The 71,406-nt window shown below is 45.9% G+C and overlaps 4 protein-coding genes and 1 long non-coding RNA gene across 6 annotated transcripts; all 5 read right to left on the bottom strand.

Moving 5' to 3' along the window:
* Positions 1–2,173: 2,173 nt before the first annotated feature.
* Positions 2,174–8,188, bottom strand: LOC149456413 (uncharacterized). The gene is made up of 2 exons (XR_016313887.1): positions 8,081–8,188; positions 2,174–2,304 (listed from the first exon to the last, which is right to left on the bottom strand). It is a non-coding gene; the product is annotated as an uncharacterized LOC149456413 (long non-coding RNA).
* On the bottom strand, positions 3,509–8,087 carry LOC149456414 (uncharacterized). Its single transcript, XM_089685087.1, has one exon. It carries the CDS (start codon positions 8,069–8,071, stop codon positions 5,750–5,752), a length of 2,322 nt encoding a protein of 773 aa, XP_089541213.1. The 5' UTR covers positions 8,072–8,087; the 3' UTR covers positions 3,509–5,749.
* A 12,057-nt stretch (positions 8,189–20,245) lies between the features above and the next one.
* On the bottom strand, positions 20,246–22,288 carry LOC149456415 (uncharacterized). Of its 2 annotated transcripts, XM_089685089.1 has the most exons (2): positions 20,517–22,288; positions 20,246–20,392 (listed from the first exon to the last, which is right to left on the bottom strand). In XM_089685089.1, exons 1-2 carry the CDS (start codon positions 22,258–22,260, stop codon positions 20,286–20,288), a joined length of 1,851 nt encoding a protein of 616 aa, XP_089541215.1. In that variant the 5' UTR covers positions 22,261–22,288; the 3' UTR covers positions 20,246–20,285. The 2 variants fall into 2 exon arrangements, with proteins under 2 accessions (XP_089541215.1, XP_089541214.1); XM_089685088.1 differs by having other exon boundaries at positions 20,246–22,288.
* A 21,333-nt stretch (positions 22,289–43,621) lies between these two features.
* LOC149456416 (uncharacterized) lies at positions 43,622–47,965 on the bottom strand. The gene has a single exon (XM_089685090.1). The coding sequence runs from the start codon at positions 47,927–47,929 to the stop codon at positions 46,751–46,753; it is 1,179 nt and encodes a 392-aa protein (XP_089541216.1). The 5' UTR covers positions 47,930–47,965; the 3' UTR covers positions 43,622–46,750.
* Positions 47,966–67,075: 19,110 nt separating this feature from the next.
* Positions 67,076–71,206, bottom strand: LOC149456417 (left-right determination factor 1-like). Its single transcript, XM_089685008.1, has 4 exons — positions 70,915–71,206; positions 70,330–70,573; positions 69,181–69,420; positions 67,076–67,753 (listed from the first exon to the last, which is right to left on the bottom strand). Exons 1-4 carry the CDS (start codon positions 71,189–71,191, stop codon positions 67,414–67,416), a joined length of 1,101 nt encoding a protein of 366 aa, XP_089541134.1. The 5' UTR covers positions 71,192–71,206; the 3' UTR covers positions 67,076–67,413.
* Positions 71,207–71,406: the final 200 nt, after the last annotated feature.

Here is a 71,406-nt window from a genome sequence, read left to right on the forward strand (position 1 = left end):
AAAAGTGAAATGCACATTTTCACCCTATGAGGATAAGAGTATTTAGGGGAAGAGTGGCGGACACTTTTGTATATTGCACATTATTTATTGCACACAGGTGCATCTGTAGCACATTTGTATAAAAAATACTACACTTTATCAGTTTTTTTCTATTGAGATTTGGATCAGTACACTGGAAGATCAAAGAAGAGAGAGATATTCTATAGTATACAACATATTCTGGTTAAAGAGATCTTGATGAGAACACAGGAAGATTGGAGTACAAAGTGGTGTGCTGTTGTTGGCATATAAAGACTTTTCATGCAGTGGGATATTGGACTGTCAGCTGCATTTTCGTTTATGTTGTATTTTGTGGTGCTTTATATAATTTTAAATATTTCTGTTAGGTTTGTTAACTCGGCTGGGAGAGCACAGGGCGTGTGCTCTCGGCAGTTTTGTTTTACACATATTTGTGGCCTCTCTGCATCAAGGCCCACCCGCCAAGAGGCCACATATATGCAAAGGAATTAATAAAGGATAAGGGACCTTTTCCCGTCATTTCCTGCAGTGAAAGGGCGCTGTGCCTATGAAAACACAAGCCGCACCACCCACACAACTGTGAACCTAGCCAAGATGCGACCAAGTGTGCACATTTCCAGCATCTTCCTGCATGTCATGTGTAGAGCAGCCCACTCATTTGAAAAGGCACACACAAAAAAAAAAAAAAAAAAGCCTTTTCCAAAAGCCTGACCCAAAAATGTGACATCATGCAGTTTTCTGTTAGCAGATGTGTAGGAGTGCTGTCAATATTTAGGTTAGGTTCACACCAACAGGTGCGATCAAGAGCACATGCGTTTCCCTGAATCATGCGTAGTGCATCCCACTCATTTCAATGGGCTGTCCTACCCTTGAGAAAACGCAAAAAAATTCCTATTTTCCAAAAACATGGCACACCAAAATGCATGGTGTTAGATCTGTTGGACACCATTAACAGTTAATGACAGCACCGTTTGTTAAAGGTCACCGCATTTCTGTATATGTCGGGAAAGCAAGCAATTTTGTGTGCCTTCCCAATACATATAGATGTGAACCTAACCTGCATGGAACCGCCACAAAAACACGCACTTTCCCACTCACCGTTTCTACGGCGCTCCTTTCATTTTAACGGGCTGCTATATGCGCAAGAAACTCACAAAAGAAGTCCCTAACACTGTTCCAAAAGCATGCAGCACTGAACCGCATGGGGTACCATTAATATTTAAGAATGGTTTATGACTACAGGTACAAACAAGTTTTTGCATGTTTATGCACATTCTGCAAGTCTGGTGTAGGGCAGGTCATTCTTTTTCAATGGGCTGCCCTACGCACAAGAACCTCGGAAAAGAAGTCTGGGGCTGTAGCACCATGTGGTTTGGCACACATCAACCCATGTGTGTTAGCAGATACGTGTGGGTGACATTAACATTTGGGCTTGGTTTACATCTACAGGCGCAACCAAGCGTGCGCACATTTTGGCACATTCCCACATTTCACATGTAGGGCAGCCCATTAATTTCAGTGGGTTGTCCTATGTGCAAGAAACACTGAAAAGAAGTCCCCGACACTTACAAAAATGCACCAAACCTCATTGTGCTTAGGCTTGTGTTTCTGTGAGTGTTAGGAGGGTGCACGATTTTGCATGTGTTCCTGATATGCACAGATGTGAACCTAGCCTTAATGGCACCACCGTGAAAACAAATGTTAGCAGAAACAACAAGACAGGATTTTCCCTTAACATTTTGGGGATTTTCTCTCATTTCCTATTGCCTCCACGGTGCAGTAGGTAAAAATGTCCCCAATGGAAACCAGACATAAAAAAAAAATAAAACCTGACACGTGTTTAAATCTACTCTATGCAAAAAAAAAAAAAAAATTAGCTTTAGATATATTTAAAGCCTGCATTCATCTGTGCAGATCAACACATGAAGTGTGAAAAAGCCCTAAGACAGGATTTCCCCTAATTTCCTGTGGCCTCCACAGGGCACAAAGTGAACAGAAAATCTACCCAATGTAAACTATACTGTAGATCTTTAGTGAGACTTCATTTAGAATACTGTGTCCAGTTCTGGAGACCACACTTACAGAAAAAAATTAAACCTGACGGATATAAGCTTACTCTACTGTATCCAAAAAAAAACCAAAAAAAACAAAAAAAACTGTTTTAACCTAGATATATTTTAAAGGAAACCTGTACTGTGAGAAGTATGGAAACTGCCACTGCGGAAATCCATATGAAAATACTAATTTCCTGGCCTTCTCTAGCTTCAGTACTGTGAATCACTTAACCTGAAAAACAAGATCAGAAAAAAGGTACTGTATGAGGTCAGTGCATTTTGGAAGCATTGAAACAAAAAGATCAAAATGGAAGCCAAGCAACTAGCATTTTAGGAGAAGCTTCTTTAACCACTTGCCCTCTGGAAGATTTACTCCCCTTCCTGACCAGGACATTTTTTGCAATACGGCTCTGCATTACTTTAACTGACAACTGCCCAGTCATGCAATGCTGTACATAAATAAAATGTATGTCCTTCCCCCACAAATAGACCTTTCCTTTGGTGGTATTTGATCACCTCTGCAGTTTCTACTTTTTGTGTTATTATTAATATAATAATATTATGTGTTAATTTTCTACTATAAAACATATCCAAATAAATGTTTTTAAAAATCTAACTTTTTTCATAAATTTAGGGCAAAATGTATTGTGCTACATATTTTTGGCAAAAAATATCCCAATAAGCATATATTGATTAGTTTACACAAGTTATAGCATCTACAAACTCTAGGACATATACTGGAATTTTTTTTTTTATATATATATACTAGTAATGGCGACAATCAGTGACTTCTAGCGGGACTGCGATATTGTGGCGGACATTTTTACACTGACACGAATACAGTGATCAGTCTACAAATATGCACTGATCACTGCCCTAATGACACTGTTTGGGAAGGGGTTAACATCTAGGGCAATCAAGGGGTTAAATGCATGCTTAGCCATGTGCTTGGTGTACACTAGGTGGTGCTTTTATTAGGGTAAGTGAAAGATCCTGTTCCCTGCTTTGCATGGACACACAATCTTTCACTTCCCCATCTGTCAGAACAGAGCTCTGCCCTGTTTACATAGGCAGAGCTCTGTTTTCTCCTGCCCGGCGATTGGCAGATGCCGGCAAACATTAGTTCACCGGCACTTGCAGATTGGCTTCTGGTGTGTGTGTGGACAACTTAAAGCAAATCTATTAGTGCCTAACATCTAAAAACCCAACATACTAAAAGCCTCTACAAGAGGTGCCACCCCATAAATCCCTACAGAATGTGTGGTAGTAAAGTTTCATCTATAAAGTTGAAAGCGCAGTGTGGCAGATCTGAAGGCATTTATCATCCTTAATTTAAAAAAAAAAAAAATACAGAAAATATTGCCAACGTAGTTCCAGGAAACAGTAAAAACCTGATTCCCCCATTCAAAATTAAAAAAACCCACTACAGCCAGGACTTATCAAACATAAAATCTTTATTATGAAACGAAGGTAGTAAAACCAAAACACTGCTGATACATCTCATTTATACCTGGTCTACATTATAGCAAGTGTTTGTTTTGTGGTCCCTTAAAAAGCTGCTACACAAAAGCTCCTAAGAATGTATCTACCTGTAAAATAAAAGCGTGTGTACTCCCCTTTTTCTTCCGCCTGCTCTTTTCAGTGCTGCTCTAATCCTGAGAAATAGTCCTGTGGAATTCACAGGGAAACAAAAACAAACACTTTCAGGAGTGTTGGTTTTCTGGGTCCCCCACAGCCGTCACTGGAAAATCCTGCTGACCTCCACATCCTGACAGGAGACATTGGTGACACGGAGAGCAGCAGGAGTCCAGTGAGAGCTGTGGGGTACCCAAGAGATCAATACTACTGGAAGTATCAGAGCCTGTGTACTTTTTTAGCATCCAAGGTGAGTTCAGCAGCAGAAAAGGTGGGAATGTATACTCCTGTTTTTCAGATAGATTATTTCTTAGGACTTTCTGTATATCAACAGGGTCACTTAAAGGCTTTAGGCTCCATTCACATTTGGCGTTTTGGGATCTCAGGCAAAAATCGCTGTAATTCTGCCCACACTCTCAAATTGCACTGCAATCACAAAATGCATGTTCGGGTGCCATTCGTTCTCAATGGCACCTAAAACACACGATCATGTGTTTCGTGATTGCAGGGCGATTTGAGATTGTGGTTGAATTGCAGTGATTCTGCCCAAGATCCCAAACGTGAATGGAGATTTACAGTTTTGTGCTGTTTCCAGATAGTACAAATTGTTATTTAAAATGCTGTTATACATGTTTAAAGTTTGGCTTGTAGCATCAACACAAAAGAGGAGTTGGTTCATGTGGTTCAAGTTGGAAACATTGAGAATAATCCATGTCGCCTTTCAGGTTTTCTCCTTTATTCATCCTAAAAGTAGACAATGCACCATATTCTCCAGAATTGCTTAGGTTGATTTAATATATATATATTGTACTCTCTCCCAGATATGGCTTTAATCTGTCAGCAGTTCCCCGGGTTAATCACCTTAAATTTTCAATAAAGCTGCCACCATTCAGATAAAGCCAAGTATCTTTTTCAATGAATACAAGGCATTTTCTGAAATGGACAAGAGTTTGTGACATTAACAGCTGACTCCGACATCATCCAATCAGAATGCTTTGTGTTCATTAAAAAGAAAAACAATTGCAAAGTTTTCTCTGACCCTGCATTCACACTTCAGCAATTTGTAGCTTGAAACTCAATGCTCTAAAAATGCTCATACTTAAAAAAAATATCACTTGTTCTCTAAGGTTCCTGTTTGTGCAATCAGGTGTGAAGAGGCATCATAAAAAAACTGTTTTGTTTTTTGTAGGTCTGAGCATTTTTGGAGCTTCAAGCTACAAATTTCTCAAGTGTGAATGCAGCCATAATGGTGGCAGTGCTGAGCAAGGGACCCTCTGTGTTTACTGTACAGAAGGGCAGCTGCTCGGTACTGGATCTGGAAGACTTCTGCCATCATTGGAATAGTGGTGATTAAAGTAATTTACAGTTTCCACAAGGATCAGTCAGGTATGAGATAGGCATACTTACACTGGTCCAAGTTGAACCAATAGAACTATGAAAGAAAAATCTCTAAACTTCAGCTGTACCCTCCCTTCAAAACATTTTGGGAATTGCTTAGTTACAGGATTTGTCAGCAGCACTCTGCATTAAACATTTTCTTGTTGCATTAATGTCTATAATCCCCCTAACGGTTTTGTAGAAGTGGAAAATTAAACAATTAGTTCCTCTTCACTTCTTGTCCTATCAACAGTTTCACAGTACAGAAAGTGAGGGAAAAATCTTCAAAAGCAATAAAGAAAAATACAAACTGTCTTTTTAGTAGAGTAAAACCCCTGTCAGTGTTTTATTGCTGTGTCCCTGCTGCACATTTTTCCTCACTTTCTGTTTGAGGAAACTATTGTCACTAGGACAAGTACAGAAAATATTACCACCTGAGTGCCAGAAAATGGTAAAAAACCTGACAGGGGTTCCAAGCCTTCCCCATTCTAAAAAAAGAAAAAAAAAGGCTATAGCAGAAAACTGTATGAAAAACAGCTGAACTAGGAGAGAGAACATAAATTGGCAAGAACCTGCTGAACAATATTATATCCAAGTTATTCTATGTGGAACCTCTTCAGCAAACAACTGTAGTCATTGAGAACACATTCATAATTTTCACAGTATCAAGACTTCTTTAATCTGCCAGAACTCTTCAAGAATCTGATTACAGCAGGTATGTCCATCCCTTGAAATTCGGGATTCATGGCAATTTTCTGGAAAATGCCGACCACCTCAGACTCATTCATGTTTTTAATGCTGTTGAAAAATAAGTCAGTGGCCTCATTTTTAGGGATGAAGTCTGGGGCGGGATTTGAGGTATCTTTGAGCAAAGTTACTTCAGAATCCAATGAATGCAACTCTGTTTCATCCTCTAAAATACCTGGGATCTTTTGAGCAGTCCTGCTTGTATCAGCCAATGGATCCTCTACCCGAGGACCGGTCTTCTGCCCCTCTGCCTCTTCTTCCTGAAAGCTTGTCAAAGCCATAAGACAGTTTTGGGTAATCGTCCGGATAAAGACGACATCTTCATCATCAGTGATCACAAAATTAGCTAAATATTCTAAAAATGCATCATTTGTTCTGAACTCCAATTCCTGTGCAGATAGTGTAGAATCCATTCTAATAACATTGCCCTCATTATATTGTGAGTTCCTATGCTTTGAAATGTGCAGTGTTGAAGGCAAAGCATCCCAGTCACCCTTAGGGGAAAGCCTGCTCCTCTTGGCCAAAGCTGGGCCATCACGCTTAGATTTTGGGGGCATCTTACTACAGCGGTAACTTTCACAGCTTTCATCCAAACCCATCTCCTGGGATGGTAATGAACTTAATTTTGAGTGAGAACTATTTCCACTTTCATGACTGAATGGTGGAGGGTCTTCGACAGCTTTGCTTGTTTTAGTGTCACCCTCAGGTTTGGATGGTGGCGTGTCCCTGAAGGATTTGCTGGTTTTACCGTGATCCTCAGGTTTAGATGGTGGCATGTCTTTAAGGGCTTTGCTGGTTTTACCGTCATCCTCAGGTTTGGATGGTGGCGTGTCCTTGAAGGCTTTGCTGGTTTTACCGTCATCCTCAGGTTTGGATGGTGGCGTGTCCTTGAAGGCTTTGCTGGTTTTACCGTCATCCTCAGGTTTGGATGGTGGCGTGTCCTTGAAGGCTTTGCTGGTTTTACCGTCATCCTCAGGTTTAGATGGTGGCATGTCCTTGAAGGATTTGCTGGTTCTACCGTGATCCTCAGGTTTAGATGGTGGCGTGTCTTTGAAGGCTTTGCTGGTTTTACTGTGATCCTCAGGTTTAGATGATGGCATGTCTTTAAGGGCTTTGCTGGTTTTACAGTCATCCTCAGGTTTAGATGGTGGCGTGTCTTTGAGGGCTTTGCTGGTTTTACAGTCATCCTCAGGTTTAGATGGTGGCGTGTCTTTGAGGGCTTTGCTGGTTTTACCGTCATCCTCAGGTTTAGATGGTGGCGTGTCTTTGAGGGCTTTGCTGGTTTTACAGCCATCCTCAGGTTTAGATGGTGGCGTGTCTTTGAGGGCTTTGCTGGTTTTACAGTCATCCTCAGGTTTAGATGGTGGCGTGTCTTTGAGGGCTTTGCTGGTTTTACAGTCATCCTCAGGTTTAGATGGTGGCGTGTCTTTAAGGGCTTTGCTGGTTTTACCATCATCCTCAGGTTTAGATGGTGACGTGTCTTTGAGGGCTTTGCTGGTTTTACCATCATCCTCAGGTTTAGATGGTGACGTGTCTTTGAGGGCTTTGCTGCTTTTACCATCACCCTCAGGTTTAGATGGTGGCATGTCCTCAATGGCTTCCCCTGTTTTACCGTCACCCTCAGGTTTAGATGGTGGCATGTCCTCAATGGCTTCCCCTGTTTTACCATCACCCTCAGGTTTGGATAGTGGCGTGTCCGCGATGGCTTCCGTTGTTTTTCCCTCACCCTCAGGGAGCACGACCTGAATTTCTTTGTCATTCCCTTGCCATTCTATGATCATTGCAGCAGCATCTCTCAGAACTTCATTGTAGTTACTTATCATGTGAATGCCTCTGAAATGGGGCAATAAGTAGCCATAATGTTCCATAATATAACGTTCAGTATGCGCTGGATCCATGATATGGCCGACTATTTTCACCAAGTTGGTAGTCACCACATTGCACAGCCGGCAGGAGTATTTGTATGATGAGCCCTCCTTCACCTCCATGACATATCTAAGGCCCACAATGGGGTCTTCCCTCATGTGGACCTTCAGGAAGTAGCTCAAGCGGATTCCATTGCTCTGCTCCTGGGGTTCAGCTGACTGCAGGGTTTGTTTATGCTTGATGCTCAGGAGGTGTTGACACAGCTGCGAGGCTGAGGTGCAGGTTATGGCACACAGAGTACAGCTATACTGCCCGTTCCTGCGGATGTCTCCTGTTCGTTTGTAAATTGTTACATCTGGATGGCAGAACGCCATTATCCTTACCGCCTTCCTTGGGGGGACGGACCAGACACCACATTCGGGTCCAGTAGACCGACATTAGATTTCTTCACAAGGAACTCTGTTGCTCAATAAGTGTAGGCACTTCCGGCGCTGGCACATTGACGTCGCACGGCAAAAGCCTAGCAGAGACGCGCATGCGCGTCGAACGACCAGTCAACGAGCAGGAATCGGAGAAATGGGACACGTGCGCCGTAGACTGCCAGGCTGTGGGCGGGGAGTTAAGGCGCGTGCACGCCTCAGAGAGTTGTATCCAAAACCGAACAACGTGTATGGCGGAAAACTCAGCTGTCTGAGAGAGAACAGAGAATGGCGGGAATAACCAGAGAAACTGGTTCAAAGTGTGTTGTAAAGCAAAAAATAAAACAGACGTGTCATATGTAGCAACGTTATTCAGTAAGGCCAGGTTTTGTGCGGGCACGACAGCCCATTCATTTGAATGGACTCCCGTGCCCTGTGATAGCAGGGAAGAAGTCCCGGCACTTCTTCATAAAACGCCACCCACACAGGAACTGAGGTTCCCAGTACGGTTGTGATTTCCAGTGCGGGTGGCGTGCCTCTAGAATAGCATCCACCCGTCGGTCCACATTACTCTCTGTGTGGGCGGTGCGGCTGCAGGTATTTGTGCGGGTCCCGCATTCCTCTGTGTGGGTGGTGCGGCTGCAGGTATTTGTGTGGGTCCCGCATTCCTCTGTGTGGGTGGTGCGGCTGCAGGTATTTGTGTGGGTCCCGCATTCCTCTGTGCAGGAGGTACGGCTGCAGGTATTTGTGTGGGTCCCGCATTCCTCTGGGCGGGAGGTGCGGCTGCAGGTATTGCTGCGGGTCCTGCATTCCTTTGTGGGCGGTGCGTCTGCAGGTATTTCTGCGGGTCCCGCATTCCTCTGCGGGTGGTACGGCTGCACAGATTTTTGTGTGGATCCGCAGCGGCACCACCCACAGAGATGTGAACCTAGCCTAAGGCTTGGTTCACACCTGTGCAGCTGGTGCCACTGCTGGACCTGCACAAATACCTGCAGATGCACCGCCCACAAAGGAATGCAGGACCCGCAGAAATACCTGCAGCTGCACCGTCCACACAGAGGAATGTGGGACCCACAGAAATACCTGCAGCTGCACCGTCCACACAGAGGAATGCGGGACCCGCACAAATACCTGCAGCTGCACCGCCCACACAGAGGAATGCGGGACCCGCACAAATACCTGCAGCTGCACCGTCCACACAGAGGAATGTGGGACCCGCACAAATACCTGCAGCTGCACCGTCCACACAGAGGAATGCGGGACCCGCACAAATACCTGCAGCTGCACCGTCCACACAGAGGAATGTGGGACCCGCACAAATACCTGCAGCTGCACCGTCCACACAGAGGAATGCGGGACCCGCACAAATACCTGCAGCTGCACCGCCCACACAGAGGAATGCGGGACCCACACAAATACCTGCAGCTGCACCTCCCGCACAGAGGAATGCGGGACCCATACAAATACCTGCAGCTGCACCTCCCACACAGGAATGCGGGACCCGCACAAATACCTGCAGATGCACCGCCCACAAAGGAATGCGGGACCCGCCGAAATACCTGCAGCCGCAACGCACAGAGGAATGCAGGACCCTCACAAATACCTGCAGCCGCACCGCCCACAGAGGAATGCGGGACCGCACAAATACCTGCAGCTGCACCGCCCACAGAGGAATGCAGGACCTACACAAATACCTGCAACCGCACCGCCCACAGAGGAATGCGGGACCCACAGGCAGGTGACATTAATTCTAATGGCACGCCGCCCACACTTGAAATCAAAACTGTACTAGGAACCTCGGTTCCCGCGCAGCCTGCGATTTCCAAAGAAGTGCAGGGACTTCATCCCTACGTGTCCCGGGGCACAGGAGTCCATTCAAATGAATGGGCCTTCGTGCCCGCACAAATCGCGGCCCCCACAGCCGCACATATATGAACCTGGACAGAGGCAGTTGGAGCTGGAGCAGCACTGTCCAGCCTTTTTGACCTTCCAGAGTCACACTGGTAGAAGAGAAATTATCTGGGCCCACACATAAAATACATTAAGGATAGCCGTTTGGGTGGTATTTCATTTCACTGGCCAGAGTCATAATTTTTTCTGGAATTATCATTCAAGCGCTAAATAAGCCTAGAATTTTACGCCCCTCCAGATTTCAATTGCACCCTTTACCCCCCCCCCCCTCATCTCCACACACAGCACTTACATCATAGGTTCAATTCACGAATTGTAGTGGCAGTTCCTCCTGCGGCTCTCAGCGGGTAGGTGCGGCTGCCAGTCCGTTCACTATAATGACAGTCTGCTGACAGCCGCACCTATTTGCAGCTCTCTACACAGACAGCGATTACGTGCGGAGACTGCAGCAGGACGCAGTGCAGCCACCAGTGTTCGCTGCAGGTAATTGCTGGCCATGTAGAGAGCCACAAATTGGAGTGGCTGTCAGCGAACTGTCATTATAGTGAACAGGCTGGCGGCAACACCTACCCGCTGAGAGCCGCAGGAGGAAATGCCACTACAATTCGTGAATGGAGCCTATGATGTATGTGCTGTGTGGGGAGATTGGGGGGGGTGGGTTGTTGGTCAGGGGGCATAATTGAAATCTGGTGGGGGAGCAGCTCACCCCAGCAACCCCCTAGATCCAACCACGCATTTGCTTAGCTGACACCCCTACATTCCCTGCTGCCAGTGTTACTGCAAACATAGCAGCCCCGCCATCCCTCCAGGCCTGCATTTTCCCTGGCTTGTCACTGTAGGCAGCCGAGGCTGCTGTGTTTGCACAACATTCCTGGCATCCCTAAAGACCGTGTTTATCTGTGTCAGCTGATGTGCTTGCACAGCCTCCCCAGAGTCCCTCCAGATGGGCCGGACACCCTGGGCTAGGGTCACACTGTAGCGGGTTCAGGAACGCATGTAAATTGCACGATTCACAACCTGATAGCAAAATGCACTGTTCTTTTGTAGACACACAGGGGTGTCATAAGCCGCCATTCAAATCTGCACATTCCCAAAACCACACATCACGCTTGCAGTGCCATTATTTCTTGGGCCTCATGCACACTTGACATTTTGCCAACTCTCCTAAAAGCCTTTCCTTCCTGGTAGTTGCGTTTTGGCAGAAAAAATGCCTGATGCTTGGAAAAGTGTAACACATTTAGGCTCTTCAAGCGTTTGGGCATTAATTAATTTCATTGGCCAGAGTAATATTTTTTTCTGGTCTTTGAAATTAATTAACACTCAAGTGCTAAACAAACCTAGAATTTACACGCATCAAACATTTTTTTTCTGCCAAAACACCACTACTCTTGGACGCAATGCAGTGGATTATTTTTTTGCCTCTAAAATCCTACAGTCATGGCCAAAAATATTGGCACCCCTGCATTTCTGTCAGATAATGCACCACTTTGCCCAAAAAGTGTTGCAATTAAATGTTTAGGCATTCTCGTGTTTATTTCTTTGTTTGTATTGGTATGACATAAAAAAAGTGGAGAAACAAAAAGCCAAATCTGACACATTCCACGCAAAACTTTGAAAATGGACTGGACAAAATTATTGACACCCTCATTTTAATATTTGGTAGCACACCCCTTGGAAAAAATAACTGAAATCCATCACTTCCTCTAACCACCGAGTTTCTTCCACCTCTACTGGAATTGTGGACTACTCTTCTTTTGCCAACTACTCCAAGTCTCTCAGATTGGAAGGGTACCTTTTCCCAACTGCTGTTTTGAGATCTCTCCACAGGTGCTCTATGGGATTGAGATCTGGACTCATTGCTGGCCAGTTCAGTATTCTCCAGCGCTTTGTCTTAAACAATTTCTGGGTGCTTTTTGACGTGTAAGACCCATGACCTCTGACGGAAACCCAACTTTCTGACACTGGACCCTACATTATTACACCCCAGAATTCTTTGGTAGTCTTCAGATTTCATAATGCTATGCACACAGTCAAGACAATCAGTGCCTGAAGCAGAGAAACAACCCCAAAACATCAGTGAACCTTCACCATGTTTGACTGCAGGGACTGTATTCTTTTCTTTAACCATTTGCCGCCCACCCTATGGCCAAATGGCGGGCGGCAAATGTCATCAGTGTTCCGGGTGATCGCCATATGGCGTCCTCCTGCACATGCGCAGATTGCGCTCCTGCAGAGCGGCGCAGCGGCGTGATCTGTCACCGGCCGTGTACCTCGGACACGGCCGGTGACAGATCTGAGTATCGGCCCTGTTGTCGGTACCATGTGACCTGCTGTGACCAATCAAACATGACAGTTGTATACAAAGGATGGCTTCATTCATGCCATCCATTGTATACTACTGCCTAGCTGTGAATGGTCACAGCTAATCACATGCACATGTCATGTGATTAGCTGTGGCCAAATCACAGCTAAGCACAAAAAAAAAAAAAAAAACCCTGAATGAATCGATGTCATTCAGGTAAATGCTTGCTTATAGCAAAGTAATTCTTTGCTATAAGCAAATTGTGTAAAAAAAAAAATACTGATCACTTCCCCAAAGTAGTACAATGTTACTATGGTAACATTGTACTACTTTGGTCATAATGAAATATCAAAAAAAAATCTTAAAAAAAAGAAAAAAAAATTAATAAAAAATAAAAAAAAAATAAAAAATATATATACATTTTTTTTTCATATTGTCACCAGTCAGTGTCCCTGATCACCGCCATGCCAGTTATATGATGACGCTGTACTGCACTGGTGTCAATATGTAAAAAACAAATAGTGAAACTAATTTTTTAATTTTCCGAAAAATTATGACAAAAAAAATACAACTTCAAAAAACTCGCCATGCCTCTTATGAAATCCGTCGGACTGTCTACTTTGCGAAAAGAGGTCATTTGGGGGATATCTGTACTGTTCTGACATTCTTGGACCTCAAGGAATTAGATTGGCTGTTCAGGATTGATCAACATTCAGATCTATACCATAGTTTGGGAACTCTATAACTTTCCTACAAACTAAAAAATACATCCTAATTTGGGTTATTTTCACCAAAGACATGTAGCAGAATACATCTCGGCCTACATTTATGAAGAACAATTATTTATTTGCAAACTTTTATAACAGAAACAAAGAAAAACTTTTTTTTTTTTCAAAATTTTTGGTCTTTTTTGGTAATTTAGCAAAAAATAAATACCCCAGTGGTGATTAAATACCACCAAAAGAAAGCTCTAGTTGTGTGAAGAAAATGATAACATTTTAGTTTGGGTACAATGTTGTATGACCGCACAATTATCATTCAAAGTGTGAGAGCGCTGAAACCTGAAAAATGGCCTGGGCAGGAAGGTGTAAAATTGCCCGGTATTGAATTGGTTAAAGGCCACATTTTCTGAAACCAGTAGAATGATGGGCTTTACCAAAAAGCTGTAATTTTGTTTCATGTGTCCACAGCACATTCTCCCAAAAGGATTTTGGCTTCCTCAGGTAAGTTTTGGCAAACTCCAATCTGACTTTTTCATGTATCTCTGTCAGCAGTGGGGTCTTCCTGGTTCTCCTACCATAGCATTCCTTTTCAGTCAGATGATGAAGTAAAGTGCAAGCCGACACAGTTGTACCCTGTGCCTTCAGGTCATCTTGAATTTTTTCTGGAAGTTGATCGAGGTTCTTTAGCCACCATTTGAACAATCCTTTGTTGCAATTTTTTTTATCAATTTTTCTCTTTCATCCACATCCAGGTAGATTAGCTACAGTGCCATGGGCTGTAAACTTCTTGACAATGTTGTGCACAGTGGACACAGGAACATTAAGATCTCTGGAGATGGACTTGAGATTGTCCATGCTTTTCCACAATTTTTGTTCTCAAATCCTCAGACAATTCTTTGCTGCTCTTTCTTTTCCCCATGCTCCATATGGCACACAGATACACAACATAAAAGTTGAGTCAATATTTCACCATTTTAATTGGTTGCTGGTGTGATTTCTTTATTGTCAGCACCTGTTAATTAATACAGGTGAATTTAATTACAAATTACAGGAGCATCACAAACTTGGAATGCAATTATTTCCTACAATTTTGAGAAGGTGCCAATAATTTTGTCCAGTTTGTTTTTGGGATTTTGCATGGAATGTGTCAGATTTGCTTTTTTGTGTCTCAACTTTTTTTTGTGTCATTCCAATACAAACAAAAGAAATAAACATGAGAATGCCTAAACATCTGTAATTACAACAATTTTCTGGGCGAAGTGGTGCATTATCTGACAGAAATGCAGGGGTGCCAATATTCTTGGCCACGACTGCATATGGTTTACACAGGCTAACACACAGAGGCATTTAGAGGCAGATAAAAAAAAAAAAACAGACACCCCTAGGAGCTAAAAAAACATCCAGTGTGCACGAGACCTTACAGACACCCCAAAGGTAGCTAGTAAATGCACCAAACAACATTACAAAACCGCTTGAGGCTCACTGCCTCAGGTGCAGGGTCTACTTTGGTTCATTTGTCAAGCAATGGCAACCCTTTCAAGTACATCGGCTGCCCTATGTGGTCTACTGACAAATGCACACAAAAAAAAAAAAATACACATGACAGCATCACGTATGTGTGAATGGGGCTGTAATGGCACCCCTGCAGCAGCTAGGTTGTTAACAAAGGGTCAGAGACTTTTTCCCTGCAATAAATAGGCTGTTGTGTCCATGCAAATGCATTCTACACCACCCATACAACTATAAACCTATCCAAGATGTGACCAAGAGCACGTATTTCCCGTGTGTTCCTGCATGTCGTGTGTAGAGCAGTCCATTCATTTCAATACACGTGAGAAACGCAGAAAAGAAGTCCATGACTTTTTTTCAAAAATGTGCCGCACCAAAGCGCATGGCATTTGCAGATTCGTGGGATGCTATTAAGAATGAATGGCACCACAGCACTTCTGTTAAAGGTCAGCGCGTTTCCGTGCATGTCAAGAAAGCGCACAATTTGGCACACATTCCCAAAACACAGATGTGAAGCAAGCAATGGCACTGCCACAAAAACGTGAACATTAGCAGATAACTGGGGGTGCCATTAATATTTATGCTTAATTCACACCTACAGGTGCAATCAAGTGTGTGCATCCACGTGTCACGTGTGAGGCAGCCTAATCATTTCAATGTTCTGCCTTACACGCAAGAGACATGCAAAAGAAATCCCTGACCCTTTTCCAAAAATGCACCAAACTGAATGGTGCTGCAACATCATGTGGTTTGGTGCACATTGAAACATGTGGGTTAACTAATGTGTGGGGGTGCCATTAACATTTAATGGCACCACCAGGCATCTACTAAAGGGCAGCGCATTTGAGTGTATGTTGGGAAAGCACACAATTTTGAGTGTGTCCCAACACGCATGAATGTGCACCTAGCCTTAAACCCACCATTGCGAAAACACGCACATTATCAGATGTGATTTGTTAACATTTAGGCTAGGAACACACCTACAAGTGTGGAAAGAACAAACAGAGGGCGCACAGGCCTAGTGCATTACCATAAAAAATGTTTAATAAGAAATAAAGTAGGTGTTGTACTCACAAACGACAATAAAGTCAAGGCACATCATAAAAGAACAGCTGGGTCAACACCGCGCTAAGCAACAGTCCGCAATAGGGAGTGTAGACAATCAATAGGCTGACGCATTTCGAGGACTTGCCTCTTCCTCAGAGCCTTCCTGGAAGGAAGAGGCAAGTCCTCAAAATGCGTCAGCCTATTGGATGTCTACACTCCCTATTGCGGACTGTTACTCAGCGCGGTGCTGACCCAGCTGTTCTTTTATGATGTGCCTTGACTATATTGTCGTTTGTGAGTACAACACCTACTTTATTTCTTATTAAACATTTTTTATGGTAATGCCTTAGGCCCGTGCGCCCTCTGTTAGTTCTTTCCTCATTCAGTAGATTTGGATTCCCCTGGTCTATTTGAGGGCAGCAAGGTGTGCATGTTCCAGGACATTCTTAATGTGGTTGTAGCCTGCATCAAGTCCATCCCCAAGCACAGGAGCATTTGTGTTTGCTATACCTACAAGTGCGACTGAGCACGTGTGTGTTTCAACGTGTTCCTGTGTATCGAGCGCAAGGCAGCCTATTAATTTTAATATTCTGACCTATGCATGAGAAACGCTGAAAAGAAGTCCCCGACCCTTTACAAAAAACACACCGAACCACATGGTGCTGCAGCAGCATGTGTTTGGGCACATACAAAAATGCCTGCATTAGCTTTAGCAGATGCATAGGAGTGTTATTAACAATTAAAGGAACCACCACGGATCTGCTAAAGGGCTGCACAATGCGCGTTCAGAAAATACTTTTTTTTTTTTGCATTCCTGACATGCATAGATGTGAACCCAGCCTTAATGGCACCACCGCAAAAATGCGGATTAGCAGATGCATGGGGTGCCATTAACATGTAGCCTCGTTCACACATATGTGATTTCCAATCCATTTCAGAATGCCGTTCACATATATGCAGTCCAAAAGCAGTGCGATTTTGAAAAGGGTCCTGTGCAATTTTTAGTCTGATACACTTTAAAAATTCTCATCAGAATTGCACCTGCACTGCTTGAAAAAAAATCACACAACCGGCCATCAAAATTACACCACATCCACACCGCATATATGTGAACCCAGACTTAGGCTTGGTTCACACCTACAGGTGCGAATGAGTATGCGTGCATTTTCAGCATGCTCCCATGCATCCTACACTCACCAGCCACTTTATTAGGTACACCTGTTCAACACAAATTGCTCATCAGCCAATCACATGGCATCAACTCAATGCATTTAGGCATCTAGACATAGTAAAGACAACTTGCTGAAGTTCAAACTGAGCATCAGAATGGGGAAGAAAGGTGATTTAAATGAACAATGCATGGCTGTTGGTTGCAGACAGGCTGGTCTGAGTATTTCAAAAACTGCTGATCTACTGGGATTTTCACGCACAACCATCTCTAGGGTTTACAGAGAATGGTCCAAAGAAGGGAAAATATCCAGTGAGTGTCAGCTATGTGGACGAAAATACCTTGTTGATGTCAGAGGTCAGGGGAGAATGTGCAGACTGGTTCGAGATGATAGAAAGACAACAGTAACTCATTACAATATGTACTAAAATCTCTGAGGAATGTTTCCAACACGTTGTTGAATCTATGCCACGAAGAATTAAAGCAGTTCTGAAGGCAAAAGGGGGTCGGTAATAGTAAGGTGTACCTAAGAAAGATTGGTGAGTGTATGTAGAGCAGCTTATTCATTTCAATGGGCTGCGGTATGAATGAGAAACATGTAAAAGAAGTACCTGATTTTTTTTTTCAGAAACACGATCTGCATGTGCTTTGGCACACATTTGCAGATGGATGAGGGAGCGGTTACTAATTAATGGCACCACAGTGCATCTGCTGAAGGGCCCTTTGCATGTTTCTGTGCGTGTCATGAGGGCACACAATTTTGTGCGTGTTTCTGATACGCATGAACCTAGTTTTAATGGCACCACCGCAAAAACATGGGTGTTAGCAGAAACAACAAAACAGGATTTCCCCTTAACTTTTTAGAGATCTCCTCTCATTTCCAGTTGCCTCTACAGGGCAGAAAGTGAAAATAGAAACTGACAGATGTGTGACCCTTTCACTGCCAGGTCCATACAGACCTGATGGCGGGGGATTTTACACACAATCCGGCAGCTTCAGCCACTGGGATTATGTATAGAACTGACAAGTAGACTCCTGCCTGTCAGGCAGAAGCAGTCAGGCATCTGCACTGCCACCCGATTGTTTCCACTGCCCCCCCGGTAACGTGCCCCCCGTGCACATGCTCCCCCCATGTATTCCAGACTCTGCTTGTTCATCTGCAGGTGCCGGAAGGTGGAGGGGAAAGAGGAGAACGGACACACATCCTCCCCTTTTAGCTGTGACCCGGAAGGCTACATGTAAGACGTCACTTCTGGGTCACCGCTGCCACTTTCACTATTCTAGCTGGGGAGAGATGTATTGCAATGCGATCTGCACTGCAATACATCAAGTGGAGCCTCGTTAAAGAGACCTGTCAACTAAAAATCACCACATAGGGGACTTTGTGTCCCCTATGTGATAACGAAAAAAAAAAAGTTAAGAAAAATAACTTCTTGTTTTTTTTTTTTTGCAAAAAAATAGTTACACCAAAGCACATAACATTCCCCCTCAAAAAAAGAATTTTGAGCCCACCCCAACCCCCCATTTACACACGTACGAACGTAAACACACGCGTCGGGGGTGCCTATAGGTGAAAGCATAGATTGCGATACACATTACATATCGCCATGCATGCCAGAGAGCAATAACTCTAGCACAAGACTTCTGTGTCGTCTAAAGAAAATATACACAACCTTGTCTGTGATATTTTACCAAACATTTGGGTAATTTATTGCATTTGTTGGCCCTAAAATTCACTTAAGTAAATTAAGTGACCTTTGCGGTAATATTGTGTAACATAAAAATTAGTAACTACCGCTAGTTTAAAAAAAAAATACAAAAACGGCTAAACCTACTGTATGCTATGCGGAAAAATAAAAGTTTTAGCATTAGGTAAACTTTAAAGCCTACATTCATCTGTGCAGATCAGCAAAGCTCAACAGATGTGGTGTGAACAAGCCCCAAGGTAGGATTTCCCCTCATTTCTTGTGGCCTCTACAAGGCAGAAAGTGGAAAGAAAATCTCTCCAATGGAAAAACAGAAATAAAATCTGACAGATGTTTAAACCTATCTACTATATCCAAACATAACTAAAACAATTTTTTAACTTTAGATATATTTTATTGAAAACTTTGTTCATGCCAAAACACAGTGAGGGAAACCCACATTCCATGCACGTTTCCTGCACCATGTTCAAAAGGAACTGCGATCTGCAGCAGGGGTCAATGTTAACTTAAAGTGGTGCTTCACCCAAAAGGAGAATTCCACTTTAAGGCCTCCTCCCCTGCTCCTCTTTAGAAAATGGCACTTTTTTGGGGGTGGGCGGTGCCTGTTTTTCACAGGTACATGCTGATACTTCCACTCAGTGATCCAAGGGGAAGTTCTCCCTCCCCACAGTCTTTTGGGTCATGTCACAGGTCCCAGAAAACTGCTAGACCATTCACAATGCACAACGCAGCTTGCACAAGCGCAGTGGGCACCTGGCTGTGATGCCTAAAGCTGTCACAGCGGGGTGCCCACAATTAAGATGCTGGCACCGGGGACTGAAGCCGGGTGGAGAAAACAGCTCGGGTGAACACAGTGCTGGATCCTGGGACAGGTGAATGTCTGTTTATTAAAAGTCAGCAACTACAATTTTTACAGCTGCTTTTAATAAACACAAATATGACTGGAGCTCCTCTTATTGACACCCCAAATGCAGATTGCAAACACAGTGCGTTTTCCTGCACCAGATCGCATGGTACAGTAGTACCACACAATCCGGTTCCTGAGTATTTTAGAAAGGTAGTGCATGCATTACTTTTGGTGTGGTCCAGCGCGATTTCAGCCCATTCAACGTACTACACCGGGATCACATATGAATCATACGGGAACGCACAGCGCATTCCTGTGCGATTATTTGTGTGAACCGGTCCCCAGGAAAGTATGGAAGCTGCCACTTTGGAACTCCATCTGAAGATACTAATTGCTTGGCTTTCTCTAGCTTCAGTACTGTGAGCCACTTACGATGAAAAACAAGCCAATTTGCAAATAAGTATTGTATGGAGCTCAGAGCATCTGCAAGCATTGAAGCAAAACTATCAGAGTGATAGCCAAGCAACTAGCAATTTTAGAAGTTTTCTTTATTAAATGAACAATTTAAAGCAAACCTATTAGTGCCTAACACCGAAAAACCCAACATACTAAAAGTCTCCAAAAGGTGCCACCCCATTAATCCCTGTACCTTTCTACAGAATGTGTTGTGGTGCTTTCAAGTTTCAAGATGTTGTGGCTAGACACTTTTAACAACATTGTTTATAAAATATGATCTCCAGTTTATGACTCTTTACCGGAAACAGTATGAAAAACAGCTGACATAGGGAAAGAGAACAGAAATTGGAAAGAACCTGCTGAACAATATTGTATCCAAGTTATTCTATCTAGAACCTCTTCAGGGAACAAGCAAGCAAACAAACAAAACAAAACAGTAGTAATTGAGAACACATTCAAGATTTTCACAGCATCAAGGCTTCTTTAATCTGCCAGAATCCTTCAAGTATCTGATAACAGCAGGTATGTCCATTCCTTGAAATTCAGGATTAGTGGTAGCAATTTTCTGGAAAACACCGACCACCTCGGATTCATCCATGTTTTTAATGCTGTTGAAAAAGAAGTCAGTTACCTCGTTTTTAGGGATAGAGTCTGAGGTGGCATTTGGGGTATCTTTTAGCAAAATAGTTTCAGAACTCAAAGAATGTGACTCTGTTTTATAATTTAAAATACCTGGGATCTCTTGGGCATCTCTGCTTGTGTGTGCCAATAAAGTCTCTGACCAATGACTGGACTCCTGCCTTTCTGCCTCTTCTACCTTAAAGTTTGTCAAAGCCGTAATGCAGTTTTGGGTAATCTTCTGGATAAAGACGGCATCTTCATCATCAGAGATCACAAAATTAGCTAAATACTCCAAAAATTCACCATTTGTTCGGAACTCTAATGCCTGTGTGGCTGTTGGACAATTCAGTCGAAAGGCATGGCTCTCATTATAGTGTGAGCTCTTATGCTTTGAAATGCGTGGTCTTGAAGTCAAGGCATCCCAGTCACACTCAGGGGAACGCCTGCTCCTCTTGGCCAAAGGTGGGTCATTGCTTTTATATTCTTTGGACCTCTGATTGTAGCGGTAACTTTCACGGCTCTCATCCAAACCTGTCTCCCGATATGGTAATGGTCTCCTTTTTGAGTGAGAACTTCTACTTTCGTATTTGGATGGTAGTGTGTCCTTGAAGGCTTTCCTTCTTTTGCTGTCACCCTTTAGTTTGGATGGTAGCGTGTCCTTGAATGCTTTCCTTGTTTTACTGTCACCCTCTGGTTTGGATGGTAGTGTGTCCTCAAATGCTTTCCTTGTTTCACCGTCAACCTGTGGGAACAACTCAGACTGAGTTAAGCTGACAGTGGTAAAGTTTACTTGGATTTCTTTGCGTCCCTGCAATTTTATGATTCTTGCACAAGCATCTCTGAGGGCTTTTGTGAAGCTAGGTTTTTGGAGGTCATGTTTAAGGGGCATCAAGTCAGGACAATGATTCAAAATATAAAGTTCAGTGTGATCTGGACCCGTGATATGACCGACTATTTTCATCAAGTTGACATTCACCACACTGCACAGCTGGCAGGAGTATTTGTATGATGAGCCCTCCAACTCCATGACATATTCCAGGCCCACAATGGGGTCTTCCTTCACATAGGTGTTCAGGAAGTAGCTCAGGCGGTTTACATTGTTTTGTTTCTGGGGTATGTGCAATTTTCTTTTATGCTTGTTGCCGATGACATGTTGACACAGGGCCACAGCTGAGGAGCAGTTTACACTGCAGGGGGTACAAGTATACTTTTGAAATTCCTGTCTGCTTTCTACTCCCTGAGCAAACATCAGATCTAACCCCTTGTCCTGAGGTACAGGATCCCATGGCAGTCTCTCCTTCACATCCTCCATCTGCAAATCATTACTTGTGGTTGGCAGGGCGCCATTTTTCTTACTACCTTCCTCGGGGGATGGGCCAGCTACCACATCCAGGCCTGGGTTACCGGCATTGGATTTCTTCATGCGGATTTCACTGCGACCCAGCATGGCATGGATGGATTTGGCTGCGTTCATCAACAAAATGATCCGCTCCTCCTTCGTGAGGACAGTGGTTGAGGTGTTCATGTCACTGTGATGCCTACTGACATAGCACTCCACGTGTTCCAGGTCTGTGATATGAGAAACCATTTCCTGCCACTCATCCTCTTTGTTACACAACATGCAGGTGTAGACGTAGGAGGATCCCACCTGCTCCTCCACCACGTACTCCAGGCCCAAGACGGGAATATCCTTTAAATAGGTGTCCACAAAGTACTGCATTCGGTCAACTCTCTCCTGCTTTTCTGGAAACACCTGCGCCATGACCGCCCTATGCTTCTGTCCGACTACGTGTTGGCACAATGACCTAGGTGAGGTGCAGGACACCCCGCAGAACTCACACGAAACCTTCCTCATGACAGCGGAATGTTTACAGGTACGTCACTTCCGGCACAGACGGAAGTGCGGCCCGAGAGCTCTAGCCTGACGAGAGGGATTTGGCTGCAGAATGGAGCTCCATTTCCGATAGGAAACATGTGACCTCCACTCCCCCTTTTTTTTTCTTTTTGGTGATCTTTAATGTAACATACAAGCAGAGTCTGCAGAGTGGAGCTCTACTCGACAGGAAACATGTGACCGCCACTCTACTTTTTTTTTTAATTTAATGAACTTTAATGTAACAAAGAACCAATGGACACAAGTCAAGGAAGTGGAGGTCACTTGCTTCTTGTCACATATTTCCTATGTGTACGTTTCAAGGATGTCTGTTTGCAGACTGGCTGCAGACTGGAGCTCCACTCTGGACAGGAAACGTGACCTCCACCCCAACTTTTTTTTTATTTACGTACGAGTTCACTTCTGCGCATGAGCATGGAGGGATGGGGTGCTTTAAAAAACATTTCTTAATTATTTTACTTTTATTCCTATTACATGGAATGTAAATATCCATTTTAATAGCAAAAAGCATGGCAGGTTCTCTTAAAGGAGAGATCTGGGGTCAAAAATACCCCAAATCTGCCTTTTACCTTTAAGAGCAAAAGACCGAAAAAAACATTTTTGACAATAGTCTCTCATAGCCTCTATCTGCAGCTGGCTACGCTGTCGGATCATTTCTTGTGCGCACCTCGTTTAATAGTAAGCACGAGAAATGTCGGCAAGCAGCAGGTGGGAGGGAGGGAAGTCCCCTCCCACCACTATGGAAAGAGTTCCAGTGGCCTAATAAGCCACTCAGACTGCTTTCATCAGAAAGCTGGCAGTTGACTGATAAAAAAGATATCGTGGTTATGGCTGATATCCTCAGCCATAACCCGGGTCAACCACTTGAAAACCGCAACAGTTATATACGTATTACGTTCTTCAAGTGGTTTTCAGGTTTGTTAAAAAAAAGTTGGACGGAGATCACATATTTCCTGTCCAGTGGAGCTCCACTCTGCAGCCATTGATTGTTTTCTACCTTAAAGCGGAGTTCCAGTTGAATTAAAAAAAATATATAACAGTCAACAGCTACAAAAACTGTAGCTGCTGACTTTTAAAATACAGCCACTTACCTGTCCCTCGGTCCCGCGGTGGCCTCACCATGGCTGGTATAACTGTCTGTCTTCTCTCCCCGGCGCTGACATCTTCAGTGTGAGCTCTGAGGAAGAAGGCATGTCCTTCGAAACGCGTCAGCTGTACTGAGTGGCTTCCTCCATAATGGGATTCGCATTGGCATCTTGCCTCTAAAGTCCCTTTGAGGACTTACATGCTTGTTTTTATTCGCTGTTTGTGAGTACCATTCTTTTATTTAATAAATTTTGGTTACTGAGGTAATGCGCAAGGTTGGTGCGCTTTTCTTTTGTTGTTCTTCTTCACAGTTTTGTTTGGGCTTCCCCAGCCTTGGTGTGGAGCTGCACGACCTTGTCTATTCCGGTGGTCCCTTCCTTTTTGGAGTTTGATTCCATCTACTCACCACCGGCCTGGGTCCCGGAGCGCAGGAGACATTGCATTTGGTTCACTATCTTCAGTGTGGGCACCAGGCTGTGACAGCTTGCGGCTTCACAAGTGGGTGCCCACTGCATATGCACTGTGTTTTGTGAATGGTCCTGAAGTCTTCTGGGAACTGTCATGTGTTCCAGAAGACTACGGGAAGGGAGGACAACTTCCACCTCTGATCGCCTTACGTGAGTGGGAGCGGGTACCTGTCAAATTCGGGTACCCGCTCCCCAAAGGTGCCAATCCTTAATGGGGAGTGGAGCACAAAGCATTAAAGTGGAACTTCCCCTTTTGGGTGGAGCTCCGCTTTAAAATTCACAAAAATGAAAAAAAAAAAAAGTTGGACTGGAGTGTGATGATCGCGGCGTCAGACCCCTGACCTTCTCACCAAATTCGTGACCGAAGGACTAGCCATCTGAAACCGCGATGTCACGTGCGTAACAATGCCACGCCCAGCTGCACCCTGCACAACGATTTTCCAGCTAGTGGACCACAAATCGATGTACCGGCAGCCTGAATGCGATTGTTACTGAGTCAGGTTAATTAACCCTTCACACTGCCACCACCTCCTTTTTGTACAGAGAAAGAGGAAACTCGGCAATATCAGCAATAACACTATGATGGTTGAGATAATCGTCTGTATAGCACTATCACTGCAGACAGGTTATACAGAGGGTTAAACAAACACAGTAGCGCTCTTTTAGAGGCAGGAATTCATAAGTTGCAATAAAGAGCTGTAGAAACAGTTCAACACTTTCAGAAAGAAAGATTTATTACTAAAAGGTCAAAAGGGTGCAATAAAAATATTTACAGAAAAAAGATGTAACCAATATATATATAAATATACAGAGAAAAGATGTAACCAATATATGTATATAACTATACAGAGAACAATAGCACAGCAAAGAGGTAACAGAAAGGAGGGTAAAGGGTTAAAGTACTTGCCAATCAGCCTTGGGTTAAGCAGATCAAGTTTCAGAGCAAAAGGGCACGTCTCCCAAGTTGGTTCTGATTAAACGGGAGAATTCTTCAACTTCCACTCTTAGGCCTGACAGCCTATTTTGTAGTCCCCCAGCAGGGGGTGTCTCTGAAGCCAAGGACCAATGCCTCTGTCAGGGATCCGGGTATGACCAGAAGTGTGTGGACTGACACAGGGAAACGCAGGCTTCAGGTATAGTATAACAATACATAAACGCAGTGCAAAACATAACACAGTGCAACAAACCAAACCTCCAACAAACAACCATACATACAACACTAAATGTAGTCAGGCAGGCCAGGTCGGTAGCAAACGGGCAAACAAGGTACCAGGAGCAGGTGGGAGAGTGGTCAGGACTAGCCAAGGTCAGTACAGGCAGAGTTTGTGCAGAATCAGGGTAGAAGCAAGCAGGATCAGGATACCGGGGCCAAGCGAAACAGTACAACAAGGCACTGACTGCAGGTCTGGCCATTCCTTAAATACACCTCCTGCAATCAGCCTCAGGTGATGGCTGACTGCAGGAGTGAGCTTCTGGTTGCTGAGAGCACCCGCTGGCTAGCCCTGGTACTGCAGCCCACAAGGCAGGTGAGTCCCACCACCATTGGCGAGTCCATTCCTGACAGCCTCATTTGGGGAGGGAATGTCTGGGCGGAGACCCAAACTAGAACCAAAATCTCTCGTAGCTCATATTTTGGCTGATAACTTTTCCTAGGCACAAGTGCCATTCCACCCGTGGGTAGATTAATATGCAGACGCATCTGAGGAACGGTTAGATATGAAATATATATTACAGACTTGAATGGTTCAAGAGATGTAATTTTCTGCTTTCCTAGGTATTCCAGTCAGGGAGTGTGTCCTATCAAACGATTTGTCTGATTGTGAGCAATCTGAAGATATGCCTGGTTTTTGTGTAAGTCTCTCATATTCCAAGATATGAGACATAAGGGAAAAATGGATTTTAAAAGTGTTATCTAGTTTCTTACTCCTCTGGAATGTCTTTGAACTCAGGGGAAGGCTTGGGTTATCTTTTTACGAGGTACCAGATTGCTCAGCTTCCCAGCCAGCCTGGCACCCAGCTCAAAGATGGTTTATAGCTCGGAGCACTGGACTGCCTGTGACACTTCCAAAACACACCAACCAAATGTCACTGTGACTCTCAGAGAAGGAGGGGGAGAATGAGGGGAGATAAGTTTGTACAAGATGGATGATCCTTTGCCAAGATGGAGGTTGGAGCCAAAATGGTTAAACCACGTCCATCTCTGTGTGCATGATTGCTACATGGAGATCACATGTTTCCTGTCTGGAGTGGAGCTCCAGTCTGCAACCAGACACCCTTGAAAAATATACACAGGAAATATGTGACAAGAAACATGTGACCTCCACTACCATGACTTGTGTCCATTGGAACTTTGTTACATTTAAGTTAATTAAATTTAAAAAAAAAAAGAGGTGAATGTAACATGTTTCCATTCGAGTGGAGCTCCACTCTGCAGACTCTGCTTGTTTGTTACAATATAGTTCACTGAAAAAAAAAATGGGGAATGGAGGTTACATGTTACCTATCGAAAATGGAGCTCCATTCTGCAGCTAGACTCTACAGATGGGTTAGGTGTGTGCACTCCTCCGGGAGTGCTTTGAAAAAAGGCGCTGTCAGGGCTCCCAGGTGTGACCAGAGGTGTGTGACTGACGCAGGGAAACGCAGACTTCAGATATGTGATAAACAATATAATTTATTAACACTAACAATACAAACATAAACGCAGTGCAATACTAAACATAATACAGTGCAAACAAACCAAACCAACCACCCACAGATAACAGTACATACAAGCAAGCGTCGTCAGGCAGGCCGGGTCAATATCAATTGGGCAGGTAGGTACAGGGGGAGCAAGCGGAGATTGGTCGGGGTCACAGGCCAGGTTCAGCAGGTAGCTAGCAGCGTAGTACAGAGGGTCAGGCAGAGGGATGGTCAGGGTCACAAGCCAGGGATCAGAACAGGTAGCAGGCAGCGTAGTACAGAGGGTCAGGCAGAGGGATGGTCAGACAAGCCAGGGATCAGAACAGGTAGCAGAGAATCAGACAGGAACAGAGAGCAGGAACAGGATACAGGGCCCAAGAGAAACACAACACCAAGGCAGAGTCTGCAAGTCTGTCCATCCCTTAAATACCCCAGCATAATCAGTTCCAGGTGTTAGCTGGCTGCAAAGTTGAGTCTCTGATTGCTGGGAGCATCCGCTGGCCAGCCCTGGTACTGCAGATCAAAAGGCAGGTGAGTCCCACCATTGCTGGCTAGTCCATTCCTGACAGTACCCCCCCCTCAAGGAGCGGCCTCAGGACGCTCCAAACAGTCCTAGCTGGGCAAAATGTTCCACCGCCCGGGTCTGGTAACTGGCGGGATATCAAAGACTGGCACACCGGGCAGGACTCCGGGCAGCGGCACACCAGGCAGGACTCCGGGCAGCGGCACACCAGGCAGGACTCCGGGCAGCGGCACACCGGGCAGGGGCACACCGGGCAGAGGCACATTGGGCAAAGGCACAACAGGCAGGACTCCGGGCAGAGGCACACCGGGCAGGACTCCGGGCAGAGGCACTCCGGGCAGAGGCACACCGGGCTGGACTCCGGGCAGAGGCACACCGGGCTGGACTCCGGGCAGAGGCACACCGGGCTGGACTCCGGGCAGAGGCACATCGGGCTGGACTCCGGGCAGAGGCACATCGGGCTGGACTCCGGGCAGAGGCACATCGGGCTGGACTCCGGGCAGAGGCACATCGGGCTGGACTCCGGGCAGAGGCACATCGGGCTGGACTCCGGGCAGAGGCACATCGGGCTGGACTCCGGGCAGAGGCACATCGGGCTGGACTCCGGGCAGAGGCACATCGGGCAGGACTCCGGGCAGAGGCACATCGGGCTGGACTCCGGGCAGAGGCACATCGGGCTGGACTCCGGGCAGAGGCACATCGGGCTGGACTCCGGGCAGAGACACATCGGGCTGGACTCCGGGCAGAGGCACATCGGATTACCAGGCGAAGCAGCAGGCAGCGGGCCACCAGGCGGAGCAGCAGGCACCGGGCCCCCGGGCGGGGCGGCAGGCGCCGGGCCCCCGTGCGGGGCGGCAGGCGCCGGGCCCCCGGGCGGAGCGGCAGGCGTCGGGCCCCCGGGCGGAGCGACAGGTCTCGGGCCCTCAGGCGGAGTGGCGGGCGTCGGACCCCCAGATGGAGTGACAGGTCTCGGGCCCCCAGGCGGAGCGACAGGTCTCGGGCCCTCAGGCGGAGCGGCAGGCGCCGGACCCCCAGATGGAGCGACAGGTCTCGGGCCCCCAGGCGGAGCGGCGGGCGCCGGACCCCCAGATGGAGCGACAGGTCTCGGGCCCTCAGGCGGAGCGGCGGGCGCCGGACCCCCAGATGGAGTGACAGGTCTCGGGCCCCCAGGCGGAGCGACAGGTCTCGGGCCCTCAGGCGGAGCGGCGGGCGCCGGACCCCCAGATGGAGCGACAGGTCTCGGGCCCCCAGGCGGAGCGGCGGGCGCCGGACCCCCAAGTGGAGCGACAGGTCTCGGGCCCTCAGGCGGAGCGGCGGGCGCCGGACCCCCAGGTGGAGCGACAGGTCTCGGGCCCCCAGGCGGAGCGACAGGTCTCGGGCCCTCAGGCGGAGCGGCGGGCGCCGGACCCCCAGGTGGAGCGACAGGTCTCGGGCCCCCAGACGAAGCGGCGGGCACCGAGTCACCAGGCACGACAGTGGGCACCGAGTCGTCTGGCAAGACTGCGGGCACCGAGTCGTCTGGCAAGACTGCGGGCATCGAGTCAACTGGCGGAACAGCGGGCACCGAGTCGTCTGGCAAGACTGCGGGCACCGAGTCATCTGGCAAGACTGCGGGCACCGAGTCGTCTGGCAAGACTGCGGGCACCGAGTCAACTGGCGGAACAGCGGGCATCGAGTCAACTGGCGGAACAGCGGGCATCGAGTCAACTGACGGGACTGCGGGCATCGAGTCAACTGGCGGGACTGCGGGCACCGAGTCGTCTGGCAAGACTGCGGGCACCGAGTCGTCTGGCAAGACTGCGGGCACCGAGTCGTCTGGCAAGACTGCGGGCACCGAGTCGTCTGGCAAGACTGCGGGCATCGAGTCAACTGGCGGAACAGCGGGCACCGAGTCGTCTGGCAAGACTGCGGGCACCGAGTCGTCTGGCAAGACTGCGGGCACCGAGTCGTCTGGCAAGACTGCGGGCACCGAGTCGTCTGGCAAGACTGCGGGCATCGAGTCAACTGGCGGAACAGCGGGCACCGAGTCGTCTGGCAAGACTGCGGGCACCGAGTCGTCTGGCAAGACTGCGGGCACCGAGTCGTCTGGCAAGACTGCGGGCACCGAGTCAACTGGCGGAACAGCGGGCATCGAGTCAACTGGCGGAACAGCGGGCATCGAGTCAACTGGCAAGACTGCGGGCACCGAGTCGTCTGGCAAGACTGCGGGCACCGAGTCGTCTGGCAAGACTGCGGGCACCGAGTCAACTGGCGGAACAGCGGGCACCGAGTCTTCTGGCAAGACTGCGGGCACCGAGTCGTCTGGCAAGACTGCGGGCACCGAGTCGTCTGGCAAGACTGCGGGCACCGGGTCATCAGGTATCGGATTGTCTGGCTCGACAGCGGGCATCGGGTCACCAGGTATGACAGCGGGCACTGGGTCACCAGGCATCAGGTCATTTGGCTTGCCAGCGGGCACCGCGTCATCTGGCAAGGCAGTGGGCACCGGGTCACCAGGTATGACAGCGGGCTCTGAGTCAATTGGCACGACAGCGAGCACTGGATCAGGTACCGGATCATCTGGATCAACAGCGGGCATCGAGTCAACTGGCCTAATAGGATCGTCGGGCTGGATCAGTTCATCATGCTGAGTAGCGGCATCAGGCTGAATGCAGGCATCAGGCCGAGTAGAGGCATCAGGCCGAGTAGAGGCTTCAGGCCGAGTAGAGGCTTCAGGCTGAAGAGAGGCATCAGGCTGAAGAGAGGCATCCGGCTGAAAAGAGGCATCCGGCTGAAGAGAGGCATCCGGCTGAAGAGAGGCATCCGGCTGAAGAGAGGCATCAGGCTGAAGAGAGGCATCCGGCTGAGTAGAGGCTTCAGGCTGAGTAGAGGCTTCAGGCTGAGTCACGGAAGGCAGGTTCACCGGTTTGGATACTGGCAGGATGGTATTGGTTGGAAAGAATTTTTGCTTTTTTCTGGTTTTAACTACTGGAGCACTGCAAGTAAACGCAGGTCTGCAAACGAATGGAGCAGCTGGAGACAGAGAAAAACTGGAGGATGGAACAGGAGAGGGAGCAGTTGCTACAGAGGGCTTTTTTACAGGGTTAAAGGCAGGATAGGTGCAGCGAGTGGGAACAGGGTACTGACATGCGGTAGATAGCCAAGTATACTGGGCTGTAACTGGAGGAGCTGGTGGGAATACAGGAGTAGAGTTAGAAGCAGGACTGGGTTTTTGTAAGCTGACTGAGGCTGGGTGCAACAAGTCTGTCCATGTCTGCAGTATGGGTTGAACAAAGCTGAGCTTACACAAAGCCTGTCTGACCAAAGACTGCACTGCGTTTATACAATCTCTTAGTATCTGTGGTGAACATGTGGAATAACGCTCCAGAAAGTAACCCACATCATCCTCTAATAACCACACCAGGGACTCTACCTGGTCTGCACTAAATGGTGGCAAAAATTCATCCCTGCATTCGGGGGAACCAGATGAAACCAACTCAGCACAAACCTCAATCAATGGCTGCACCTCAGAGAACTCTGTGCCCTCATCTACTAGAACATGAGCGAGCCGTATACATTCTAGTAGTTGATCCCTGGGATACTCCTTCAGAGTTTGATAAGCATACTCCCTGTCATCAAACACTAGCAGATATAAATACACAACCTCATCCAGATCCATCCTTCCCAGCAACAAGCCAAGATGGCTTCCCTGTGCAGCCACTTCTGGTCAGGATTGGCCTTGGTGTAATGTCAGGGCTCCCAGGTGTGACCAGAGGTGTGTGACTGACGCAGGGAAACGCAGACTTCAGATATGTGATAAACAATATAATTTATTAACACTAACAATACAAACATAAACGCAGTGCAATACTAAACATAATACAGTGCAAACAAACCAAACCAACCACCCACAGATAACAGTACATACAAGCAAGCGTCGTCAGGCAGGCCGGGTCAATATCAATTGGGCAGGTAGGTACAGGGGGAGCAAGCGGAGATTGGTCGGGGTCACAGGCCAGGTTCAGCAGGTAGCTAGCAGCGTAGTACAGAGGGTCAGGCAGAGGGATGGTCAGGGTCACAAGCCAGGGATCAGAACAGGTAGCAGGCAGCGTAGTACAGAGGGTCAGGCAGAGGGATGGTCAGACAAGCCAGGGATCAGAACAGGTAGCAGAGCATCAGACAGGAACAGAGAGCAGGAACAGGATACAGGGCCCAAGAGAAACACAACACCAAGGCAGAGTCTGCAAGTCTGTCCATCCCTTAAATACCCCAGCATAATCAGTTCCAGGTGTTAGCTGGCTGCAAAGTTGAGTCTCTGATTGCTGGGAGCATCCGCTGGCCAGCCCTGGTACTGCAGATCACAAGGCAGCTGAGTCCCACCATTATTGGTGAATTCACTCCTGAGAGAGGGTGTGTTGCACTTGTCTGCTGAGCTCCAGAAAGGCCCGAGAAGCCTGGGGCTAAAGTGCCCTGCCCAGCCCAGGCAGGATGGCGGATCCTGGGCCTGGGTCCAGCGGGGAGAAGGCCCTGGAGGGGCCTAGTACCGGCCTCTCTTTTCCACCAGTAGAGGACCTGGGAATGGCCCCTAGGAAGGGGGAAGTTTATTCTGCCTACCGGGACCGTGTGGCCGCTCGGGCCAGGTTAATAGAGAAGGAGGAAGCCAAGCTCCAGAAGCTGACTCTGGAGCTAAAGAAGCTCCGGTCATCCTACGACCGTGTATGGTCTACTAAGCGGCAGGCCATGAAACCGGACCTGGAGGCGCTGGAACTTCGTGTGTCACAGCAGGGGAGGTATGTGGCGGCGCTGCAGCGCCAGAGCGGCGTCCTAAGCGAGAAGTATCTGAATGAAGCAAGATTTAAGGCTGCAAGAAGCCGCAGTGTTGCGGCGATGCAGGTCCGGTGGAGGAGGCCTCTTCGGTGGAGGAATTGTCGGGGGAGTTGCTGGTGGAAGGCGAGCAGGGGCAGGTTGAGCCCACAGCACCCTCAGAGGAAATGGCGTCTATCATGGAAGACAGCGTGGTGGAGGAGGAGGAGATAGTGGGCGGATTGCAGTTCCTGGCAGAGGCGGTTGCAGAGCTGCGTGGAGCCGACTTCAGGTTTACGTCCGAGGACTCAGAGGAAGAAGCTGAAAGTGATGTCATCCCCCGCAAGCCGGCTAAGCCGGTGGTGAAAGAGCATGCTGCCTTTGTCATGCTGCAACGCATCCCCAAGGACGTGTTGGCAAAGGCAGGGGAGCCACTGGAAGGGGAGAAGGACTCTGCTGATTGTGTTGGTGAGATGGTTCTGGACACTGGGGTAGCGGGTATAATGCCTGCAAAATTGTCTGAGCTGCAGGTTAGCCCTACAGTCCTGGCTAAGGGTGTTTCCCCTCCGGTGGTGGTCCCACTGGGCCCCGCCCCTTTGGGGGGCATGGTGGCCTCTGGTGTGCAACCAGCAGGTCCCCCGGTTTCTCCTCAGGGGGCTCCAGGTTCTCAGGTCCAGGCTCCTGCGGGTCCGGCTCAGGTGGGTTCTCCTGCTGGTATGGGTGGTCCCCAGCCCCGGGCTCCCCCAGGTCATGGCTCATCAGCATCTGCCCCTTCAGTTGCTGCTGCTGGTGTGGCAGCTTCCCCTGGTCATGCCCCCTTGATGTTGAGTGCCCCTGGGGCTGGATCGGGGCTCAGTTACTCTGCTGCAGTTAGGGGAGGTCAGGGGTCAGTGGGATCGGCCCGGGCAAGGGCAGGTAACCTACCCACTTCCGCCGCAAGGCGAAATGTTGTTCAGCTGAAATGGTCAGGGGAGGGCCCCCCCCTTAGCAGGAGAGAGGTCATAGACCGCATATTAGAAATGGGCTTCCATGCCGCAGATATTTTTGCGTTTATTGCTCCAGTTGGTACTGGAGAATATGACGTGTCCTTCATGCGGCCAGAATTGTTGGACCTCTTTTGGCAGAGGTATGAGGCCACCTTTGTCACCAGCCCTAGGTGGGTGGGCCTAACCCCGAGGCTCGTCTCTCGCCAGTCCCTGATTAAAAAAATAACGGTGCTGGTGAGAAATGAATCCATCCCTGCATCAGATATTGTGGTCTGGCTAGGCAGATATGGGGATGTGATGGGGCCCCTTGGGAAGATCAAGGATGAGAGGGGAATATGGACAGGTGGGTGGACGACCACCGTCCGCTTAAAGGTGGTTGGAAATGTGCTCCAGCACATTCCCTCTTCCGCTTTTCTAGGGAAGGACCGCCTGATAATTTTTTATGCGGGTCAGCCGAGGGTCTGCCACCGGTGTGGGGGCAAGGGGCATTTTGCGGCCACCTGCCCCGTCATTAGATGTTCCCTGTGTCAGGAAATAGGACACCTGGCCAGGGACTGCAATGTTGTCCGATGCAATCTCTGCGGGGAGCTTGGGCATTCATACAACCAGTGCCCGGAGGCCCTCCACAACCTTCCGGTGGGGGAGCTTGAAGCAGAGTTGGATCGGGTAGATGCTGAAGAGGCGGAGGCGGCATTGGAGAGAGCGGCTTCGGTTGCTGTGGCGGCCCTTGTGAGGGAAGGGGAGGTTTCTGTGGCCCCTCCTGTCTCTGTCCCCCCTGTTTCGTCTACCCCTTTGGAGTCCCCAGTTGTTCCCCCTTGTGTGCCGGTTCCTCCTCCCAGGACTAAGAAACAGCTGAGGGAGGCTGCTAAAGGGGCCGGGATGGTTGAGGCTAGGTCTAGTCCCTCAGTGTCTGCTCCCCCCTTGCTCTTGCCGCTGCGCGGAGTAGGAGGCCCGGTAGGGAGTCCCGTGAGTCCCAAGGTTCTGCTCCGGTAGGGGCTCGGGTGGAGGAGGGGTGGTCCCTGGTGGGTAGGCGGAGTAAGCCAGTTTTGTCCTCAGCAGGGTCGGTGTCCTCTTTAGAGGCGGGGGAGGTGGCCCTGGGGAATAGGTTTGGGGCTTTGTCGGGGGAGGAGGAGGGGTCAAGTGATCCCGCTTCCCCGATGGAGGACGAGGATGCTGGGGGGTCTCTTAAGAGAGTGAGGGACCCTGCCAAGAAAGTCAAGAGGAGGATTAAGAAACGTCCCTCTCAATTATCTTAATGGCAGTTCCCGCTCCGATAAAGGTGGCAACCATTAATGTTGCCAGCATAAAGTCTGTAAGTGCTAGAGAAACAGCCTTATTTTTGATCAGTGGGATGGAAGCTGATATTTTCTTTTTGCAGGAGACCAGGTTGCCCACCTTGGCTGATGTCCATCTGGCCAAGCGTGAGTGGAGGCGTGGGCCCTCCTACTGGTCTCTTGCGGCTGAGCTTTACAGCGGAGTTGCGGTGCTTTTTACCGGCATGGTAACGTGTCGGCGGATAATTGAGGTAGAGATCGGAAGATGTCTGATTCTGGATGTTCTCGTAAGGGGGCATGAGCTCCGTCTCATTAATATCTATGGCCCACAGTCCAAGTGGGACAGGAAGAACCTCTTTGCGAGGATTAAACCTTACCTCTTTACATCCCGGCTGGTAGTCTTTGGAGGTGATTTTAACACCATTACTAGGCCCAAGGACAGGAGAGGCTTCACTGACGGGCTGGGATATGATAGCAATTTTCTAAATGCTATAGTCAGGGAGGCAGGTCTGGTTGACGCTTGGATTCAAAGTGTCCCAGACGGCACGGGTTTCACCTTTAGGAGAGGTAATAGCCAGAGTAGGATAGACAGGTTTTTTTTGAAGGAGAACTCTGCCTTCTCGGCACCTGAGTGTCAGGCGGTGGAGTTTTCCGATCACCTTATGCTATCTGTCACCTTGAATATTTCAGACACGCCGCTGAGAGGAAAGGGCATCTGGAGGATGAATTCGTCTCTGCTGGAGGACGAGGAGGTGAGACGATCTTTCGAGGAGTTCTTTCAGGCGCAGGAGACGGTGCTGGATTTCTGCGGCAGTAAGTCTGAGTGGTGGGAGCTCACCAAAGTGCGGATCAGCAGGTTTTTCAAGGCTATTGGTAAGAGACGGCAGTTTAAACAGTATAACGCCTACCAGCGGTTGCGGAGGAAGCTCGACCGCCTTGTTTCTAGCGGTGGAGATTCGGGGGCAATCTCGGAGGTGAAGCTTCTCCTTAGGGAACTCCAGTATGATCGGCGTGCCTCTTTGGTTCTGGAGAGGGATTATGGGAAATACCACTCGCCTGACCCTTTCCAGAATTGCAAACAGAGTGCAGCAGTTAAGACGATCTCTGCTCTGAGGGATAGTACAGGGTCCCTGGCTAAATCCAGGTCAGGGATTCTGGAGGTCTCCAGGTCCTTTTATGCGGATTTACTGAGTGAGAAACACCTTGACCGGACAGGGATGTCGAGCTTTTTGGAATCCACGCCTGGTCTGGACAGTGATGTCCCTCTGGCGAGTTTGACTGGGGAGATTACTGCAGAAGAGGTGTCCAGAGCGATTGATAGTCTGGCCATTAAAAAGACTCCTGGGCCAGACGGTCTGACTGCCGAATTTTTTAAGGCTTTTAAATCCCGCCTGGCACCTCGTCTCGCGGAAGTGTATAACAGCTGTCTGGATGAGGGATCTCTCCCTCCTTCCATGAGACAGTCTGCAGTTATTCTCCTGTCAAAGGGTAAAGATCCTTCGGCTATTGAGAACTGGCGCCCCATCAGCCTCCTCAATGTCGATAGAAAGGTTCTGGCGAAGATCTTGTTCTGGCGCTTGTCGTCAGTGGCAGACAGTTTGCTTTCTCGTCAGCAGCATTGCTCGGTCCGGGGCAGGAGTACCTTCACAGCGGTGTTAGCTGTCCGGGAGGCTCTGGAGCGATGTAAGGCTGAAGGATGGGGAAAGTACTTGCTGGCGGTGGATCAGGCAAAGGCCTTTGATCGAGTTGATCACAAGTACCTCTGGCATCTCCTGGACCGGTATGGTTTGGAGGGGAGGTTCATCGGCTGGTTGAAGACATTGTACCAAGGGGCGGAGAGCTTCATGTTGGTGAATGGTTGGGTTGGGCAGCCCTTTGAGGTTGGATCTGGGGTGCGCCAGGGGTGCCCGCTGAGTCCCTTGCTCTATGCCTTTGCCATTGACCCCTTCGTCAGGAGGCTAGATGGCGGGGCGGTGAGTGGGGTGCTGGTGGGTGCCACTGGAGATCCGCCTTTGAGAGTTGTGGCTTATGCTGATGACGTTTCTGTTTTCATTTCTGGACCGGAGGAGGCGCAGGAGGTGGTTTCAGTAATGGATCAGTATGCCGAGGCATCAGGTTCCAAGGTCAATCAGGACAAATGTGAAGTTCTCTGGATGGGTAGGGAGGGTGAGAGCTTCTCACTCCCGGACGCCTTCCCGGTGCCTCAGCCGAACATCAAAGTGTTGGGCATCAATTTTGGCTCTGCTGATTACAGCAAGCAAAATTGGGAATCCAAGCTGTCGGATGCCGAGGTCAAAGTGAGATGTTGGAAGGGGTGGCGGCTCTCCTTGAGGGAAAGGGTTGATTTGATCAAGACTTTCCTGCTCCCAGTCTTTTTGTACGTCAGCTTCGTTTGCCTCTTGCCAGAATCGCTCTATACGAGGATCTATAGCTGTTTCTTCCAGATGTTATGGGGGAATCGGCTGAACCTCGTCAAGAGGGACGTGACTTACTCATCCAGGCGGGAGGGTGGCCTAGGTATGGTCAACCCGGTGGTCTTTTTCTCTCTGATGTTCTTGAAACATAACTTTGGTAATATGCTGGCAGAGAGACCGCCTGCATGGGTAGGACTGTTCCGGATCTGGTTTGGACCCTTTCTGCACAGTTGGGAGAGTGGCGGGCCAGTGAGAAGCCTGCGGGTCAAGCATGGTAAGCTCCCGGCTTATGTGGCCCCGTGCCTGAAGTTACTCCGGCGGTGGCATGTGACTGCGGAGGAGGTCCGGTCCCTCCCCAGGAGGCTCCTGGGTGAGAGGATTGTGGCATCTGCTTTCCATGCGCTGCTGGCCTTGAGAGATTGCCCGGGCCATGTTATGAGGGAGGGTTTGCGGTTGATAAATCTGGAGCGGATCCCCCTGAAGTTGCGGGACCAGGCCTGGCTCGCCTTCCATGGCAGGCTCTACGTGAGGGGTAACCTGAAGTACCGTCCTGCGGATGACCGTGGTTGTCCGAGGTCGGAGTGTGGGGGTGAAGTGGAGACTATGGACCACTTCTTGCTTCAGTGCCCCTTTAACGTAGAGGTGTATAAACAGGTGGGAGGGGCTCTGGGTGTTCCTTTCCTCCATCGCATGTCGTATGCGGAGTGGGTGTACGGAGCATTCGAGAGTCGCATGGGTTTTAATTTGGACACCCTGTTTTTAGTCAGCTTAGTTGTCCGTTATTACACTTGGATGGCACGGTGTCAGGTCTCCATTCGGCAGAAGGTCCTCCCTGTTCAGGTGGTGGCGAGTGACATCCTTGGTGAGGTGGGGAAAATTCGGGGTCTTGAGAAAGACAGGCTGCGACGCAGAGCTTGGATGGAGGCGTGGAGGAACATCAAGCCTGTTGCTGCGGTCTGTTGATCTCGGGTGGTGGGATCTGTCCCTAGTTTCTGCCTTCAGCACTCCCTAGATTTTTGCGTTCGGATCTTTTTGGTAGCCTTTTGCATGGTAGGTTGTAGGGGTCAGACGTGGAAGATTTGCGGGTTCCTTAGCCCTCCCCTGTGGTGTATACAATAGTATGGTTAGGTCCTTTGTATATAGTTTAGGCCATATAGGCCGTAAGCAGCAGATTTGAATATGGAAATTGCATATGGTTTATGTTTTTGTCTGAGCCATAAAGGCTCTTAGTCATGTGGTCTCGGCCATAAAGGCCTTGTACTGTAAATATTGTATATAGTTTCCGTTTTTTTCCTTTCAGGTTATGGACTTTTATTTATGAGCCGTTCAGGCTATGTTTGAGTTTTGTTTTTGTTTTTTTTTTAGTTTTTTTGTTTTTTTGGTTTTTTTTCCCCAGGGACTGTTGGGACATTTTAGTTTCCTTTCTATTGAGTTTTGTATTTATTTATTTATTTATTTATATTTATACTTTTATGCATAAGTCTGATGGATATGTATGACATCAATACATAATAAAAAATCTCCATTCCTGACAGGCGCGTTTATCATGTGCACCTCATTTACATAAAACTATGCTGTGTGAGAGGGAGATGACAGACAATGGCGGGAATAATTACAGAACCTTCCCCATCCAACCTCGGTGACACGTTTGCCTGTTAACACTGCGCGTTGTAAAGCAAAGTCATGGATGTGTCGTCAGTAGTATTGTTATCCAATGAGGCAGTTAGGCCGGCATAGCTGCCAACATTTCATAAAAGTTTCCAGGGACACCTTTTTTTTGCTATTTGCCCAGCAAACCATTGTAGGAGGAGCCTGAGTTGTAATTAGAGCCATTTAAAATGGTCGTGGTTTTATTAGAAGCATACCATTAGCCTATTCATTTATTTGTTACAGGCTGGGCTTATTTCAGCGGGAACACAGTTCTGGCACCTTGTGCACTGAATGTATGTAATGACAAGGGGTGCTGGGGTGTGCTGGAGGGTCTTTTGATGCTGGCTGCTGGGGGATCTATTTTTTTGGGGGGGTCTAGTGTTTCTGGGAGATATCTACTGTTGGGGGAGGAGCTGACTGCTGGAGGGTCTATTGATAATGGCTGCGGGGAGGTCTGTTGTCGCTGACAGTGGTCAATTGTTGCAGGAGGGGTATTTTGTTGCAGGTGGTCCATTGTGGCTGTTACTGGAGGGTGTCTTGTTGCTGGCTGCCTTTACTTTTGCCACATATGCAAGTGAAATGCATGCTCAATTGGGTTGAGATCAGGCGATTGACTCGGCCATTGCAGAATATTCCACTTCTTTTCCTTCAAAAGCTCTTTGGTTGCTTTTGCAGTGTGTTTTGGATCATTGTCCATCTGTACTGTGAAGCGCCGTCCAATCAAGTTTGCTGCATTTGGCTGAATCTGGGCTGACAGTGTATCTCGGAATTCATCCGGCTGCTTCTGTCCTTTGTCACATCATCAATAAACACCAATGACCCAGTGCCACTAGAAGCCATGCATGCCCATGCCATCACACTGTCTCCACCATGTTTTACAGAGGACATAGTGTGCTTTGGATCATGAACTGTTCCAAGCCTTCTCCACACTTTTCCTCCTGTCATTCTGGTACAGATTAATCTTAGTTTCATCTGTCCAAACAATGCTTTTCCAGCACTGGTCTGGCTTTTTTAGATTTTTTTTGGCAAAGTCTAATCTTGCTTTTCTATTCTTCAGACTCGTGAACGGTTTGCACCTTGTGGTGAACCCTCTGTATTTGCTTTTCTGAAGTCTTCTCTTGATTGTAGACTTTGACAATGATACGCCCTCCTTCTGGAGAGTGTCCTTCACTTGTCTGCATGTTGTGAATGGGTTTTTCTTTACCATAGAGAGGAACCTGCAATCATCCACCACTGTTGTCTTCCGTGGACGTTCATGCCTTTTTATGTTGCTGAGCTCACCAGTGTGTTCTTCTTTCCTCAAAATGTACCAAACTGTATATTTGGCCACTCCTAATGTTGCTGTCTATCTGTCTGATGGATTGGTTTCGTTTTTGAAGCCTTACAATAACCTGTTGCACTTGCATGGACAGCTCCTTTTAATGCATCATGTAGGTTCACAGCAATAGATTCCAAATGCAATACCACACTTAAAATCAACTCCGGACCTTTTACCTGCTTAATTGATAAAGAAATAACGAAGGAGTAGCCCACACCTGGCCATGAAACAGCTTTTGATTCAATTGTCCAATTACTTTTGGTACCTTGAAAAAGAGGGGATGGCTACTCTAAAGAGCTGCAATTCCTAAACCCTTCCTCCAATTGGATGTACATACCCTCAAATTAAACCTGAGAGTGTGCACTTTCAGTCCATATCCATTATATAACTATAGCTTGAATATGTTTTGGTAAATACCTGAAAAAAACTATAATTTTGCCTGTGTCCAAATATATATGGACCTACGTGTGTGTGTGTGTATATATATATATATATATATATATATATATATATATATATATAAATAATTTTTATTTATTTTAAGCAGAGGACCTAGGGAATAAATACAATTCTGGGTTTTTAAGTTATGTCACATGGTATTTGCTGTAGAGGGTACTAACTTTGTGCCTCCAGAGTGCCTCTAAAGTGCCCTCTTATATCCTTCAGAGTGCCCCCTTCATAATACTGTACTAAGAAGGCACTCTGGAGGATGTAAAGGGGCACTCTGGAGGCACAAAGTTAGTACCCTCTAGAGTGCCCCCTTTTGACCCCCCTTCTCTTTCAGAGTACCCCCAAAGTTAGTCCCCCTTATGTCCTGCTCCTCCAGAGTGCCCCCTTAAGTCCGTGCTCCCTTATGTCATCCTGCTCCTCCAGAGTGCCCTCAAAGTTTGTGCCCCGCTATGTCCTCCTCCTGAGTGGCCCCTGGCTGTGAGCGACTGCCACTGGTGGTAAAAGAAAATCCTTCTCTGCACCTGCAAATCCTGAACTGCACATGCGCAGTTCCGAAGCCAGCCGATTAGAGAACTGCCTGGCTCAGTCTCGCGGAGGGAAGTGTGAATATAAGCCACACCCTGCTTCCTGATCCAAGGCCAAGCCCAGCAATTCTGTAATCGGCTGGCTACGGAACTGCACATGTGTAGTTCAGAGTCATAGTGGCGGAGAAGCCACCATGGGGGCAGATTTGACAGCAGGTGGACAGAGGAGACTGGCAAGGCACCAAAGGTGGCAGCTGGAGGGAGGGCAGGAGGAGGAGGAGGGGAAAGCTTTGCGCAGAGGTGGTGGGAGAGAAATGTGTTTACATTTCAGTGGTCAGCAGGGGAATCCCTCTGTCAACTGAAATGTCATTGGTAGTTATGGAACCGCTACTTAACCAACAATTGCTTGAATTCTTCTGTTTACATTTCAGCTGTCAGCAGGGGAATCCCACTGACAGCTGAAAAAAAATTAACCTGAAGGTATCGGTGCACTTGCACGAATAGCGATACTCTTGCAAATGCCTAGTATTGGCACCGGTACCGGCATCAGTGCATCCCTACTGTAGGATGTCATTTGGATCGAGTCACTTCCTTCCAGAAGTAATTTAAAGTTAAAGCAGTTGTACAGGATAGCATTTTTATAAATAAAATAATAAACATGATATACTTACCTGTTCTGTGAAATGGTATTGGTATTGCACAGAGTGGACCCAAAGCTCTTCTGCCCCGCTGGCGCTCTCCACTCTTTTCATTGTATGGCACATAGCACAGCTCTTTTTTATTCCCCTTTTTTCATCATATTTACTCATTATTTATTTTTTTCTCCCTTTTTCATTGGATTCACCTTCTTCTATGAAGGATCCCATTTCATTTCAATGTACCAATTGTTATCATGAGATTTTTAATACATTTCCATATGCTCATGCTGCACATTTTGACGTTTTCCTTACCATGATATATACATATATTCGTTTTTCTCATCCATCCCCCTTTTTTCTTATATACCCATTTTTGTTTACTATGCCATCTTTGTGACCACTGCTAGCCCCTTCATTCGCTGTCATTAACACTTTATTTGGGCTGCTGTTCCTTTTTCCCATAAGATGAATGTCTTCTCAGGATCGTTTTGGGTCTCCATTAAAATAGCACGTGATGAGTAACATTCCGGGAAAATGGCTACCAATAACATGTGACCGATTAGACCGGGAAAATGGCTACCAATAACATGTGACTGATTAGACTTCGGGAAAATAGCAGCCGGACTAATTTCGTGCTCTGCAGGCTATTTAAACTGAACTTGCAGATGACATGGCAATAGGCATACCCCTGAAGACATGCATATGCACAAAACAGGTTGGGTGGAACCATCATTTAGTGACGTCATGCCGCCGCTGCCGATGGTCGGAGCGGTAGCCATCTTGGTACACTTTTTATGCTTTTGGATTTCTGTCTCCACGTGGATACTTTTTAATGTTCTAATAAATACTACACTATGTGCAACCTTATTGGCTCCTGTGGTGAGCTATTCCCTCTAAAACAAAGGCTGACTTCCCATCCGAATGCCCAGGATGAATTTGGTCCGGTTTAAACCCTTGGCCGCCTTCCATTCTCAGATGTTTAAAGCTTGATTGCCTGTTATCAGTTTTCATCTGGTGACTGTACATCTGAGAGAGCTGGTGGATTCTTTTGTGTGATCATCAGCACATTTAAACTCTGCACCTTAATTATACTGCGCCTTATGGCTTCACAGACTGCTTCCATTTATGGATATTTGACTATATAAATAGCACGTTTAACCACGGACATTGATGTACAGTTTTATCCAATATCTATCTATATATATCTTAGATCTTATATGCTTATTGTAACATCATTTACTACTGCACTTTACTTCATGGATCACCACGGACATTATTGTATTTAGATTCTGCCTGTGATACACATTATTGTTTGGCATTTGCTTTTTGAACTGTTTAGCTGATATTTTCATGGTTTTACTTAATGCACTTTACTGTTTCACTCAGCCCATTACATTCATCGTGCACGTTACCATATTGTTTCATTTTTAGATTTCGTATTTACTAATTTTGTTTGCACTTTTATGTGTTGCACTTTACAATTCCGCAATATATATATATATATATATATATATAGTATATATAATTTTTATTTTTTTATTTTAGCACTGCACTTTCTTACATATACATAGCACAGCTCGCCTTCCCCCACCACATTTGTTTTTTACTTAAGGGAATAGAAGAACATTTTTCCAACAGGGATACCTGTTCTAGTAACAGTTGTCTAAGACCCCATGTACACAAACCTGTATGCTGAAGCATAAAATTCCCAGCTCTATCAGGCAGCCTTGTGAGCTGCATGTGCCATACATAGCCACCAACACAAAAAATTGGCTGTAAGAGGCCATGCTCTGGTAAATGTCAATGGCTTCTGCATCAGAGTTTAATCGCACATGCACTTGTGGCATTTTTCCTCAAACGGGAAATTAATGAGTTTGGGATGATGTATTGTACTCGATTGCACACGTAAACGCTGATGCAGAAGTCACCGTTTACCTGAGCATTGCCACATACATCTATGCACCCTGGCTCCCCAGGCATCACAAAGCTGCTAAGCAACCCTGTGCATGAGGCCTAAAAAGCGAATCCTCTTTTTGTAGTTTTGGTTCTCACAGGGCATATGCATCCATGCCACATGTGAAGACTGTATGCGTTACGTGGGCAGCATGAGGTTAAAGTGCTTTCTGTAAACAAAGTGTGGTTGGTAGAGATTACATAAAATTATAATACATAACAGGGAGATTAATAAAAGCACCAGGCCTGATTGGAGCATTTTCATTGTCACCCCTTCTTTATAGTTCACCATTCTTCATTGTCCCGATTGGCCCAGAATTACATAAGGTCTATGCATGCGTACGTGATCTCAGAGATAGGAAGAAACTGAGCTGTGCATACACGGCTATCACACATTGTAAAACATGCTTCAAGCAGGCAGGAGGAAATTGTTTTATAGTGGAGATGTCATATAATATCCACCTTAAAAATCAAAGTGCTAGCAGTTTTTTTTTTTACTCTGAATGTTCTCTCCACTGTAAGTTACCATAAATGATCACATCCCCATTCTCTGCAATAAATGTACACATCAGAAACTATTATAGAAAAAAATAATTGCCATGTTTTATTGCAGTCATCTTAAAGAATATCTAATTCCAAGAACAAAAATGATATATATTAGCTTAGCAGTCTTTAGGTGTGGTGACCAGATTAATTTTATTTTTACTTTATTTTCACCTAGTGATCCTTCCAGTAACACACTTCCTGTCCTAGAGTGACAACACTCCGTGGCAGCACTGTATGTATGGAGGAACAGTGTTGCCACTCTAGGACAGGATTACAGAACACCTCTAAAGAACATATTTTATTGAAGAACAATGAGGCTACCAGGACCTAAATAGGAATCTCTGGAAATACTCCAGAGCATGCAGGTTTTTCACATACCATAATCTCTGAATCACCTATATGAAACTATTGGATCTTACACAGTATACAAAGAGGTAACTAGTAAAAGGTGATGGATGCGTCTCTACACAATATTTTATTACACACAAATTAAAAAAAAACAACATTAAAAACACACGTGGTTCCAATCCTAGCTATTTTAGACCACTCTCCACACATACAGCAGATAAAGTAAGTATTAAACACGTCACCATTTTTCTCAGTAAATATATTCCTAAAGTTGCTATTGACATGAAATTTTCATCATGTTGGTAACAAACCACGTCATCCATTCATACAAAGAACTCAAAACAAATAAGTTCAAAAATGAGGTTCTGTGTAATAAAATGGAATGACACAGGGAAAAAGTATTGAACACGCTAAGTGAAATGTATTACTTCGTACAAAATCCCTTGTTGGTAATGACAGCTTCAAGATGCCTCCTGTATGGAGAAACTAGTGGCATGCATTGCTCAGGTGTGATTTTGGCCCATTCTTCCACACAGTCTTCAAAGCTTGAAGGTTCCATGGGCCTCTTCTATGATCTCTGATCTTTAGTTATTTCCATAGATTTTCTATTGGACTCATGTCAGGTGATTGGCTGGGCCATTCTAGCAGCTTTATTTTCTTTGAAACAATTGAGAGTTTCCTTGGCTTTGTGTTTGGGATCATTGTCTTGCTGAAATGTCCACCTTCGTTTAATCGTCATCATCCTGGTAGATGGCAGCAGATTTTTATCAAGAATATCTTAGTACATTTTTCCATTCATCCTTCCTTCAATGATATGAAGTTTACCAGTACCATATGCTGAAAAACAGTCCTACACCATGGTGTTCCCACCTCCAAATTTCACTGTTGGTATGGTTTTTTTTTGGGGGGTGACGTGCAGTGCCATTTGACCTCCAAGCATGGTGTGTATTATGACATTCAAAGAGTTCGATTTTGGTATCATCTGACCAGACAATATTTCACAGGCTTGTCTAAATATCGTGCAGCAAACTTTAAACAAGCTTCAACAAACTTTTTCTTTAGTAATGGAGTCTTGCCTGGTGAGCGTACATACAGGCCATAGCAGGTGAGAGCAGATACAATTGTTTCAAAGAAAACAATAAGTAATGCAAATTCCAGGTCTTTCTTAAGCTCTCCAATGTTCCTTGGCTCTTGGACAACTCTTCTGATAATTTGTTTCACTCCTGTCAGAAATCTTCAGAAGAGCACCTGTTGTGGCAGGTTTAGGGTGAAATTATGTTTTTTCCACTTCCAGATTATGGCCCTAACATTGCTCACTGGAACATTTAAAAATCTTTCTGTAACCAATGCCATCAGTATGTTTTGCAGCAATAAGGTTGAATGGTCTTGAGAGAGCTCTTTGCTTTTACCCATCATGAGATGTTTCTTGCGTGACACCTTGGTAATGAGACACCTTTTTATAGGCCATCAGTTGGGACTGAACCAGCCGATATTAATTTTCACTGACAAGGGGCAGGATTGCTTTTTAATTACTGATAGATTTCAACTGGTGTCTTGGCTATCCATGCCTTTTTGCACCTCCCTTTCTTCGTGTGTTCAATGCTTTTCCCCAGTTTCATTCCATTTTATTATACATATCTTAATTTCTGAATTTGTTTTAGTTTCTTTGTTTGTATGGATTGTATGGGTTTTCACCGACATGTGGTGAAAATTCCATGTCAGTAGCACCTTTATAAATTTATTTACCTAGCAAAATGGTGATGTATTCAATATATAGTTTACCTGCTGTATAACATAACATTAGATCCCATGGGGGCCCAGTCCTCAAAGGCAATCAACCTTACATCCATGAATAAGTGACACTAATCCAACAAGTATCACATCATCATGTCCTTCAGCAATTTTTCCTCATTTTAGGACTATTATATGCTGACAATGATACTGAAGAAAGTAAGCAAAGATAGTCCAAAGACTTCCCACACTGTTTATCTTATTTAGTATTTTTTTTAAGGGTACTTTCACACTGATCACTGTGCACTCCCATCACAAAGACTAGGGTGTCAAAGGACTAGGGTGCCAAAGACTAAAAATCAGTAGCCAGCAGGACAATCGTGTCCACTGTTACCAATCCTTCCCACCCCCTCGGCATTCAGAATTATGTAAAGGGATGCCAGGGTGGGTAGGAAGGGGTTAAAGTATAACTAAAAAGTATAAAGTATAATTAAAGGCATTTTTGTTATCTTGGATAGAGTGGATAGGGATTAGAAGGTTTGTGGGCCCATTACAGAAATTCTTCCTCTTGATTTACAATGTTTATCATAATCACTGAAAGTAAATGAAAATCACAAATTTTGGTATGTACCCAAAACAGGAATAGAAGAGAAATCATCCAATGGAGACGCTAGTTCTGGTGACAACCAGGGATTCCCTCACTTTGGAGGGATTTTCTCTCACTCTCTGTTTTGTCTATGGACCAGGAAGTGAAGGGAAATCTCCCCAATGGGACAGAGATGGCAAAAAAAAACCCAAAACAAACTAAAAGGGGTTATAACCCTCCCTGACTCTATCCAAAATAAAAAAAAAATTTGTTTAAAGTGGAACTGAAGGCAAAGAGAAATATCAGTCCAGATGCTTCCAATCTATACTCCATAATATCCTGTTCATAGTTTCTGTTTCATACCCACATGATGTCATTTTTTTAAAGCTAAAATATTTATATTACATAGTAGGACTGCTTACATTCACACTGTTTAAGCCAGTTATGTGTATCGTTATGTTGGCTGCCCTTGTTGGCCAAAAGTGGGCCTTAAAGGTTAGAATTTTTTGAACATTTTTTGGTAGCTGTAACCTTCATAGTTCTCATCCAATCCTGTCTCCTGGTAGAGCAGCGGTCTCTTTTTTGTGTGAGAACTATTACCACCGTCATGTCTGAATGGCAAAGAGTCACCTTCCTGGAAGGCTTTGCTCGGACTGCTGCCAAAGGTATTTTTTGACTGAATTTCTTTGCGCCCGTGTTTTTCCACAATCTTCACAGCAACCTCTCTCAGAGTTTTTAAGTAGACCACTTTTTTAGTGAACTTTGGTACACTGGGCAACAAGTTGCTGTGGTGCTTCTTAATATAGCGGTCCATGTGGTCTACATCCGCCATATGGACGACCATTTTCAGCAAGTCGGTATCCACGTTGCACAGCTGGCAGGAGTATTTGTAGGATTGGCCCATCCTCATTTCCGCAATGTATTCCAGACCTACGATGGGTTCATCCTTCAAGTGGGTGTGCAAGAAATAGCCCAAGCGGCCCAAGTCCTTCAGCTGCTGGGGTGCAGTGCGCTTCAGGTTCCTTTTATGTTTGCTTCCCTGGATGTGTTCGCACAGCGCCAAGGGTGAGGCGCATTTTACATCGCACAGGCCACAGTCATAGTTTTGGAGGTCTGTGTCTGTTTCCCTCCTGCATGCGGTCATCATCGCTGACACATCATCACCTGCGCCATTTTTCTCACTGCCTTCCGTAGAGCACTGGCCCGCTACCAGGGCCGAAATATCAGAATCAGATTTCGGAATGCAGATTTCTTTGCGGCCGAACTTGTCGTAAATCGCCTGGGCGGCCTCTTCCAGCACACGGACCTGCTCTTCTCTCATGAGGTCACTGGAGGCGCTGAGCATGTTGCTGTGGTGCTTGTAGATGTAGCTCTCCGTGTGGTCCACGTCGGTGACATGCGTGACCATCTTCCGCCATTCATACTCCACGTTACAGAGCAGGCAGGTGTAGAAGTAGGAAGCCTCCACCTGCCTCTCCACCACATACTCCAGGCCTAGGATGGGCTCTTCCTTCAAATAGGAGTCCAAGAAATACTGCACCCGGCCCAGCTCCCGCAGCTTGGCCGGGGCGAAGCGAGCCAGGAGCGACTTGTGCCTCACCCCGATCACGTGTTCACACAGCGACCTGATCGAGGTGCAGGACAGATCGCACAGATCACAGGACACCTTCCCCATGGCAGCGGACTGTTTACACGGCGCGGCACTTCCGGTTCTGGCGGCATGACGTCAGTCCGTACGAGCGGGGGACCCTTGCGATCTGAAGAGGACTGGGAGGGGAGTGTTCGTGTGCGCCACCGACTGTAGGGTGAGGGGTGAGGGCCGAGGGCTGAGGGCTCACGGCTCTGCTGAACAGCTAACACGAACTGTCATTGTTGTTTTGTTAGAACTTTATTATACTATCACAAGTGACAATTCATTAAAGTATACCTGAAGGGAAACCCTTTGTGAAGGGAAATAACAGAAACTGTCAGGTTATTATTGCTGCCTGCGAGCCTATTGTGGACATTCATCCTGTTTGTCCTGTTTATTATCAGCAACTGTTGGGTTGATACCAGAACAGAAATGGAGAGAAAGTCTTCCAATGGGGACACTTATTCTGGAGGATTTTCATCACTTTGGAGGGTTTTCATCTCACTTCCTGTTTTATCCATAGGACAGGAAGTGAAGTGAAATCTCCCCAATGGGACACAGATGGCAAAAAAACCTGACAAGGGTTCTAGCCTCCCTTACTCTATCCAAAATGAGGGAAAAAAACAGTTGCCTTTAGTTCCATTTTAACCTTGTCCACCCATTCTACACAGACAGCGGACAGGAAGCAGTGCTGATGCCAGCTAATGTTCCTGTACATCAGGTTGCATCGATGGCTCCTGCACGGCTTGCGGAGCGCGGTGATTGGTGTGTCGCACGTACACAGTGGATCACATTACGGCCGTGTTTGGGCAATCACATGGTGTTTTACCATGTGACTCCTGTGACCAATCACAGCTCTCACATAGTAAACAATGAAACTGAAAGTAAAGATCGCTTCTCTGTGCTGTCAGTGTGAGAGAAGAGAGCAGTGATCCTGCAGTGTGTGAGCGTACAACAGCCTATCAGGAAGCTTGTACATTCACATACTGCAGTGCCAGCCACCCCACTGCCTTAGTATAGTGACCCTGATCAGTGTGCCACAATAATGTACGGAGGCCCTGTCACCTGTCCCAGTCACACAAAACACACCCATACACCATACCAATGTCCTATGCCATATGCCATACCAGCGCCCTGATCACACCCATGCCCCATACCATCACCCTGATCACCACCATACCAGCGCCCTGATCACCGCTATGCCCCATACCAGCATCATGATCACCACCATACCCCATACCATCACCCTGATCACCACCATACCAGCGCCCTGATCACCGCTATGCCCCATACCAGCATCCTGATCACCACCATACCCCATACCATCACCCTGATCACCACCATACCCCATACCATCACTCTGATCACCGCCATACCCCATACCATCACCCTGATCACCACCATACCCCATACCATCACCCTGATCACCGCCATACCCCATACCATCACCCTGATCACCACCATACCCCATACCATCACCCTGATCACCGCCATACCAGTGCCCTGATCACCGCTATGCCCCATACCAGCATCATGATCACCACCATACCCCATACCATCACCCTGATCACCGCCATACCCTATACCAGCGTTCTGATCACTGCCATACCAGTGTTCTGATCACTGTCATAACCAATACCAGTGTTTTCATCACCACCATGCCCCATACCAGCATCCTGATCACTGCCATACCATCACCCTGATCACCACCATACCCAATACCAGCGTCCTGATCACTTCCATACCCCATACCATCACCCTGATCACCGCCATACCCCATCCCAGTGTTTTGATCACCACCATGCCCCATACCAGCATCCTGATCACTGCCATACCCCATACCATCACCCTTATCACCGCCATACCCCATCCCAGTGTTTTGATCACTTCCATACCCCAAACCATCACCCTTATCACCGCCATACCCCATCCCAGTGTTTTGATCACTTCCATACCCCAAACCATCACCCTGATCACCGCCATACCCCATACCAGCGTTCTGATCACTGCCATACCAGTGTTCTGATCACTGCCATAACCAATACCAGTGTTTTCATCACCACCATGCCTCATACCAGCATCCTGATCACTGCCATACCATCACCCTGATCACACCATACCCCATACCAGCGTCATGATCACTGCCATACCCCATACCATCACCCTGATCACCGCCATACCCCATCCCAGTGTGTTGATCACCACCATGCCCCATACCAGCATCCTGATCACTGCCATACCCCAAACCATCACCCTGATCACCGCCATACCCCATACCAGTGTTTTGATTACCGCCATACCCCATACCGAAACCCTGATCACCGTCATACCCCATACCAGTGTTTTGATTACCGCCATACCCCATACCATCACCCTGATCACCACCATACTCCATACCAGTGTTTTGATCACTTCCATACCCCAAACCATCTCCCTGATCACCGCCATACTCCATACCAGTGTTTTGATTACCGCCATACCCCATACCGAAACCCTGATCACCGTCATACCCCATACCAGTGTTTTGATTACCGCCATACCCCATACCATCACCCTGATCACCACCATACTCCATACCAGTGTTTTGATCACCACCATACCCCATACCTTCACCCTGATCACCACCATACCCCATACCAGTGTTTTGATCACATCCATACCCCATACCAGTGTTTTGATCACCGCCATTCCCAATACCACCGTCCTGATCATGGTTTGTAGACTCTTAAAGCTTTCACACAGAATAAATAATGTAAACTGTTTTGGGTTATTTTTACCCCAAAATTGTAGCAGAATAGATTTTGACCTACATTTTTGAAGAAAAATGATCTATTTTCAAAATGTTATTACAAAAACTAAACAAAAAATGATTTTATTTCTAAATTTTCTGTATTTATTTCATTTATAGCAAAAAAAACCCAAAAAACCTAGTGGTGATCAAATACGAATAAAAGAAAACTCTATCTGTTTAAAAAAAAAAGAATAAAAATTTCATATGGGTACAGTGTTGCATGACTGAGTAATTGTCACTCAAAGTGTGATAGTGCTGAAAATTGGCCTGGACTGGAAGGGGGTGAAAGTGTCCAGACTTGAAGTGGTTAAAATGGTTGTAAAGGCCCATTTTTTTTTACCCTCATGCATTCAAGGTATGAAGGTAAAAAAACATGTGTGTTGCTCCCCCAGCCCCCCCCCCCCCAATACTTACCTGAGCCCGATTGCGATTTAGCAATGTGCATGAGAGCCTCAGCTTTCTGAGGTCTCTCCATGCTTATTGCCAATCACAGCCAGTGAGCCAATGAGGAGAGAGGGAGGCTGAGCCACGGCTCTGTGTGTGAATGGAGATGCAGAACCACGGCTCGGGAGTGACCCTGCTTGGGTGCCGTCATAGCAAGGTGCTTGCTCTGGGGGCACCCTGCAGAATGGAGGGGCCAAGAGCACCAGCGGGGGACCCAAGAGGAGGATCAGGGCTGCTGTGTGAAAATCATTACACAGAGCAGGTAAGTATAACATGTTGATTAAAAAAAATATATATATTGCCTTTAATATCATTTTATGGTCTTTCTCACACTTGCAGTGCTCTCCAAAGAGCAATCGGTCTTTTTCAGGCAGGTGTTCAGGGGTCAGTAAAAATAGATGGCTGATCCATGGTTTTACCACCACCCAACCAAGCTGCACAATTGCAGGGCTGTTCACATGCCATGGTGTTTTTAACTCACAATGCAGAGTTTTACAAACGGCATCTCTTGTCAAATTCACCTATTGAATTTAATGGGGCCACACCACAAACGCAAGACAAATGCCCAGCTTGCAGTTATGGTATGGTCCCGCGATGTCAAATTGCCATTAGGCAGTTTAAAAATCAAAGTTAAAAAAAGGCCTCAGGAAGTGGCAGTGCCTATCAGTTGCTACTCCACTGCCCTTTAAAAAGCAACCCACCATGGATCGCTTTTCAGAGAGCAGCAAGAACTGCAGCATGTATTAACCCATCTGCATTCAGTTCAGCTTTGCATGCATTTCTCATGATGAAAAAAGGCTCTGGACAGCATCGGGAACTGGAAGAGTTAAAAAAAAACATTTCACACGCAAACGCTTATAAATGCAGTTTGCCGCATTTACAAGCGTTTTGCATTTCTGCGTTCAAAAATGACTGTAAACTCAAATGCCTGTAAATGACTGTAAACGAAGATGTGCACATGGACACATAGGAAAACATTAGGGTGAGTTCAGGGGCTGCTGAAAAAAACACTGAACTGCTCCTAAATGTGAGTATATCAGCCGCAGTGTACATGATCCCTTAGTCTATGACTATCCCTGAAATATGTATATAAACGAATTTGGAAATTGGATTCCAGTGTTTTGGGGCCAGCAGAAATGCCAATACAATTGTTTCAAAACTCCAATATGTATAAAAAAATGTGTTGGCTTTTTTGTTGCTGCTTTTATGAGGTAGGGGGTGTGGAATGAGTCACATGACCTGCTATACCTGGAAGTTTTGGGTTATTCTTGTCACTTCTCAGGGAAAAGATGAGTATGTGCAGCTGAGGAAGGGGAAAGGTAAAAGTCAAATGTTTAAGCTATTATAGATGCTGATGAAATCACTGACAATAGGTGCTGCCCTTTGAAGTAAAGTTTGAGTTTCTTGCAGAAGCAGCTGGTTCTCTGAGCGCTGGCCCTGATGTCTGGTTTTCCAGGGGTGATTGTTTTCGCTTGCAGGGTCCCATAAAGCACCACCGAAGCCACCCTTTCTTGGGCATGTAGTGTAAAAAAAAAAGAAGACTTTAATACTACTACTATAAGCTGAACTAATTAGATTACACACCCTTATTTCAGAGTAGTACCTTTTCTTCACCACAAGATGTCCTCAGTCTTCCAGGTTGAATGACTCCCTGCATCACTAACCCTGGAAGAATGAAGAAAGAGTGGCAGGCATCATGGACCCGTCCCCAGAGCAAGGCGCACTGCACTCAGTGTATTGATGCAGAGATCAAGACTTATGTCATCACACCAGTACCGTGCTCTGCATCAGTCAAAACTGTCTACGGCCGGGAGAAGCTCCATGAGAAATTTGACCTCGATCATCATGTGACCAGTCAGAAGATATAAGAAAAGGGTAATTATACAGAAAAAAGCATAACAAAGTACTGGATTGGTTCTTTGGGGGAGGCCCAGATCACAGAGTTGGGTTCTAAGTGAACCTGTTGCTTTGCATAGTATGAAGATCCTGCCAGTAACATCGCTTCCTGTTGTAAGCTGGCAACACTTAGCCATGGAGCAGCATTTGCTTCTCAGTTGGCCACTGGGCTACCTATGAAACCAGTGGGATCAGTCCTTTCACCCTGCCTGGCTGCACAGGAAAATGCTATATAGAGCATAGGAAAATCGAGAGAAAAAGTGTATACCCACTCCCGAAGGAAGGAAAAAATGTAAGTACAGTTGCAAGAAAAAGTATGTGAACCCCTTGGGATTACGTGGAGTTTTGCATGAATTGGGCATAAAATGTGCTCTGAACGTCATCTAAGTCACAACAATAGAAGAACACAGTCTGCTGAACATAATACTACACAAACATTAGATGTTGCTATGGTTTAATTGCACATAACATGTAAACATTCACAGTGCAGGGAGGAAAAAGTATGTAAACCTTTGGACTTAATAACTGGTTGACCCTCCTTTGGCAGCAATAGCCTCAACCAAACGTTTCCTGTAGTTGCAGATCAGACCTGCACAACGATCTGGAGTCATTTTGGACCACTCCTCTTCACAAAACTGTTTCAGTGTAGCAATATTCTTGGGATGTCTGGTGTGAATCGCTCTCGTAAGGTCATGCCACAGCATTTCAATCGGGTTGAGGTCAGGACTCTGACTGGGCCACTTTAATTGCATCAGAGGAAAACTAGGTCCCCTGCCAGACAGAGCTGCACTATGATGACAGTTAGAAATATGCCTGTGAATGAATGTTAGGCATGGCCTAGAAATGGGCAAAAAGGTTAACAGAATAATGTCCGGGTGAGCTATATGCTTCATTAATTGTTATACACATCCTGTGGTTGGTACTCTAATGGAGTGCACCTTGTATATTTGCAACAGTAGGTCACTGAAAAAAAGCTAGTTAAATTGACAATCAGTTTAATATATAATATCACAATGCTGGCTAATAGGGCTGAGTGTTGGAGATTTGTTTGCTCTTGTCACCATTTACCTTTTATGACAATTACAAATGGACTGAGCTGCATGCTGTTATCTTAAAGTAGAACTATAAGCAAATTTTTTTTTTCATTTTGGATAGAGTAAGGGAGGGTTTTAACCCCTGTCACTTCATTTTTGTCATATTATTATTATACAGTATTTATATAGCGCCAAAAAGTTTGTTCAGCGCTGTACATTATAGTGGGAGACAGTACATGAGACAATACAGTAACAATACAATACACGAGGGGCTTGAGGGCCCTGCTCCTTGGAGCTTACAATCTAGGAGGGAGGGGGTAGAGGTACAGGAGGAAGTGGCTGTGGGGGATGGAGTGGTAGGAGGAGTGGAGGAGAACGGCTGTTAGGTGAGAGTGGGGTAGGCTTCCCTGAAGAGATGTGTTTTCAGGGTGCGCCTGAAGGTGAGGAGGGTAGGTGACAGTCTGATGGATTGGGGTAGGGAGTTCCAGAGGATGGGGGAAGTCCTGGAGAAGTCCTGCAGTCGGGAGTGGGAGGAGGAGACCAGGGAGCTAGAGAGTAGGAGGTCTTGTGAGGAGCGAAGGGCACGGGTAGGGTGCTATTTGGGTATCAGGTTAGTGAGGTAGTTTGGGGCAGCGTTATGAATGGCTTTGTATGTCAGAGTTAGTAATTTGAATTTAATGTGTTGGGCAATCGGGAGCCAGTGAAGGGATTGGCAGAGGGGGGTGGCAGAAGTGGAGTGGTTGGTGAGGTGGATGAGCCTAGCCGCTGAGTTCAGGATAGTCTGGAGCAGGGATAGCATTTGTTTGGGTAGGCCAGTGAGAAGGGAGTTGCAGTAGTCCAGGCGTGAGATGATGAGGGAGTGTACGAGTTGTTTAGTAGTGTCTGGGGTGAGGAATGTACGTATCTTGGAGATGTTGCGGAGGTGGAGCCTGCATGAATTTGATAGTGATTGGACATGAGGTTGGAAGGAAAGGTTTGAGTCCAGGGTGACACCCAGGACTTTGGCGTGTGGGGTGGGATAGATGGTGGCGTTGCTAGTCGTGATGGAGAGGGTGGGGGGGGGGCGGGCTGGGGGGAAAACTAGGAGCTCGGTTTTGGAAAGGTTTAGCTTGAGGAAATGGAGCGGCATCCAGTCTGATATGTCGTTTAGGAGGTGGGCGATGTGGGCTGAGAGTGAGAGGGTGAGGTGAGGGGCGGAGAGGTAAATTTGTGTGTCATCGGCATAGAGGTGATAGTTGAAGCCGTGGGAGTGTATCAGTTTGCCAAGGGAGGAGGTGTAGATGGAGAAGAGAAGGGGTCCGAGGACAGAGCCTTGGGGGACTCCAACAGAGAGGGGGAAAGAGGGGGAGGTGGCAGCGTTATAGGTTGCGCTGAAGGAGCATTGGGATAGGTAAGAGGAGAACCAAGAGAGAGCAGAGTCCCTGATGCCAAGGGAGTGTAGTTTAGTAAGGAGGAGGGGGTGGTCAACTGTGTCGAAGGCCGCAGAGAGGTCGAGGAGCAGGAGAACTGAGTAATGGCCATTAGCTTTGGCAGTTACAGTTGCAAGAAAAAGTGTGTGAACCCCTTGGGATTACGTGGAGTTTTGCATGAATTGGGCATAAAATGTGCTCTGAACGTCATCTAAGTCACAACAATAGAAGAACACAGTCTGCTGAACATAATACTACACAAACATTAGATGTTGCCATGGTTTAATTGCACATAACATGTAAACATTCACAGTGCAGGGAGGAAAAAGTATGTGAACCTTTGGACTTAATAATTGGTTGACCCTCCTTTGGCAGCAATAACCTCAACCAAACGTTTCCTGTAGTTGCAGATCAGACCTGCACAACGATCTGGAGTCATTTTGGACCACTCCTCTTCACAAAACTGTTCCAGTGTAGCAATATTCTTGGGATGTCTGGTGTGAATCGCTCTCTTAAGGTCATGCCACAGCATTTCAATCGGGTTGAGGTCAGGACTCTGACTGGGCCACTCCAGAAGGCTTATCCTGTGCTGTTGCAGCCATTGTTTTGTTGAATTACTTGTATTTTTTGGGTCATTGTCCTGGTGCATCACCCATCCTCTGCTGAGCTTCAGTTGGCGGACAGATGGTCGTACGTTTTCCTGCAAAATGTCTTGATAAACTCTGGAATTCATTTTCCCATCAATGACAACAATCCGTCCAGGCCCTGAGGCAGCAAAGCAGCCCCAAACCATGATGCTCCCTCCGCCATGTTTTACAGTGGGGATGAGGTTTTGATGTTGGTGTGCTGTGCCTTTTTTTCTCCACACATAGTGTTGTGTGTTCTTCCCAAACAACTCAATCTTGGTTTCATCTGTCCACAGTATATTTTGCCAGTAGTGCTGTGGAACATCCAGGTGCTCTTTTGCAAGCTTCAAACATGCTGCAATCTTCTTTTTGGACAGCAATGGCTTCCTCCGTGATGTCCTCCCATGTACTCCATTCTTGTTTAATGTTTTCCTTATTGTAGACGTGTCAACAAAAATGTTAGCATGTGCCAGAGATTTCTGTAGGTCTTTAGCCGACACTCTGGGATTCTTCTTTAACTCATGCAGCATTCTGTGCTGTGCTCTTGCAGTCATTTTTACAGGATGACCACGCCTAGGGAGAGTAGCAACAGTGCTAAACGTTCTCCATTTGTAGACAGTCTGTCTTACCGTGGACACATGAACATCAAGGCTTTTGGAGATACTTTTGTAACCCTTTCCAGCTTCATGCAAGTCAACAATTCTTGATCGTAGGTCTTCTGAGAGCTCTTTTCTGTGAGGCATGGTTCACATCAGACAGTGCTTCTTGAAACCAGTAAACCCAAAACAGGTGTGTGTTTTTTAAGGGCAGGACAGCTGTCAGCAACACATCCAATATCATCACACTGATTGGAGTCAAGGTTGGCTCACTCCTGGCTCCAATTAGCTCTGGGAGAAGTCATTAAGCTAGGGCCTCACATACTTTTTCCTCCCTGCACTGTGAATGTTTACATGTTATGTGCAATTAAACCATGGCAACATCTAATGTTTGTGTAGTATTATGTTCAGCAGACTGTGTTCTTCTATTGTTGTGACTTAGATGACGTTCAGAGCACATTTTATGCCCAATTCATGCAAAACTCCACGTAATCCCAAGGGGTTCACATACTTTTTCTCGCAACTGTAGAAGGTCGTTAGTGATTTTAAGTAGGGCGGTTTCGGTGGAGTGTAGGGGACGGAAGCCAGACTGTAGTGGATCAGGGAGGTTGTTGTCAGTGAGGTGGGTGCTTAGGCGATTGTAGACTAAGCACTCAAGGAGCTTGGAAGTGAGTGGCAGCAGGGAGATGGGTCTAAGGTTGTTCAGGTCAGCGGGGTCCAGGGAGGGTTTTTTGAGTATGGGGGTGATGTGTGCGTGCTTTAGGGGGAGGGGAATGCGCCAGTAGAGAGGGAGAGATTGAAGATGTGGGTGAGGGAGCGAATGATGGAGGAGGGGGGTGACTGGAGGAGTTGTGAGGGGATAGGGTCCAGGGGGCAAGTGGTGAGGCGGGCTTCAGTGAAGACCTTAGTGACCTCCTCAGTGGTAGCAAGGCTGAAGGAGCGGAGTGTTGGGGAGGTTATAGTGCGCGGGACGTTAGGTGTGGTGGGGGGCAGTGCGGTTGCGAGGTCAGAGGAGGGGAGAGTTGAGGGGGTGATGGAGGGAGGGAGGCTTGGTGGACAGGTAGAGTGTGAATTGACAATGTCCTTATGGATTGCGTCAATCTTGTTTTGGAAATGATTGGCAATCTCGTGGGTGGTGAGTGAGGTACTGAGTGGAAGTGGGGGGGGGGGAGCAGGGAGTTGAAAGTGGAGAAGTGCCGGCGAGGACAAGTGGAGAGGGTGTTAATGAGGGTTACGAAGTAGGCTTGCTTGGTGGCGTGGAGGGAGGAGGTGTAGGTGAGGAAGGCGGATTTGTAGAGGGAGAACGCTTGAGGGGATCTGGTTTTCCAGCGTTCCAGCGTGCGACTGCGTCGTTTGAGACATTTTGTATGGTCATTCTGCCAGGGTTGAAGCGGTCGGGGTCTGATGTTACGTGTGGTTAGGGGTGCCAGGGAGTCTAGGGCAGCTGACAGTGAGTCGTATGCAGTAGTAGCCAGGTCAGGGCATTAAAGTGGAAGGTTACAGTCGTACAAACGGTTAGCTGCCAAGTGGAGAGGGGCCGGGTTCAGGTTGCGGAGGTTACGGCTGGTGATGGTTTGACGCTTTGGGGGGGGGGAGTTAGAGGAGGGGGAGATGGAGAACGTGAGGAGGTGGTGGTCAGAGAGAGGGAAGGGGGTGTTAGTGAAGTTGCAGAGGGTACAGAGGTGGGAGAAAACGAGGTCCAGGGTGTTCCCATTGGTGTTGGTGGAGGACTGTGTGCACTGTGTGAGCTCGAAAGAGGAGGTTAGGAGGAGGAGTTGGGAAGTAGCCGGGTTATTGACGTTGATGGGGATATTGAAATCCCCGAGGATGATGGTCGGTAGCTCAGAGGAGAGGAAGGAGGGAAACCAGGTGGCAAAGTCGTCCAGGAAGAGGGATACGGGTCCAGGAGGCTGATAGATTACTGCAATCCTCAGAGGGGTGGGAGAGAAGAGCCAGATGCAATGGGCCTCAAAGGAGGAGAAGGATAGGGAGGGGGGGTTAGGGAGGACCTGGAAGGTGCTCAGCGGTGACAGGAGCATGCTGACCCCACCACCTCTGCGACCACTCGGTCTGGGTGAGTGGGTCTAGATGAGGCCTCCATGGGTGAGTGCTGCAGGGGAGGTGGAGTCAATGGCTTGGATCCAGGTTTCGGTGACCGCTAGGAGGTTGAGGGAGTGGGAGACAAAGAGGTCATGGATGGCGGTGAGCTTGTTGCAAACCGAACAGGCGTTCAGGAGTGCAACCGAGAGAGGAGGGGTGGATGCGGGGAGGAGGGGGACGGGGATATAAGGTTGAGGGGTTGCGGCGGCTGGTGGGAGCAGGAGGGTGCCTGGAGGGGGAGTGGGGAGGTGGGGGGCCAGGATTCGGGGAGATGTCCCTGGCGGTTAGGAGAAGGGTGAAGAAGGTGGCATGGGAACGGGATGTGCAGGAGCGTGTGGATCTGTTAGTGGTGGCGTGTGGGTCGGCGGGAGAGTGGAGTATCAGGAGGAGGTGGTGAGAGCCGTAGTAGGGAGAAGGAAGAAGTGAAGGAGCAATGTAGAGCTGTTGTGGGGGAGTAGGGGGGTAGAGGGAGGCGATTTTGGGAATGGAGGAGAGGAATATGAGGAGGAGGAGTGCAGGTGACATGTTAGGGTGAGCAGAGTGCTGGTCAGATCGGGGGAAGTGAAAGGTTTCACATCAGGGAAGATGCGGAGAGTCTGTCACGTCGTGGTGGAGTTAATTTGTGTCCATCTGTAGGAGGAGAGTAAGAGTGGCGGGAAGCTGGGTCAGCAGCTGGCTAGTTGCAGTCCGTGGGTGCTGTAGGCCGGCGTCCGTGGGTGCTGTGGCATGGCGTCGGTGGGTACAGTGGCTCGGCAACTGGACAAGCTGTAGGACGCGGTGTCTGGGGGTGTTGCAGGGCACGGCGTCTGGGGATGCTGACGGCTCAGGGTCTGAGGTGATGAAGGCTCGGCGTCGGGAGATGCTGAAGGCCCGGCGTCAGGAGGTTCTGAAGGCCCGGCGTCGGGAGGTGCTGAAGGCCCGGCGTCAGGGGGTGCTGAAGGCCCGGCGTCAGGGGGTGCTGAAGGCCCGGCGTCAGGGGATGCTGAAGGCCCGGCGTCTGGAGGTGGTGTACGCCAAAATCTGGAGATGGAGTGAGCTAGGCGTTGGTAGGTGCAGTAGAGCCCGGCGTCAGTGGGTGTTGTGGGCCAGTGACTGAGGGTGCTAAGGGGTCCAGCATCTGTGGGAGCAGTAGGGTCCGGCGATCGTAGGTGTACATCAAGAATTAAAATAACCAGCATTGAATATAAATTGTTTCAAGCCAAAAATATGGCTGCTGTCCCTCCAGAACGTGGTGACTTCACACACCGAAGCTCCACCAACATGTTTTGTCAACAGAAAGACATCGTCAGGGGCGTGGCCAGCGGGCCGCACCGCCATCTATATATAGGACATGAAGGGACACTCCCATTAATTTAGGATGCGTTCCATGGAGCGCATGGCATACCCGAAGCAGGAAGGAAGAGCGGAACAAACCACAAGAGAGGCCCGTCCACAACTCGAAGCATGAATCAGCGGCAGACATTTTACTAGTGGACATACACAAGGGGAAATAGAAAACTGATTAACAAACCAAATTACTGTGGTTTATTCGGGACAATTATATAAAAAGCTGATGAAAACAATATAATAAAACCATGGTCTGATTGATATAAGGCAAAACCTAACAGACATACAGAAGTGATGTCATCGCTGGAGGGACAGGGCCATCTAGTGTTAAAAAAACAAACTGCAACTACATTATACAAAACAATACAAAATCATGAACACAATAAATAAAAGGGGGACAATACTGTAGATATTATGGAAAATAATAAAAAAAAAAATCAACTATGGTTAATAAATGTGTTAACGTCCCACTCTATGTTGAGGCCAAAAGGGACATAGGTCTTAAGGGAATAAATCCACAAAGCCTCCAATCTGGAGATTTCACATCTAACATGGCTACCTCTCCAATTTGCAACAAATTTATCTACCCCCACATACTGTAACCCACAAGGGCACCATATTAAATCAACAACATTCTTAGTGGAACGTGATAAAATGCCCTATGTCATAAGATCTAGAGGTACAGTTCAATTGAAAGGTAGTAAACCTTTTTGACCTATGAGCATTAATATCACACGCCCCACATTTCCTACATGGATAGTAACCCTTCATGTTTTTAAAAAAACAAAGGTTTTTTGGGGGGGTCCAGAACATTGGGAGCTATACTCAATTGTAGGGGTGGATCACCTCTAAAAACAACAGATGGATTTTCCGGTAGCAGTGATCCCAATACACGATCATTTTTAAGTACCCCCTGATGCTTACGAAGAATGTTTTTCACTGCAAAGTGCTGGGTGGAATATGTCGTGAAAAAGGCATAATTAAAGGAGGAATCACCCTCCATCAGTTTCTTGGGTTTCAACATCTCCTCCCTGGAAACAGTATCCCACTGAAGGAGAGCCTCTTCCAAGGCATCTGATGTGTAACCCTTATCCAGAAAACGTCCTTTAAAAAAGTTAGCCTCTCACAAAAAATCATTATGGTGGGTACAATTTCTCTTCAGTCGATAAAACTGACTCTTAGGGATGGACCTAAGCCACACAGGGTGATAGCAACTTTTTACATCGATATAGCCATTATGATCCGTTTCTTTAAAAAACGTTGAAGTGACTAATTTACCATTTATAACCTTGATGTTGAGATCTAAAAAATGGATTTTTTGTGAGAGGCTAACTTTTGAAAGCACGCTTAAAAATTATCGTGTATTGGGACCACTGCTACCGGAAAATCCAGCTGTTGTTTTTAGAGGTGATTCCACCCCAACGATTGAGTATAGCTCCCAATGTTCTGGACCCCCCCCCCAAAAAAAACCTTTGAATTTTCAAAACATGAAAAGAAAATCAATGTATGAAATGTGGGGAGTGTGATATTAATGCTCATAGGTCTAGAAGGTATACTACCTTTCAATCGAACTGTACCTCTAGAACTTTTGACATAGGGCATTTTATCACATGTTCCACTAAGAATGTTGTTTAGTTAATACAGTGCCCTTGTGGGTTACAGTATGTGGGGAGGACGGTGCGCATGTTGCGCACTAGGCTCGATGAACATAACAGGAATATTCGTAGGGGTTTTCCTAACCATAGTCTTTCAAAGCATTATGCGTTACACCCCAATAAAAATCCAGATGGTACTTTATTTTTGGCGATTGATAAATTTGTTGCACATTGGAGAGGTAGCCATGTTAGATGCGAACTCTCCAGATTGGAGACTTTGTGGATTTATTCCCTCAAGATTTATGTCCCTTTTGACCTCAACATAGAGTGGGACGTTAATGCGTTTATTAACAATAGTTGATTTTGTTTTTTAATAATTTTCCATACTATATATTGTCCCACTTTTTATTTATTTATTTTTCTGTTCATGATTTTGTATTGTTTTGTATAATGTAGTTGCAGTTTGTTCTTTTAACACAAGATGGCCCTGTCCCTCCAGCGGTGACATCACTTTTGTATGTCTGTTAGGTTTTGCCTTATATCAATCAGACCATGGTTTTATTATATTGTCTTCATCAGCTTTTTATATAATTGTCCCGAATAAACCACAGTAATTTGGTTTGTTAATCAGTTTTCTATTTCCCCTTGTGTATGTCTACTAGTTAAATGTCCGCCACTGGTTCATGCTTCAAGGTGTGGGCGGGCCTCTCTCGCTGTCCCGTTCCGCAGTTCCTTCCTGCTTCGAGTTTGCCTTCCGCTTCGTGGAACGCATCCCGATTAATGGGAGTGTCCCTACATGTCCTATATATAGATGGCGGTGCATCCTGTTGGCCATGCCCCTCACATCTTTCTAATGAGGAAACGCGTTGGGTGGAGCTTTGGTGTGTGACGTCACCATGTTCTGGAGGGACAGCAGCCATATTTTTGGTTTGAAACAATTTATATTCAATGCTGGTTATTTTAATTATTGATGTACGTGGATTTTTTAATACAAATATTTTAATGAATTACTGCACCATGAGTTGCTTTTGTTCTTTATCCCTTACTTGATTATCGGATGGGAGTTTCTTCAGGTGTTGGAGATCTTTAAAGTGGAGGAACCATCCTATATTTGGGGGAGGATTTCTATTGAAGATTACCTGCCATACTGATTCCTTATCACACTGCGCCTATTGACTGGTGTTATACGATCTAAATGTCCGGTAAGAGGCTCATTTTTTCGGGTGTATGGTGATGGCTTATGACATCAGAATCTTCTCCAGCAACTTGTTTATTTACTTGAGGACTTTTATGGATTTTTATTTCTGACATTCATATGCATCATAATTAGCGCTGCATTTCTTTTGTTCACTTTTGTAATATTGCCTTTTGTGTGCAAGCTGCTTTTTGTTTTATTCCCTCTTTTTTTGAATGTGGAGTGTGGCCATATCTAAATGCAGGTTTTGTGTTTTATATGTGTAAAGGCTTGTGTGGCTGCATTCCCTTGCTCACAGCTCAACCCCTTGAATTTACTGCCCACTGGGCTCTCATGTGAATGAACCCCAAGTCAGTTCATTTAGGAATCAAGAGTGCCTGACTATGCACACCCTTTCTAGCCAGCTACACCATTCATAGAAGCTGTGCTATAGCTTCAGGGGGTTATGAACTGAGGAGGATTTCACCTAAGAGACATATCCTGCTGACTAAGTTATGTTTCTTGTACTGAGGTTTGTGGTTTTATTTTGGCTGCACTTAGGCTTTAACCCATGTTTAACATCACTATTTTGGTGATTCAGAAGCACATTATGCCCCGTCTGGGTTCAGGAATACAATCAGTCTAGCAGCCATTAGTGCTGTCTACCAGGGAAAGAAAGCAAGATGATTCTTCCATCCTCAGAATAATGGGTTGGACGATTTGTGTCAGTGTGTTTTTTTCCTGATCCATCTTCTGTGTCACCTTGCCTTCTCTTTAATGTACGGACCCTGGCTTGTTTCACCAGTAAAGATTTCTGCCTGACCTTCTGTTAATTCACTTCCAGAAGTCATTGTTCTGGCCTGTTTCTGATGCCGTTTCTGCCTCCTGACTTGGCAGTTCCTTGCCCCCACATAGCTGATTCCAGCTTGTGTCTTAACCGCAGCTCTTCAGTGAACTACATTATCCCTTCACTTCCAACCCTTTGAGTAAAGCGCCCTCAAAATTCCTGTTGCAGCCTGTGAGTGGAAAATGAGGGAGCACATTTATATCATCCTTGTTCCATTCCTTTCTGTAAGCATGTTCACTGTGTTATACTGACAGTAATTGCTGTTTTGGCTGGAGTTGGGCTTTAAAGTACAGTATATGTAAATCAAATCACTAAAATCTTATATAAGGTTTAACATGTTAATGTAATTTTAAGGCTCCATGCACACTGGGCGTTTTAATAACGTTGGTAGCATTAGCTGTGTAAAGTCGCGTTAAAAACGCAGATTTTTCAGCGTTTTTGCATTAGCGTTTAGCCGCGTTTGTGGTTTTTAGCAGTTTTTTACACAAAAAAATTTTGCTAAAAAAAACGCTGGTTTGCCACTTTTTACATCATTAGAGCATTTGTACAGCTAAAAATCTCCTCTAGAAACCCATTAGTTCTGGATTTTTTTCCCGCCAAAAAAACGCTGATTAAAACATATGTGTGCATGGACACATAGGATAACATGCTGGGGAGATTACTGGCTGTAGAAAAAAAATGCCAAAAGCCAAAAAAAGCCGCTGTAAAAAATTCCAGTGTGCATGAGGACTAAAAGTTTTCAGTATTTCTAAATCTGCACATTTTATTATAGCAGGCGGTCCCGCTATAAAGGTCCTTGTTCAGGCACTTCCTGTTATACTGTGACAACACTTCCATCACAAAGTATAGAGTGCAACGTTTCGGAGCCGTGCAGGACCCCTTTGTAATCACATGCCTGACGTGGCTCCAATACGTTGCACTCTCTCCTTTGTGATGTGATCATTCTTCAATAAAACTTTTTGGATGACATTTAATGATCGGTGGTGTGCTGGTAAATATGATCAATGCCTCCATTCCAAGCTGGCTGTTACTGCAGAACTCACACCTCTGAGCCTTTTCCAGGAATGTGTGCAATGGGAATATTAACATGAACTCTCTGCCCCTGTCTCCTATGTACTCCTATGTTGTCGCTCTCTCACATGGGCTTTTGATGGTCATGTAATGCACATTGCACAGACACTGTCCAGTTTTTTTTCACCCATAGAAGTCCAGCCCTAAGAAATGCTATGCAGCCATTACTGGAGAGCATGTAGACAGAAAGTGGCTGCAGAAGATCAGCAGTGCTAAGATACGACAAGGTATCAAAAAGGTGAAGTATTTTATTAGAAAACTGCAATTGGTGATACATAATGCTTTAGCAAACTAAATGTCATTCGGTTAGCATCAATATCCTCTTTAATGCCAGCGGCTGCTTTAGTCTGTCAACCAATATGGAAGATATAGTGCGACAGATGTTGGCACGCTTACCACCGTTCATTTCTGGTGAGACATCTGCTCTTCAGTGGCCTGTCTAAGTGATACCATAGTTCATCAGTTAATATCATGTCTTAGATAATTGCAAGATGGCTGCTTCTGCTGCATGTGTAAACAATTATAATAACTGTGGGGGGCAACAGGGAGGATTTTCCATTTGCCCTGGGCTACATGTTTTGTTGAATCACAGCAGGGATAATTTGACATCTACTAATTACTTGTAGCTAGGTAGCTAGCTGAGCTGATCCCATGCTGTCCGTTCCATGGCCCAGTTCGTAAACAGATTCATTTGTTCAGGAAATGGAATTCAGTGTTCAGTACATAGGACTCCTGCTCTATACATTCCCTGCCAGCGCCCAGTGGCTAAGGGGGGTTATTGCTGAGATGTGGATTGTGTGTTTGCTCTGCAGATAGTAATGAGTCTGTAAGGCCAAGTGTCAAAAACTTTGTACCATGTGTGTTCAGCAGATAGCAAGATAATAGCTCCTCAATACACAAAGTATTAAAGTGTATCTAAAACCAACAACAGAAACGTGATGTTTTGAAGCTTATACACCCTCAGATGTGGTGGCTGCATTTGTTTTTTCTTTTTTTCAAAGATTCCTCTTTCCTTTATTTTCACCTGAGAATCCTGCCAGTAACACCCTTTCTGTCCTAGGGTGACAACATTGACATTACTGTATCTGTGGAGGAGTAGTGTTGTCCCCCTTAGGCCCCTTAGTGTATTAGGACTACAGAACACCCCCCCTCCATAACATAAGAGATGAGGAAAGGTGAAGGTGTCATGTAGTCTTGTCCTAGAGCAGGGGTAGGCAACCTGTGGCTCTCCAGCTGTTGCAGAACTACAAGTTCCATCATGCCTCTGCAGGTGATAGCTGTAACTGTCAACTTTGCAATGTCTCATGGGAAATGTAGTTCCACAACAGCTAGAGAGCCGCAGGTTGCCTACCCCTGTCCTAGAGTGAGAGTGCTTCCCCTCCATAGATACAATGTAATTGATAAGAGTGCAGCAGAGTCAGAGAGCACTGAAAGTTATCAATTCACTGGATTTCTAGCACAATCAACAAGTATTTATTGCACTTACTGTAAAGATAAAACTATATATATATATACCCCACCTGTATGATATTGTACATTCATATCAGCCCCCGCTTACAATCTAAGGAGCCAATTATCCTACCAGCGTGTCTTTGGAGTGTAAGAGGAAACCCACGCAGGTTCAGGGAGAACATGCAAACTCAATGCAGGTAGTGCCATGGTTGGGATTTGAACAGACAACCCTAGTGCCGCCAGGAAGAAGTATTAACCATTTAACAACTGTAGCTCTGCTACATTATAGGGGACCTTTAAAAATGTTAATTGTGCACAAGCATTACCTTGAAAAATGTGCCTTTTTTACTTAAAAATTGCTTTGCACGTCCTGATCTGTGAAGGTGCTTAAGCACTCCTTTTTTATGTAGCCTCATAGCTGTAGCTGTATCTACAGTGTGAAATCAGCTAAGGCACTGCTGCCTGTAACAGCTAGTCTTAGGCAACCTGGAGTGAAATTTGTCGATGTCACTATTTTGCTGCTCATTTTGTTTCTTACTGGAGGCTCTGGCATTAGGACGCAGAGCGCTGCCTCTACCAAGATTGTGGTCTCAACACATGGACACAGTGCAGAAAAAGGTACGGTAATGGGGAAAAGAGACAGGGAGCCCACAGGCAAATAGTCCTTGCTTGCCTTTACTGGACACAGCTTCCACACTCCATGTCCTATCTAGCATGAAAATATATATCTGATGATCAGTCCACTTTAACCATGTTTACCCAACAGTATTTAAGTTACTGTAAATCATTTTATCAGAGAACATAATAATATATATAAAAAAAACTTTTTTGATAAAGTTGTTTATTTTTGTTTTTCATCCAGAACTCAATGATTTGCATTAAAAAAGATCATATAATAAAAATAAAATTCCCTTTGACAACCATCTATGGTACCATAGGGAGATAAAGATAAATATACATGTGATATTTACAAGTAAGTGCTTCTACATGGCTATCACTGACATTCTAAAAATTTTTGTTCAGATTATGACTGTCCATTCACCGGGTATCTTTCCCAGCAAAGTTTTGCTGGGCGTGAAAAAGTTCCGCATGCAGCTGTGCAGCAAACGTCGTCAAGTGCTAGAGCAAGCAGCACACCAGAGTCCAAGAGCTTTCTTCGCATGCCGCTTTAGATGATGGAGATGTTGTCTGAGGTGCACCCACACCTCTCGACGATCATGTTAGGAAACTCCGCTACTTCTATTTCTGTATAGTCTCCCTTTTTAACAAGGTACATGACAGGTAAAGGAGAACTCTCCGCCACAGCACAGATCCTCTCTCCGTAGCGATACTTGAGAGCATAAGAATGAGGCTGCTTACAGACCCCTATGCAGCGGAAAGCATTGTACCCAGCGGGCTCTATGATCCAGTACTGGGTCCAAGTCAGCTCTCGGAAGTTAATGAAATACTCTTCCCTGCAACAGATATTGTCCTTTTTGGCCCCAGGGGTTGAACAATCTCCACGAGCACTAAAAAAAAAAATTAGGTGCAACTGTAAGAACTGTGATCTATTTAGTATGTAACCAAAAATGCATCATATTATATTATCTAGGGGAATTCTGCATTCTGAAAATCGCATTGTGAATTGGAATGGTTACTATAATTTCTACTATTTTTACTTTTGTTGCTTGAGAACACTGTAACCTTGCCCATTTATTGCAATGGCTGTGACAGAAAAAGGATGTGCGGGAGAGCACTAATGGAGGTGTGAATAAAGTGGTTGGGGGGGACAGCTTTATGTAGAAATTGTCATTTTACTTTATTGGCCTAGGTGATAGTGTCTTTTCATTTGTAAAAATGAATACAACTTTATTTTTAGTTTTGGATGAAGCATGGAAGAGTTAGAACTGCAATCAAGTTTTACTGCTGTCGGTGACTTCATTTGGGAGATTTACCCTCTCTTCCTGTCCTATGACAATAAAGTCTTCCCATTGTAAATTTCTCTTACTTCCTGTGTGAGTGATGTTTCCACCAGGAAGTCAGGGCAATATATCTTTTGGGACACAAGCAGCAGTACAAACTTTACAGAGGTTTCCTCTTATCCCAAAGGATTTAGCAGGAATTTCACTTTAATAATGTTATCAATGTTGGGTTTCAATAATTTAATGAGCATAAATGTAATAGTTCAGATTCTTTTTTCTATCACCTAAGCTGATTTTATGTAGTGTCTATTTACAGATATTTACTGGTCATATCTTGCCAATAAATGCTTTTATGTATTACATAAAATTGATATTTTAAAAAGAGCCAAAATCTAAAGACTAAGCTAGCTTTGGCCTGAAAAAAAGACTGTTTTTATCCTAAAATAAGCAAAGACCACAAGGAGAAGCCATTATAGAAGGTTGTCTTTGAATTTTAAAATCAAAGAAGAAAAATTTGTATCATTTTACTAAAGTCAATTTACGTTTGATGTATTTGTTATTTGCTCCTTTATTCCTCCATTGTTATGTGTGAGGTTTTTGTTTTATTGTAGGAGGCTTTTTTGTACCATTGTTAAATATTATAAATATGAATGAAAACATTAAAAAAATACTTTTATTGCGCTGCATTAATTTTTGTATTTTATTTGTATTTGGAGTTCAGTTTCAAAGCTCTATATGTACAAATACTATAGGCAAAAGTATACAACGGTAGGCTTATCAATCTGTGGCTGAAAACCTTGCGATAATTTTTCATATCTGGTTCAAGGTAAAGATGACTTCCAACAGGTCGTTTCCTAGCTCAATGCACCAAGCATCAAGGAGCAGTTGGTGAAAGCCAGGAAAGTACAAAAGTGCCCCCTTTGTATCCTTTTGCATACAAATTCTAGATCTTTTAGGTGTGTTAGGATTTCTTGTTAAAAAGAAATATATGCTATTAATGTTAACAATAATATTGGAATATGAGCTCTACGTACCCATGGTCATCAAGGTTGAGCGTGTACAGGACCAGTTCAGGTTTGCCCACAATGTTGTCGGAGGGATTCTGGGTAGTAAATTGAACCAACTTTGCCATCTCTGCAGCAAAAATGCCGTGTCTCTCGCCATCTACTCTGATCTCCAAGTGCATGTTTGACTGTCCGCTACTTCTCATCCAATAATGCACAGCGTTTGTCACATCGAAACTTCTCCAACCAGACTCCATGATGGGTACTAGCCTGCAAAATAAATGCAAATTCAAATATCAGACATACTTTTCAAGAAATAAAGAAGGATTATAATTTTAGAAACACCTTTGGAACCATGACTGAGGATGTCAAAGCAGTTCCTAGCAGCGCTGTGCCAGAACACAAAAACTACAACTGTCAATTCAAACTTATATTTTTGTACAATAAATCCAACTGCTGTTGTTTCTGTGCCTGTAAATTCTTACAAAGGCATTAATTTAAATCTATGCAGCCTGATGTTCGGGAAGTGCCCTAAGGATATGTCCTTTTTTAAAATAGTAATCATTATACAAATGTGATTTATAAACAATATATTTGAAAAAAAAAATGAATTCGAGGAATTAACACAAATAGCACATCTAGTACATCATCCAGTTTGCAGCTTGTCCAATTTTTAATAAAATAGAAATATGGTGGACTTCCATTGCAGACCTCTTTTTGAAAATGTTAGCTGCCTGTTTGTTGTGCTTATACACTAATATTTTTTGAATCGTGGACATAGAACAAGATTGCAGATTAGAAAAGTACAGTTCTAGGTCTTGATCTGCATACTTGCTCCAGGTCACTGACAAAAGAAAGCAAAAGGGCCAAGATGCCATCCAAACAAGTAGAATTTTTTTAGTCAAGGTAAGCAAGATATCCATGTTTCCCTTACGAAAGTTTTCTTTAAATATTCTTTATTTCTCTCTGTTGATTTTTTTTTAGATTCAACAGACTTTGGAATTTTTAGACTATTTTTTCTCACAAACAGTTTAGATGTATAGATTATTCCATCAAAAAAATAACAAAGTAACAGAGGCACAAATCTAATGTGTCAGATGCTGACACTCTTGAATACATATACAGAAGCATAAATAAAATAGATATTTAGTGAAACAAAATGGTTAGGGTTTGCAATACCTGGAATCCACAAGTGAGGTCCTGTTGTTTCCGTCATTTAAAACCTCCAAAAAGTAGACACTGACTCTTGCATTGTTGATGGGCCTTTGCAAGCGCCTGTCAGGTATACCCCTAATGGTAGGGGGCAGTTTGAAGAGTTTCAATTCAGCCATGGTGACCTCACTGTTCTGGGGGATCCTGGACTCCATGCCAAAGACCAGGGTCTGCTTGGTGGAGTCGGCGTACAACACTTCTCCAGAAATATCTAGCAAAAAAAGAAAAACACAGAACAAATAAATCATTACCATCTTCAGAAAGAGCTATTGGAGATGTCTATGAGTCAGGGAGGGGCAGCTAATGATTTTGCCATCACGAATGCATTTGCATAAGAATATGCTATCTTCAGCAAGCAGAATGCCTTGGAGAAGATGAAAGGACATTGGACCATGCATAACAATGTCACAATATTGTGTAATGGAATGGTTTCCAGACTGTAAACAGCAATGCATGTTTACATTAACTTACACTACTGAAATAGATATATTTTTCCTCCACAATACTAAAATATTTAGCAGTTATCAATAAATATGGCATGAGGTACCTTACCTGCATTTCCTTTGATTCCTCTGAGAATGCCAGCTAGGCTGGGCAGGGACCTCTTTTTCCTCTCCTTGTGCTTGTTGAGCATTGACATGTACTTGGCCTGGATATGTCTGGGGATCACCAGGTTCTCAGTGTCCCGTTTGGTCAGCTTAGGGACCTCAGGCAGGTTAAGTTTCTTCAGCAGGGCTTCCCTGATGTCTTCAGGGGTAAATCCACTGCTAGTCGAGAAGAGCAGGGCACTGAGAAGCCAGCTCAGTCTGATGAGGATCTGGGGGTTCATCTTTCTTGTAAGCAGGAAGAAACGTCCAATAAGGAGAGGGAAGAGTGGATTGGATTGGTAATGTCCTTGCTCAAGGCAAGCTGTCTGATGTGGCCCTCTGAAACTCCTCCTTTTAAAGGGAATTGCCAGGACCACCTGCTGTGCAAATCAATAATGCAACCTAGGGAACAAAAGGAGAACATCACTACCATTAGGAGTCTGACACATTTTAGACA

The sequence above is a fragment of the Staurois parvus genome, unplaced genomic scaffold (genome assembly GCF_062004578.1).
Source record: "Staurois parvus isolate SC_StPar_1 unplaced genomic scaffold, SC_StPar_1.0 ptg000362l, whole genome shotgun sequence".
Lineage (NCBI taxonomy): Eukaryota > Metazoa > Chordata > Amphibia > Anura > Ranidae > Staurois > Staurois parvus.

Excerpts from the sequence above, each read along its gene's own strand:
- LOC149456414 (XM_089685087.1), bottom strand. The coding sequence starts at position 8,071 with ATGGCGTTCTGCCATCCAGATGTAACAATTTACAAACGAACAGGAGAC.
- LOC149456415 (XM_089685088.1), bottom strand. The coding sequence starts at position 22,260 with ATGAGGAAGGTTTCGTGTGAGTTCTGCGGGGTGTCCTGCACCTCACCT.
- LOC149456416 (XM_089685090.1), bottom strand. The coding sequence starts at position 47,929 with ATGGGGAAGGTGTCCTGTGATCTGTGCGATCTGTCCTGCACCTCGATC.
- LOC149456417 (XM_089685008.1), bottom strand. The coding sequence starts at position 71,191 with ATGAACCCCCAGATCCTCATCAGACTGAGCTGGCTTCTCAGTGCCCTG. Across the intron at positions 70,574-70,914 it reads AGGAATCAAAGGAAATGCAG|ATATTTCTGGAGAAGTGTTG; the intron begins GTAAGGTACCTC and ends TTTTTTTGCTAG. Across the intron at positions 67,754-69,180 it reads CTCAACCTTGATGACCATGG|TGCTCGTGGAGATTGTTCAA; the intron begins GTACGTAGAGCT and ends TTTTTTTTTTAG.